Source organism: Carassius auratus, chromosome 17, assembly GCF_003368295.1.
Source record: "Carassius auratus strain Wakin chromosome 17, ASM336829v1, whole genome shotgun sequence".
In the NCBI taxonomy this organism is placed as follows: Eukaryota; Metazoa; Chordata; class Actinopteri; order Cypriniformes; family Cyprinidae; genus Carassius; species Carassius auratus.
The window spans coordinates 11,291,249-11,353,942 of record NC_039259.1 but is presented as its reverse complement, the minus strand read 5'-3'; the positions used below and the strand labels follow the sequence as shown (position 1 = coordinate 11,353,942).

At 37.0% G+C, this 62,694-nt stretch overlaps 6 protein-coding genes across 9 annotated transcripts; 2 read left to right on the top strand and 4 right to left on the bottom strand.

Moving 5' to 3' along the window:
* Positions 1-6,291: 6,291 nt before the first annotated feature.
* LOC113117262 (synaptosomal-associated protein 23-like) lies at positions 6,292-11,121 on the bottom strand. Its single transcript, XM_026285807.1, has 8 exons — positions 10,048-11,121; positions 9,650-9,728; positions 9,120-9,161; positions 8,592-8,640; positions 7,121-7,238; positions 6,768-6,899; positions 6,544-6,688; positions 6,292-6,388 (listed from the first exon to the last, which is right to left on the bottom strand). Exons 2-8 carry the CDS (start codon positions 9,704-9,706, stop codon positions 6,329-6,331), a joined length of 603 nt encoding a protein of 200 aa, XP_026141592.1. The 5' UTR covers positions 9,707-9,728; positions 10,048-11,121; the 3' UTR covers positions 6,292-6,328.
* Positions 11,122-16,211: 5,090 nt separating this feature from the next.
* snap23.1 (synaptosome associated protein 23.1) lies at positions 16,212-24,284 on the bottom strand. 2 transcript variants are annotated; one of them, XM_026285806.1, is made up of 8 exons: positions 24,126-24,284; positions 22,174-22,288; positions 18,558-18,599; positions 18,392-18,440; positions 18,152-18,269; positions 17,829-18,002; positions 17,072-17,216; positions 16,212-16,923 (listed from the first exon to the last, which is right to left on the bottom strand). In XM_026285806.1, exons 2-8 carry the CDS (start codon positions 22,228-22,230, stop codon positions 16,864-16,866), a joined length of 645 nt encoding a protein of 214 aa, XP_026141591.1. In that variant the 5' UTR covers positions 22,231-22,288; positions 24,126-24,284; the 3' UTR covers positions 16,212-16,863. The 2 variants fall into 2 exon arrangements, with proteins under 2 accessions (XP_026141591.1, XP_026141590.1); XM_026285805.1 differs by lacking the exon at positions 24,126-24,284 and adding an exon at positions 23,952-24,108.
* Positions 24,285-24,745: 461 nt separating this feature from the next.
* ccdc28a (coiled-coil domain containing 28A) lies at positions 24,746-27,925 on the top strand. The gene is made up of 6 exons (XM_026285804.1): positions 24,746-24,912; positions 25,558-25,726; positions 25,837-26,000; positions 26,079-26,233; positions 26,339-26,361; positions 27,255-27,925. Exons 2-6 carry the CDS (start codon positions 25,575-25,577, stop codon positions 27,307-27,309), a joined length of 549 nt encoding a protein of 182 aa, XP_026141589.1. The 5' UTR covers positions 24,746-24,912; positions 25,558-25,574; the 3' UTR covers positions 27,310-27,925.
* An 80-nt stretch (positions 27,926-28,005) lies between these two features.
* ect2l (epithelial cell transforming 2 like) lies at positions 28,006-36,720 on the top strand. 3 transcript variants are annotated; one of them, XM_026285802.1, is made up of 21 exons: positions 28,006-28,504; positions 28,763-28,875; positions 28,995-29,157; positions 29,320-29,572; positions 29,730-29,836; positions 30,110-30,225; positions 30,363-30,447; positions 30,551-30,719; positions 31,020-31,148; positions 31,240-31,332; positions 32,337-32,513; positions 32,626-32,729; positions 32,812-32,934; positions 33,019-33,224; positions 33,305-33,452; positions 34,267-34,340; positions 34,432-34,588; positions 34,684-34,749; positions 34,916-35,004; positions 36,103-36,275; positions 36,445-36,720. In XM_026285802.1, the coding sequence occupies exons 1-21, from the start codon at positions 28,319-28,321 to the stop codon at positions 36,573-36,575; spliced, it is 2,862 nt and encodes a 953-aa protein (XP_026141587.1). In that variant the 5' UTR covers positions 28,006-28,318; the 3' UTR covers positions 36,576-36,720. The 3 variants fall into 3 exon arrangements, 2 of the variants coding, with proteins under 2 accessions (XP_026141587.1, XP_026141588.1); XR_003294140.1 differs by lacking the exons at positions 34,916-35,004; positions 36,103-36,275; positions 36,445-36,720 and having other exon boundaries at positions 34,296-34,340; XM_026285803.1 differs by lacking the exons at positions 34,684-34,749; positions 34,916-35,004; positions 36,103-36,275; positions 36,445-36,720 and having other exon boundaries at positions 34,296-34,340; positions 34,432-34,591.
* Positions 36,721-36,897: 177 nt separating this feature from the next.
* On the bottom strand, positions 36,898-41,556 carry LOC113117258 (Golgi resident protein GCP60-like). Its single transcript, XM_026285801.1, has 8 exons — positions 41,123-41,556; positions 40,699-40,840; positions 40,212-40,352; positions 39,944-40,102; positions 39,455-39,617; positions 38,712-38,892; positions 38,003-38,260; positions 36,898-37,922 (listed from the first exon to the last, which is right to left on the bottom strand). Exons 1-8 carry the CDS (start codon positions 41,334-41,336, stop codon positions 37,708-37,710), a joined length of 1,473 nt encoding a protein of 490 aa, XP_026141586.1. The 5' UTR covers positions 41,337-41,556; the 3' UTR covers positions 36,898-37,707.
* Positions 41,557-42,492: 936 nt separating this feature from the next.
* Positions 42,493-62,491, bottom strand: xdh (xanthine dehydrogenase). The gene is made up of 36 exons (XM_026285800.1): positions 62,261-62,491; positions 62,109-62,166; positions 61,321-61,417; positions 61,053-61,161; positions 60,731-60,857; positions 60,563-60,624; positions 60,022-60,099; positions 59,617-59,712; positions 59,359-59,500; positions 55,152-55,244; positions 54,806-54,957; positions 54,471-54,564; positions 53,905-54,014; positions 52,944-53,128; positions 52,684-52,858; positions 52,382-52,471; positions 51,849-52,018; positions 51,493-51,619; positions 50,041-50,163; positions 49,231-49,327; positions 48,856-48,980; positions 48,475-48,608; positions 48,271-48,358; positions 48,048-48,134; positions 47,739-47,930; positions 47,516-47,661; positions 46,614-46,695; positions 46,442-46,537; positions 46,233-46,361; positions 45,566-45,640; positions 45,425-45,477; positions 45,201-45,315; positions 45,004-45,069; positions 44,730-44,918; positions 44,482-44,649; positions 42,493-43,798 (listed from the first exon to the last, which is right to left on the bottom strand). The coding sequence occupies exons 1-36, from the start codon at positions 62,339-62,341 to the stop codon at positions 43,748-43,750; spliced, it is 4,062 nt and encodes a 1,353-aa protein (XP_026141585.1). The 5' UTR covers positions 62,342-62,491; the 3' UTR covers positions 42,493-43,747.
* Between the last annotated feature and the right edge of the window lie 203 nt (positions 62,492-62,694).

The window sequence follows — 62,694 nt, the reverse complement described above, 5'->3', positions numbered from 1 at the left end:
TTTAAGGAGCGTGAAGAACGTGTGTGTTAATGCACCAAGACAATACTATAAAAATAATTTCAGACGTGTGCTATGAAAATACAAATATTTTTGTAGAAGTCTGATGTTGTGCATGACAAATCAATTTGTTTATGGGTCTAGGCTTGTTTGCAAGTACTTCTAGGGGACTGCAAACATGTGAGCTCGCCAGATGCAGATGCTTCCTGTCAGCGAGGTGTGACTTCCACAAGTGAGTGATCTCAAAGAAAAGCCACAATCATCGTCTTGACCCGAACGTCTCAAGTTTCAGGTTTTTAGAGGAGATTATCTTTATATCTCACCATAGTTATGCATTTTTATCTCACTGTGGTAACTGAGCGATTTTCACTTGATAACTGGGTAACAGGGTAGATGTGTTGCATTAAAACCCTTAATGAGTCGTACAAGCAAACAAAAAAATGGGTGGATTCTTCTGTTGGGAGGAAGTTGAAATGGCTGCACTGTTCTGGATTCAACTGAAGTGATGACTAAATGATGATGATGATGATCAAGTGATGGGGATTGGGGGGGGGGGTGTCTGACTCACTCCTCACATCCAGGAGACTCAGTCACTCTTTCCACTCGGCTCTTACAGCTGCTGCCAGTTCAGCAGAAACTTCCCAAATCGCTGTAGCTCTGCATTCAGACAGGAAGAACACAGCTGGAACTGGAACAACTTCTCATTATAGTATGAATGCTAACATGATAACATTAGAAATGTAGAATCATACCGTATGTATTATTTTATAAAACAGTTTGTTGGTTTACTTGAGTGGCATTCTGATATCAATCCAAAGGGTTTTTGTCTGTGCCTTTTAAGAAGACTGTTGGCCTATGCATTGATGGTGGAGATATATTTAGTGACTCTTTCTGTAAATTAGGGTAATATATGGCGAGAAGTTTTGATGAGTGAGTCATTGAATCATTTATGAAGTCGATTTGATCAAAAACGTTGACACATTTAGTTATAAGTAGAGACCAGAGATTTTTGTATCATCCCTGTACCAAAAGGTAAACTTGTGGTCTTTTGAACATTACTTTGACAAAGTCATGATAACATTACTCTTAATTGTAATGTTCAAACATGAATCTCCTGCAAAGCTGCTTGGAAATAATGTCTATTGTGAAAAGCGCTCTATAAATAAATGTGAACTGAATTGAAGCAACATAATGTCGTGAAAGTATGAACTCAGTGGAAGACCACAATTGCTATATTAGGAATGCGTCATGGTCAACTTGAATTTTAATACAAGTTAATACAAATGCTTGAACTCTTAAAAGCTTTAAAAAAATGAAAAGCATGTACAATATATTTAATAAGACGTTCTCAAACTTTTTTGACTTCAAGGCACCTACATTATTTAAGATGATATTCAAAGGCCTCCCAAGATAATTTTGGTAATACTGCTGCAATGACAAAGCAGCTCACACATTTTTATTTTATTATTATTATTTTTTAACTAGAAGTAATATATTGAAAATAAAATGCTAATATATATATATATATATATATATATATATATATATATATATATATATATATATATATATATATATATATATATTACACACACACACAGTTGTGCTCATAAGTGTACATATCCCTTGTAGAATAATGTTAATCATTTTAACAAAATAAGAGGCATCATGAAAATTGCATGTTATTAATTGCAGGGGTCATCAGATGCCCATTTTCCACAAGCTGATATAATTCTTTGCGGTCTTAATGAAAAGTCTGTGACATAGTTTGGTTAGAATTTCTCAACACAGTATTTTACCCTTTCAAAAAACAGCTCTGTCTATAGCACAGGGTTTTAATGCATTTGTGTTAAATGCTAATTAGTTGTGCTGACCCCGCCCTTCTCTTCCAGTGCTCTCTGAGAGATGGTAAACTTTAAAGGGGACATAACACATATCAGTCAATATCAAATCATTTCACTCAATCTCATGTCAATCTTGCTGTAGAGTACTGCATCTGTCATATCTCCAAAAAGTGTTTTATTTTGTCATTTTTTTTAAAGAAAGATACAGCTTTAAGATTCTCTCCAGAAAAAAAATAGTTCCCGGAGCCATGCCATGGGCAGAGCTAAAGAGTGACGAGCACTTGAGCACCGATTGCCAACAAAACACAGACATTTGATGCCGTTTCACTTACGTCTGCAGTTCTGAATCATGCCCGGGATCATTTATAGCTGGGACCGCTCCATTTTTCAGTATCAAACAATGTGCAATTCCAGCGTCGAACTGGGCCTTGTTTCTAAAACATTCATCAACAAACACACTTGTGAAACTCTGTTGCTACCCGGGCAAATCAAGCTACATGCACTGTTTTCATAACGCTGGGTTCTTTAGGAAGCTGAAATATTTATTTTTCTCTTACAACCGAAATCACACTTTTTCCAGAGCAAGTCCCATTCAGTCTTGCTCAGGTCGATGAGTTCGCGGGTGCGTTTTTCTGGGAGAAATGCCCATATAAGAAGTTCCAACCTCGTTTAAGTCATGAAGAGCCAGTATCTAAAAAAAACTCTATGAAACTTGTGCAAAACCCACGGACAGTATACCGTGCACACAGTTTCAATGGAGGGACTGAGAGCTCTCAGACTAAATCTAAAATAAATCAAAACTATGTTCCAAAGATGAACTGAGGTCTCACGGGTTTGAAACAACATAAGAGTGAATCATTAATGGCATGATTTAGATTTTTGGGGGACGTAACCCTTTAAGAGCTGGGGGGTATAAAGTTTTGGAATTGGATGATCAGGGTAGATTAGTTTTGTATTCAGGGAAACATTTAAGTATTTATGTAGCTTCTTAAGTGCAGTACCAAATGAAAGAATATAATCTTTAAAAAAATAAGAAAAATTTAAACATCATCATACTGTTCAAAAGTTTCCACCCCCCGGATCTTAATGCATGGTGTTGCCTTCTTGAGCATCAGTAAATGTTTCCACCCTTTGTAATATGAGCCCCACAGTAGTCCTCAGTGTGAAAATATGGATCTAAAAATCATAAAGTCACTTTTGGAAAGGAAGATGCTGGAAAACCAAAGAATGTGCAGGGGCTGGAGGATTTTTCTGAAGTAGCTCAGGTCCAACGAGTGACTCTTGAACAACTATCACAACACAGAAAGACAGTCATTGATCATCCAGGAACTGACACACAGTATTAAGATTCAAGTCAAGTCAAATCACCTTTATTTATATAGCGCTTTAAACAAAATACATTGTGTCAAAGCAACTGAACAACATTCATTAGCAAAACAGTGTCTCAATAATGCAAAATGATAGTTAAAGGCAGTTCATCATGGAATTCAGTGATGTCATCTCTGTTCAGTTTAAATAGTGTCTGAGCATTTATTTGCTATCAAGTCAACGATATCGCTGTAGATGAAGTGACCCCAACTAAGCAAGCCAAAAGGCGACAGCGGAAAGAAACCGAAACTCCATTGGTGACAGAATGGAGAAAAAAACCTTGGGAGAAACCAGGCTCAGTCGGGGGCCAGTTCTCCTCTGACCAGACGAAACAAGTAGTTCAATTCCAGGCTGCAGCAAAGTCAGATTGTGCAGAAGAATCATCTGTTTCCTGTGGTCTTGTCCTGGTGGTCCTCTGAGACAAGGTCTTTACAGGGGATCTGTATCTGGGGCTCTAGGTGTCCTGGTCTCTGCTGTCTTTCAGGGATGTAGAGGTCCTTTCTAGGTGCTGATCCACCATCTGGTCTGGATACGTACTGGATCCGGGTGACTGCAGTTACCCTTTGATCTGGATACAGACTGGATCTGGTGGCCACGGTGACCTCGGAACAAGAGAGAAACAGACTAATATTAGCGTAGATGCCATTCTTCTAATGATGTAGCAAGTACATCGGGTGTTATGGGAAGTGTTTCCGGTTCCGGTTTACCTAATTAATGCAGCCTAAAAATCATTTAACAGATTTGGATATTAAAAGCATATTAGTATGTTATGTGTAAGCCAGGTTAAAGAGATGGGTCTTTAATCTAGATTTAAACTGCAAGAGTGTGTCTGCCTCCCGAACAATGTTAGGTAGGTTATTCCAGAGTTTAGGCGCCAAATAGGAAAAGGATCTGCCGCCCGCAGTTGATTTTGATATTCTAGGTATTATCAAATTGCCTGAGTTTTGAGAACGTAGCGGACGTAGAGGATTATAATGTAAAAGGAGCTCATTCAAATACTGAGGTGCTAAACCATTCAAGGCTTTACAAGTAATAAGCAATATTTTAAAATCTATATGTTATATGTATATGTTTGATAGGGAGCCAGTGCAGTGTGGACAGGACCGGGCTAATATGGTCATACTTCCTGGTTCTAGTAAGAATTCTTGCTGCTGCATTTTGGACTAGCTGTAATTTGTTTACTAAGCGTGCAGAACAACCACCCAATAAAGCATTACAATAGTCTAACCTTGAAGTCATAAATGCATGGATTAACATTTCTGCATTTGACATTGAGTCAGTATGTAATATAAAGTATAAACATGCTGTCCATGTGGCTTTCTAAGGAAAGAGTCCGAACAAATAGCACAGGTTCCTAAGTGATGACGAAGAATTCAAGGGTATGTAAACTTTTGAATGGGGTTCATTTTCATTTAAACATCTATGTGAAATAGCATAGTCAGGATACTAAATAACAGAAAATAAATAACAGAGAGCATGAAATAAAACAGAGTGAGCTTATTTTTCTTTTTTTAATTAAATCTTGTTTTGAATTTTATTTTAAATCATTATTCATCTTGAGGCCCCCTTGAAAGTTTGCCAGGGGCCCTGGCCCTCTGGTTGGGAACTTTTAAAAAGAAAGAGACATAGACATTGCTTTGTACAATTTATAAAAAAATTGATCGCATTATAGACCTGACATCAATTGCTTTCTGAGTTTTACAACAGTCAATCACTGTTTGTGGTGGCCAAAAGAAAGAATGAATTTTTTTTTTTTTTTTTTTGTCTCTACAGGAGAGGCTCTGAAACTCACTACTTTACACTGCATGTTGGTCAGCCCTGTTTTGGCTTTATTTTAAGCAATATTGTGTTTAAGATGCCATTTCCTCAACATTAACATGATGTTCATTGGACTGTTCTGTTGTGTAAAATATCACAAGTTGTGATGTTGATCTGAATATCACTACATGTAATTATACAATCTAGAATTACTTCTGAAAGGTCTACCCGTCATGGGTCTCGGTCTAAAACAGAACTCAGACAGAAGCAAACTCTGCTGCTCTTAACCGCAGTAAAAAAATGTGGTAGGCCAAAGAAGACCGCTACAAAACCTAGCTAACTAGAAAAATCTCTCATGTGATGAGAAAACAAAGGCGATGAGAACAGCTGTTATAACTAGTGGGTGAGTCAGTATGTAATATAAAGTGTAAACTTAAGTGAAAATAGTATAGATGCTGTCCATGTTAGGGATACTGTTAAATAATACTAAACATTTACTATTACATAAATGAGAAGAAAGTACACAAACAAGAGAGCAAGCAAAGTTGTATTGTGAGTTTACACAACCCTCAGCAAGATTGTAAAAATGGGCTCTACTACTGTAAAAATGTAAATATTCATATAGTAAACATATCAGCATATCAAAATAAAAACAAAAAAAAAAGCATTTTTTACTGCAGTGTCTACCTTTGAGAACACAAAATGATGACAGGGATAGCTGGAAAAGCAAGGATAATTCATCATAAATGTTTTGTTCTGCTTTCATATTTTATGATCAGTTTAGAGAAAATTATCTTACATAAGCAGAGAATAAGCAGCATTCTTCTTCGGTCCTCCATCTTAGGAAACATTTTTTGTGGTTGGATTTCAGAACAGTCTAACAGCAGCCTCTGCTGGTCGTTTGAGAACAAAGGCCAGGGCCCATAAAATAAAAAATACAACATGAGGAAAGGATCATTTATTGACAGTTTGGTGCATTAAAATGAAACAGATTCATTCATTGAAATTTTTTGAAGCCTTAGCTTATGTATAATTTAAGTGCTGATCTGACCGGTCTTATGAACACTTCTCATTTCGTCCAGAGAATATTAGACATGCACTTCAATCAAAAGCTTTAGAAAAACTCAATCATTCTACAGCTTCGTTTAGCAGATTACTGGGCACAACTGTATCCTGCAATTTACAAACATCAAGATAATGATGACAACAATAAAAAGGCACTTATGGCAACAAAAAGTGTTAAAGTCACAATGAAATGTTAGTAGCAGATTATAGAAATGCAAAAAAAAAAAAAAAAAAAAAAACTAAAAAGAAAAAAAAATTGTAGTATGGGAAGGATGGTGGTCCTTTCTGTATTTCTCTTATCGGTGTTTCCTGGCTCGTTTTTCCGCCGCAGCAACCTCACTTGTAACTGTTGTAATCTGGCAAAAAAATTTAATAAAATATTGACATTTATATTTGTTGACTTAATAAACAGAAACTTACAAAATGCCAGTATGCAAAATAAAAGTTGCCACTAATGCGTGTACTGCTAGCTACTGAATATCTCTGTGAAGTAACTTGATAGTAACTGTACCTCATTATTGACACGATCAATTATTTGGATTTGATCTTCAATCTTGTTGTTCAAGCCCAGTGCCATGTTCTTTAATATTGCAACGTGGTCGACCACCTGACTTAGATTCTCTTCCATCTCATCTTCTCGATCATCATCTGTTATTCTTACAGAAACAAAACAAGCAGTCACATTGGATCACTGAATGTTTGATTCTGTCACTCTCAGTGCTGTTTTTCCTTCACCTCTTGATGTAGGGGCCGGAGGAGGCCTGCCCATTGCGAAGAGCAGTCGGTTGGTTTGATTCCACCTTCTGCTTGCTTTCCTTTGGTTCCCTGACCTGCTTTTTTCTCCAGCCACTCTCGGTGGACTTCAGTCTATAAACAATCCATTCAAATCCAAAGAAATCTGACATCAAATATAAACAATGAGGTGAAAACCTTAAACTTAATGTGCCAATTTAGTTTATTGTCCCTACTGAAAAATGTCAGATTAGACCAGCATGGCCAAGTTGGTTTATGCTGGTTAATGCTGTTTTAAGGGTGACTATAGGCAAATTATTTCAGATAATACAGAAGAGATCTAAGCTCTAGCTAACCTGTTACATGGGCACAAACACAGGCCGCAGCATTTGGACAGTTCATTCAGGTTTTTTCGAGCTTGTTTCATGTCCTGCTTAATCTGGTCCATTTCCCGTTCCACATTCATTAGTGTTTCTAAAAGAAAGAAAAAGGGAAGAAGAAGAAGAAGAAGAAAAAGTGAATTGCAGTCACATTAGCTGAATTTCACTGGCAAAAAAAAAAAAAAGGTGTACATTATAGTATATTCTCATTGTTGGGGAGTAATTACGTAATTTAAATACAAAGTAATTTCAATCAGTTAAAATTACAGATTTGTTAATGATTACAAAGGGGGTTAGATCTGAAAATTTGAACACACACACATACAGGTTTGAGTTATTTCCAAATTGCATTGACTGCAGTAAAAAATTAGACACCAGTGTTTCAGGTGTTTAGTACAGAGAACAGGACACACATGCTTATTCGATAACAGTTTTATTTCTTATATGGGTTTATGTATATGCTTTATTTTTTTACATTAAAGGGATACTCCAGCCCAAAATGAAAATTTTGTCATTAATTCCCTAATTCCATGTGGTTCCAAACCCATAAAAGCTTTGTTCGTCTTCGGAACAAAATGTAACATACTTTGGATGAAAACCGAGAGGCTTGTGGCTGTCCAACAGACCGCCATGTAAGTTAAACTGTCAAGGTCCAGAAAAGTATGGAAAGCATCATTACAATAGTCCATCTGCCATCAGTAGTTCAACCGTAATGTTATGAAGCGATGAGAATACTGTTGAATTTGAGTTGGACGCAGGCAGCATATGCTTTTCTGTGTCTGCCGCATCACAAAGATGCGTTTTCTTCATATATTTAAGCTTTTAAAACAGGGCATCCTTGTGGCGTGGTTGACACAGAAGAACATATGATGCCTGCTTCCAACTCATATTCTTCAAAATGGCAGTACATTGATGTGGACAGACTTGACAGTTTTCTGGACCTTGACAGTGTAACTTACTTGACAGTCTATGGGACAGTCACAAGCCTCCTGGTTTTCAGCCGTAATATATACAATTTTGTTCCCGAAGCTGAAGAAAGATTTTATGAATTAGGAATGACATGGGGGTAAGTGATTAATGACAAACTTTTCATTTTGGGGTATCCCTTTTACTGTTTTTTTTTTTTTTTTTCTCAAGGCATTGTTAGAGTCCAGTGTTTTCCAGAGTAAAAGAACTGTAAAATAAAACTATGTGTTAAATATTTCAGATGAATGAAGAGTAAATCCACACTGATACTTCTGATAAACTGGTTCCATACTTCTCACAAAACCATATTTGAAAATAAGTAGATGGGGGGGGGGGGGGGAGTATTTACAATTTACAGAAATTAAGAAATGAAACTTTCATAAGCTGGGAATTTTACAGGAACTTAAAAACAGCAACTCATAATAGAACAAGAAGGATCCATTGCATCATCTTCTTAGACATCAGGAGAATTGAGACTCACCTCCCTGCTTATCTAACATAGTCATTGTCTTGACCCCAGCGTTGATACTCTGCAAAAATACACAGGCTTCAAGTTCAAGTAATTGTAAATTAAATCAAAATTAAATCAAAGTAATTAATGCACTTTAATTGTGTGGAAGTCTTCCTGAAGTCCAACTAAAATATACTTGAGTGTATTTGATTGAAGTAGAATTATTGTTAGTATACTTCAGGTACACTTTAAATATATTACATTTAAAGTATTCTACAGAGATGATACAGTCCTTATTAATAGTGATATCAAAATATCTTTTAGGCAAAATATTAGGAAATGTTCATTGTGTAGTAAAAACAAAAATCCTCCACACAAAGCTTGATTATAATTTGATATCAGTAAGTCTTAAGTGATATGTCAAAAATATTTTGATTGATTTGAAGTATATTGTATGAAATAACTATATTAAATAAATAATGGCATAGGTTTTCTTCAGCGTGTTTTTAAGAAGTAGTCCTACTCTAGTGTTAAACTGGTTAAAATAAGATGTCTTACATCATTTGTCATTTGGACCATTCGTTTAGTGCTTTCAAGTGACTGAAAAACAAATAAAAGGACAGTTAGTCAAACCTTAACATCAAATATTTATGGAAACTTGTTTAAACCATGTGATAAAGGTAAGGTAACTGTGACTTTTTTTTAGTTCTGAGTTTATCTCTCCCAATTCTGTCATCAGAATTGTTGCAGTTCTAAAAGAAAAAAGTCTGATTGCTAGATGTTAACTAGTACTTGCTGAGAAATATGTGTGTTAAATATTCCAGATGAATGAAGAGCATATCCACACTGATACTTCTGATAAACTGTGGTTATACAAAACTATTTCCACACTTCTCACAAAACCATATTTGAAAATAACTAGATGGGGCAAAAGAAAAATCTTATTTTCAGTTTAGAGAAATTAAAGAACGTTGCTTTCACATGAGCTGGGAATTTTACAGGAACTTGAAATCAGCAACTAATAAAAGAACAAGAATCATCGATTTAATCATCTTATACATCCTTGTGGAAACAAATAACTAACTTGCCTCATTTGTTACACGGTTGGCTTTAGATGTCATCTCCTCAACTGACATGTCTGCCATTCTGCTGAACTGGGATCTTAAACTGTAAGTCAAATGTAAGATGATACATTTGCATTAAAATAAAAACTATTCTTAGCCTGCAATTCAGTAATTACAATAACAGTATTATTATGTAAGGCATATCATATGGTTTATTCAAAACAATCTTTTTCTCTAACTTAATGGTTCCTAGCACAGTAACAAACAATCAGTTCAACTTGATTCAAGTCTAAGCAATTATGCACAGCAGAATTTCAGCAAAAGAAAAAGTAAAAGAGGATTGTCTATAAATTCAAATATTTAACTACTTATAATATATAACTCTTTTAGCTGTGTCAGTGTATGTGTATCTGTGAACTTACTCTCAAGATACTTCAGAGTTTGAAGTGTTGTGATCATTCAGTTGTACATGTAAACGTTTCCTCTTTGCATCACAAAAATCCCTCAGAGAGAGTTGTGGGAGCACAAAAGGAGAAACAGCATATTTACATAACTTCTCAAAGTGACGTAGTCAGGAAGGGGCTGTTGAAGGTACTTGCCCACCCCTAAACAATATTCTACATCAAAATACACCTCTGATATTTACTCCAGACCAGAGATTTCAGATACTGAAGTTGTATGTTCTTTAAAATCATGTGTGTGAACTTGTATGTTGATGAACCAATGGTTTAAACCATAGAGTTGCATATTTTAAATTATTAGATGATGACAGGTATTGCACCTGCCTTTGCTACTTCTTGTGGCCAACCATTCTTAACTGGACGTGAGGTGGCACAAATAGGGGTGAGAAGAGACCATTTTTGACCTACATGGGAAAATACCCTGAGCTGTTTAACTGTTTTCTTTCAAATAAATATCAAATTTTTAGCATCAAATACCCTGGCTGTATTTCACTGAAAGAAAGCAAGCCTTTATACCAACAAAAAATATTGGTACATCAGACATGGTTTTAATTTTTGCAACTGATAAAAAAATCTCAAACCAAACCAAAGTTCAGTCAAACACAAAGGGGAATTAAAACAGGGAAATGAAGGGAATCCTCTGTCTCTTATCTGTAGCCTGCTCGCTGAAATTTTTCCGTGGCCACGAGAAAAACATGTAGTTCCCTTAACATAAGAAGTTGTGGCCACAAGAAATGGATGTCCTTAGATTTCGTTTTTATGTTACATCCTATATGTGGTATTAGATTTGTCAGACTTTGAGAGAACGAGGCTGGCTGATAACTTGAGGACAGTACCTCCAGGCTTCATGGCACACGTGGACCCTCCTCAGCAGTCCCCTAAACAGCGGACACAGAAAGTCTTGAAGAGAGTTGAAATAAAGGCACTGTTCTTCGATGCCTCAAACGATTCAAATAATTAGGCTACTATGCAATCCTCAGTCCCAAGAGTCAGTCCAAATAAAACTATCCATGAGAAAGATGAAAGCTGGAATTAACAGAAATCAGTCCTCAGACCAGTGATTCACCCCTAGGCCCATATGCAAAAAAAAAAAAAAAAAAAAAAACAGTATATATGTGAGATTTTATGGTAAAATATTTAAGACATTTCCTGATAAGTTAACACGTTTGGAAATATCTTGAATAAAAATAAAATCAAATAAAGCATAAGCTTGTATCATTTATACAGTGCTTTTGTGGCTACTGTGTCACATGAACTAAAAAAATATGAACAATTTTATAAAAAATAAAAATAAAATAAAATTATTTGTATTTTTTTATTTTGGACGTGCCTTTGGAAAGAAATGCATAATTACAGAGTTTTTTTTTAATTTATTTATTATAATTATTTCGTTTTAAAACAGTAAAAGCATTATATAGATATATTTGCAGTTCCGAATGATGTATACTATTACCTTTATGAGCAAAAATTACGGCGTGTTTTTAAGTTTCCACTGTTATTAAAAAATATTTTTTTTTAAATGCAAGTGATTACAATGACGCCTCCATGTCCTGCAAAGCGCTCACTCTCCGCACAAACGATAGGACATGCACCTAACATCCCTCATTTATCCAGGTTAAATGTTTAAATTAATACCGTGAAAAGCATTAAGTGTTTTACGTCTGTTTATGTTAGGCAATTTGTGTTGATTTGAGAAGGCTTAAAATATTCTAGCACCTGCATTACCCTGCATGCCCTGACGCTACGCCCCTGCTCAGCACTCAGCCATAGTAGGCTTAAGTAAGGTGGCAGCGCCCTCTACTGGTAATTCTAAATTACAAAAAAGGAAAGAGGCCAAGAAATTATTATATTGGCTTCATTAGAAGTAAAATAGATACATTGACATGTCCTGTTTCTATATAGCATGGTAAATTATGCTATTAAAAAGGGCGTTACCATACATTTGCATCCAAACACTGAACAGGACTAACTGTATTCACAAGGACCATTTATGTATTAAGATAATTCAATATGAGTATGATCAGTCACAGATACAGCTTAAAAGAAAAAAGTGACATAAAAATCAAATAATTATATAATCAGCCCAAACATACATCAACGGCTATAAGAGGAGCCATCAGAACAGTAAAAGTTCTGTCGTAAGTATTTAGCCCTTCATTCAGATTAGTGAAACATTTAGCTGTGTTGAGTGAAGAGCAGGGAGAGGGATGGACAAAACCCATCACCATCTCCTTTCTTTACAGACTGAGAGGGCAGCAGTGAGCAAACCACAGAAACAACTGCACTCGGCGTGTCCAGCATATTTGGCTCACATATTAAGGGTGAAGACATGATTGTACAGGAGGCACATATGGCACTAGAAGAACATAACTCGCTGCAATTCATTGCTGTAAAGCAGAAAGTGTGTGTGAGTGTGTGTGTGTGTGTGTGTGTGTGTGTGCGTGTGTGTGTGTGTGGGTGTGTGTGAGACAGAGAGAGAGAGAGAGAGAGAGAGAGAGAGAGAGAGAGAGAGACGATCAGGCTCCTGAGGGATGCTAGCAGTGTCCATTCTCTACAGAAGTTTGTTGGCTCGCTGGTTGGCTTCATCAATGCAAGGTTCATTCATACCAGCCTGAAATAGAATTCTACACAATTTTCAGGATTGTTACAATTAAAAAATTAAATAAAACGGAATTGCTGAATGTTAAGAATAAGAATAATAAGAATAAGAATAATTGTAAAATAAAAGTGACAATTACCTTTTTTCATTCTGTGACAGTATAAAGATTTAGAGAAAATTTATTATAAGTGCTGCTTACACACACATATGAAAAAAAAAAAAGTATATGTTAAATATTTCAGATGAATGAAGAGTGAATGCACTGATACTTCTGATAAACTATATTTCCACACTTCTCACAAAACCATATTTGACCTGCAAAATAACTAGATGGGGCAAAATAAGTATTTTTATTTCCAGTCATGAAAGATTGTTGCTTTTATATGGGCTGGTAATTTTAAAGGAACTTAAAAACAGCAACAAATAAAAGAACAAGAACAAAAAGGATTCATCTCATCTTCTTATATATCCTCAAACGTACCTCATTTGCTACATGGTTGGCCTTAATTTTCATCTCCTTCACCGACATGTCTGCCATTCTGCTGAACTGGGATTCTGCTCTGGGAAAATTGTTAGTCAAATTTGAGATGATACATTTGGATATAAACAAAGATTGCCAGAGAAATCCATGGAAATATCCCTACCCTAATATTAGACTTTAAATCCGGCGTTATAATTATACAAACCAATACGCATCAGGGTGTGGTTCAATCAAAATGTGATTCCTTTTTCCAAGTCACACTACTAAGCTATTGAAAATAGCAGAATTTCAGCAAAAAATAAAGAGAGGAGTGTCTACATATGATATTAGAATATTTAGCTACTTTTTTATATTTCATTCTTTTAGTTCCTGTAAGTTTGTTTACTTACTCTGAAGATGCTCCAGTTCTGAGTGTTGTGATCATTCGGTTGTACATGTTAAAGTTTCCTCTTCACATCACAAAAAACCCTGTGAGAGGTGTGGGAACTTTACTCTTCTTTGTACCTGCCTTTGCTACTTCTTGTGGGCAACCATTATAAAGAGGAAGTGAGGTGGCAAAGGTTGGTTGGAAAAGAGAGAGAGAGAGAGAGAGAGAGAGAGAGTGTGTGTCTTTTTGACCTACATGGGAAAACAATTGTCCTTTTAATTTTATGTTTTTTTTTCTTCTTCTTTCTTATATACAGTGGTGGCAAAAAATTATTATAACACTAGTATTTTTAGTATTATTACAGCTAAAATGGTTTTAAACTAAAATCAGCTAAACTGTATTAAGGACTGTATAAAGATGGACTTATGAAGCAGAGCAGGATTTACAATCTTGATTTGACCACTGATCTGAGTGTTTTTGAAGCTGCTGCCACTGATTTGGATGAACTCACAGAGACTGTAACATCTTATATAAGTTTCTGTGAGGATGTCTGTATTCCTAACTTACAACAATGACAAACCGTGGTTTACTGCAAAACTCAGTCAGCTCCATTAGACCAAAGAAGATGCTTACAGGAGGGGAGCAATGTCTTGTATAAACAGGCTTAATACACACTGGAAAAGGAGATCAAAGTGGCAAAGAGGAATTATTCTGGGAAAATAAGGACACAGTTAACTTCCAACGACTCACCATCAGTGTGGAAAAGTCTGAAAGAGATCACCAACTACAAGACACTACCCCCCAGCACTGTGGAGAATCAATGACTGGCAGACTTTCTGAACGGGTTTTACTGCAGGTTTGACTAAAAGAACACCCATAACCTGCCCTGAACGCCTCTCCACACAACCGTTAACACCATTCACAACTCTTGCAACCCGTCCTGAAGACCTCTCCTAACAATCGCTCTCACCATTCACACCTCCTGCAACCCCCCTATCCCCGACACCGGTAATACAGATAAGCGAGGATGCGGTAGGCCAGGTCTTCCAGAGGCAGAAAAGGAAAAAAGCACCAGGCCAAGATTGTGTTACACCAGCCTGTCTGAAATCCTGTGCTGATCAGCCGACCCCCATCTTCACACAGATCTTCAACAGATCACTGGAGCTGTGTGAAGTCCCTTCATGCTTCAAACATGAAACATGGCCTGTGGCTTTAACGTCTGTGGTCATGAAGTCATTTGATAAACTGGTGCTGGCCCACCTGAAGGACATCCCTGGACCCTTGCTGGATCCTCGTCAGTTTGCCTACAGAGCAAACAGGTCTGTGGATGATGCAGAAAACATTTGATTGCATTAGTTTCTGCAACACCTAGACAGACTGGGGACTTATGTGAGGATCCTGTTTGTTGACTTCAGCTCGGCCTTTAACACTGTCATTCCAAACCTTCTCTAGCCCAAACTAACTCAGCTCTCCATGCCCACCTCCGTCTGTCAGTGGATTAACAGCTTCCTGACAGACAGGCAGCAGCTTGTGAGGCTGGGAAAATACACATCCAGCACCCGTACAATAAGCACTGGTGCCCCCCAGGGCTTTGTTCTCTCTCCACTGCTCTTCTTCCTGTACACTTACGATTGCACGTCTAAGGATCCCTCTGTCAAGCTCCTGAAGTTTGCAGATGACACCACACTCATCGGCCTCATTCAGGACGGAGACGAGTCTGCTTACAGACAGGAGGTTTAAGAGCTGGCTGTCTGGTGCACTCTCAACAACCTGGAGCGTAACACGCTCAAAACTGTATAGATGATCATGGACTTACTTACTTATTTGCATTTTTTATTCTTTTATTATGTGTTTTTTTGTTCTGTCGCTGTCATTCTGTTGCACTGCGGAGATTCTGTAACGAAAACAAATTTCTTGTATGTGTAAACATACCTGGAAATAAAGCTCATTCTGATTCTGATTAAGTCAGTTATTTTCTTTTTGCTGTAATGTGCCAGTAGGAAATATCAGTTTACATTTCCAAACATTCATTTTGCCATTAACTGTAATAATCCAGTTAGATTGTCTGACAACAGCCATTGATCTGATCTCATCATCATGAAGAAACAGAACAAACTGAGACAGACTCAATCCAGAAGAACTGTAGCAATGTCTCTAATGGATACATTTCCATAAAACAATCCTAAGCAAGGTAGGCTATGGAAAGACCATACAGACATTAGAATTCTTTTAAAAGTGTTTTTATAAAAGCTAAAAATATATATATTTTTAAACAAACTTATCTTATGGGCTAGTTGTTGTACTTTCTACATAATGAGGAATAATATTTGCTATACAGGCAGCAGAGATATTAGCAGGTGTTGAAGCACAAATGATTGTTCCTTCTATTTTGTCATTCAAAACACTTTTTTACGATGGATCTTTTTTCATAACTGGTCATTAAAAAAAGAAATCCACGTAATCTGAGATCTCATAAGGTCAAAATATTTCTCCATGCAGATTTCGCGTCAGGATCAAGCCTTCCACAAAAATTTGTTGCATTGCTTAAAAAATATTCTGCTAGGTTAGACCTTAGACCAAAATGTATTTAATTTCACCATAAAATAACAAAGAAATGTGGCTGCACCTTCCACTGGTAAAGCTACTTCTACACACAAAAAAGGAAAGAGGCCAAGAAATGATTTTATTGGGTTTATTGGCAGTATAATAGATACATATTGACATGTCCTATTTCTATATAGCATGGTAAATTATGCTATTAAAAAGGACGTTACCATACATTTCCAGCTAAACATTGAACAGGACTTACTGTATTCACAAGGCCCATTAATGTATTAAGATAATTAAATATGAGAATGATCAGTCACAGATAAAGCTAAACAGAAAAAAAATTACATAAAAACCAAAAATGATATCATTAGCCCAAACGTACATCAACGGCTATAAGAGGAGCGAACCAGAACATTAAAAGTTCTGTCGTAAGTATTTAGCCCTTCATTCAGATTAGTGAAACATTTCAGCAGTGAGCAAAACACAGAAACAACTGCACTCAGTGCGTCCAGCATATCTGGCTCACATATTAAGGGTGAAGACATGATTGTACAGGAGGCTCTGGAATAGATCTGTGTGCATGTGTCCAACTATTTACAATAGTACAAACAGAACGGCAAAAAAAGGCACATATGGCACTGGAAGAACTTAACTCACTTGATGCAATTCATTGCTGTAAAGCAGAAAGTGTGTGTGTGAGAGAAAGAGAGAGAGAGAGAGAGAGAGAGAGAGAGGGAGGAAACAATCAGGCTCCTAAGGGATGCTAGCAGTGTCCATTCTCTACAGAAGTTTGTTGGCTCGCTGGTTGGCTTCATCAATACGAGCTTTATTCATATCAGCCTGGGAAAAATAATATATATTTATATAAAATATATCTTATATATCTTAATTAAATTGTTTAAAAACAATAATGTTAATATAAATAAATATCAATATTTTCACAGGTCCACTTAATTACATGTCTAGTTGTTTGACAGTGTAGATTTACCTTATCAGTGATGCGGTCAATGGTTTTGTTCTGTTTTTCAATCTCATTGCCCATATCCAAGGCCAAATTCTTGAGATTCCCGATGATGCCACCCACCTGGTCCAGATTCTCCTCCATCTCATCTTCTCGCGCATCATTTGTGACTCTTTTGTGAAAGCAGAAATATCAAAAAAAGCATACAGTACATACACAGAATATACCTCAAGACATACTGTAATATTGTTAAAAGCACTTTTTATTAATCTAAATTAATATTCAGAAGTATGAACCAGCTGTAAAGATCTTAAAATAAAATAAAAAAAATTCCACACACATTGAGTCAAATTTGAGATGATTCAGCCACCAAAAATATTTCATGTGGCAGGGCAAAGACAGTGTATCCTAATAATAGCTAAAAACTATCAAACCGAGAACAGGACTGTAGCTTATTCTAGCTCAAGAAATGCATGCACAGACAGGAACTCACTATCTGATTAAGCAAAATGACCAATGTTCGTGTTCAGTCTGATATTGACTCACTGGCATGCAACAAAGTGGAAGCTTCTTCAAATGATTTTGCAACAGTCTTGCTCCACAAATATTTGACAGTAAAACCACAGAAAAGAGAAGAAAGTGTGGCTTTAATGTCAGATTTTATAATCTATTTTAAGCTTAACATACCCTTTTCATTCACTTGCTTTTACAATTGATTCAAATCAAAAGATTTAAGTCTGACACTGGATGTAATCCTATTATTTAGTGCTATTTCCCCCCTCACCTCTTAATGTAGGGGCCAGATGCGCCCCCTGACCCACTCGAAACAGCCTGTCCATTGCGAACAGCAGTTGGTTGGCTGGATACAACTCCGCCCTCTTTTCCCTCCATGCCGGGGTTATCACTACCTGTGCCCCAAGTCTTCTTATATCTCCCATCATGCTCAATAGACGTCACTCTAAAAGAAAAGAGGTTTTCAATAATCTCATTCAATGAGATTCATTTAATTTCAATAAAGCAAAGAGAAGACCCCACAAAAATACTACTGAACTTGTTGTTGCATGAAACAACATAATGGAGATTATAAGTGGAGTTACAATAGCGAACCTGTCACATGGGCACACACACAAGCCACAGCATTTGGACAGATCAGTCAGGTTCTTCTCGGCCTGCCTCATGTCCTGATTGATCTGGTCCATTCCTTGATCGACTCGCCTCAGTTGCTCTAATCAAGACAGAATGAAGCAGATTTCAACAAATAAAATGAGCCAGCATCAACTAAACAACGTTTTTTTAAGAGTATATCAACGATATAAAGTAGGTTTCAGGAATGATGCAGTCACTTACCTCCCTGCTCATCCAGCATGGTCATTGTTTTGACACCCGTCTCCCGGCTCTGAAAATATACAAATCAAATGAGCAAATGAAGATAGCTCTAGGCATTCTGTATCTGTACATCAAAATAACAGTAGCATGTTTCTCAAGCCTCTGGGCTTCACTGGAAAAATCGTACCTCCTCTGCCAACTGTAGCATCCGCCGAGTGCTTTCAAGTGACTGAAAGAAACAAAACGCACATATTCAAAAGGTAGTCAAATCGCTACAGTAATGTGGCACAGCACCTATTCTGTGGAACATTAATTTGAGTTCTGCATGCCATCCATCCATCCATCCATCCATCATCTTCCGCTTATCCGGGGCCGGGTCGCGGGGGCAACAGTCTAAGCAGAGACGCCCAGACTTCCCTCTCCCTAGCCACTTCCTCCAGCTCCTCCGGGGGGACCCCGAGGCGTTCCCAGGCCAGCCGGGAGACATAGTCCCTCCAGCGTGTCCTAGGTCTTCCCCGGGGCCTCCTCCCGGTGAGACGTGCCTGGAACACCTCCCTGGGAAGGCGTCCAGGAGGCATCCGAAATAGATGCCCGAGCCACCTCAGCTGGCTCCTCTCGATGTGGAGGAGCAACGGCTCTACTCTGAGCTCCTCCCGAGTGACCGAGCTTCTCACCCTATCTCTAAGGGAGCGCCCAGCCACCCGACGGAGAAAGCTCATTTCGGCCGCCTGTATCCGGGATCTTGTCCTTTCGGTCATGACCCACAGCTCATGACCATAGGTGAGAGTAGGAACGTAGATTGACCGGTAAATCGAGAGCTTTGCCTTACAGCTCAGCTCCTTCTTCACCACGACAGACCGGTACAGCGACCGCATTACTGCAGAAGCTGCACCGATCCGTCTGTCAATCTCACGTTCCATCCTTCCCTCACTCGTGAACAAGACTCCAAGATACCTGAACTCCTCCACTTGAGGCAGGAACTCTCCACCAACCTGAAGTGGGCAATCCACCCTTTTCCGACTGAGAACCATGCCCTCGGACTTGGAGGTGCTGATTCTCATCCCAGCCGATTCACACTCGGCTGCAAACCGTCCCAATGCACACTGAAGGTCCTGGTCTGAGGATGCCAACACGACAACATCATCCGCAAAAAGCAGCGACGAAATCGTATGGTCCCCAAACCGGACACTCTCCGGCCCTTGGCTGCGCCTAGAAATTCTGTCCATAAAAATTATGAACAGAACCGGTGACAAAGGGCAGCCCTGCCGGAGTCCAACATGCACCGGGAACAGGTCTGACTTACTGCCGGCAATGCGAACCAAGCTCTTGCTCCGGTCGTACAGGGACCGAACAGCCCTAAGTAGGGAGCCGCCGACCCCATACTCCCGGAGCACCCTCCACAGGATGTCGCGAGGAACACGGTCGAATGCCTTCTCCAAGTCCACAAAACACATGTGGACTGGTTGGGCAAACTCCCATGAACCCTCCAGCACCCTGGAAAGGGTATAGAGCTGGTCCAGTGTTCCACGACCGGGACGAAAACCACACTGTTCCTCCTGGATCCGAGGTTCCACTATCGGCCGAATTCTCCTCTCCAGTACCCTGGCATAGACTTTTCCAGGGAGGCTGAGAAGTGTGATCCCCCTATAGTTGGAACACACTCTCCGGTCCCCCTTCTTGAAAAGAGGGACCACCACCCCGGTCTGCCAGTCCAGAGGTACTGTCCCCAACCGCCATGCGATGTTGCAGAGGCGTGCCAGCCAAGACAGCCCCACAACATCCAGAGACTTGAGGTACTCGGGGCGGATCTCGTCCACCCCCGGTGCCTTGCCACCGAGGAGCTTTTTAACTACCTCGATGACTTCAGCCCGGGTGATGGACGAGTGCCCCCCCGAGTCCCCAGCCACTGCTTCCTCAACGGAACACAAGTCGGTGGGATTGAGAAGATCCTCGAAGTATTCCTTCCACCGCCCGACGATATCCCCAGTTGAGGTCAACAGGTGCCCATCTCTACTGTAAACAGTGTTGGTAGGGCACTGCTTCCCCCTCCTGAGGCGTCGAACAGTTTGCCAGAATCTCTTCGAGGCCAACCGATAGTCCTTCTCCATGGCCTCACCGAACTCCTCCCAGGCCCGAGTTTTTGCCTCCACGACTACCCGGGCTGCAGTCCGCTTGGCCTGCCGGTACCTGTCAGCTGCCTCCGGAGTCCCACAAGCCATCCAGGCCCGATAGGACTCCTTCTTCAGCTTGACAGCATCCCTTACTTCCGGTGTCCACCACCGGGTTCGGGGATTGCCGCCTCGACAGGCACCGGAGACCTTACGGCCACAGCTCCGAGCAGCCGCAGCGACAATGGAGGTGGAGAACATGGTCCACTCGGACTCAATATCTCCAGACTCCCTCGGGATCCGGTCGAAGCTCTGCCGGAGGTGGGAGTTGAAGATCTCTCTGACAGGGGGCTCGGCCAAACGTTCCCAACAGACCCTCACAGTACGTTTGGGTCTGCCGAGTCTGTCCAGCTTCCTCCCCCGCCATCGGATCCAACTCACCACCAGGTGGTGATCAGTTGACAGCTCCGCCCCTCTCTTCACCCGAGTGTCCAAGACATATGGCCGAAGGTCTGATGACACGACCACAAAGTCGATCATCGACCTCCGGCCAAGGGTGTCCTGGTGCCACGTGCACTGGTGGACACCCTTATGCTTCTGCATGCAAACATCAAATAAAACAATGCACACTGAACAATTCAGTGTGTCTTTGGCTAATAAAGCCAGAAAGGGTAGATGAACACAGGTGAACACAGAAATGTTACCCTGGACCACAAAACGATCAATAAATAAGCTTTCTATTGAGTAGGGTTTGTTAGGACAGGACAATATTTGGGTGAGATACAACTATTTGAAAATCTGGTATCTGAGGGTGCAAAAAAATCTAAATATTGAGAAAATCGCCTTTAAATTGCTCCAAATCAAGTTCTCAGTGATGCATTTTACTAATCAAAAGAGTTTTATATATTTACAGTAGGACATTTACAATATATCTTTATGGAACATGATATTTACTTAATTTACTAATGATTTTTGACCCATAAAATGTATTTATGGCTATTGGTACAAATATACCCCAGCGACTTAATCTGCTCCAGGGTCACAGACTGTCCGAAATGTGAAAAGCCTTGATAATGCTATGAAACCATGCATGGAAGACATGATATACACAGATACAATGGTGAGGCATAGCTGTGAAAAAATGTGTGAAACTTTTCCAACTATGGCTATTAATCCACTTTTGACCAGGGAAATTCTATTCTAAGGGTGGTTAAACACTAGTGGTACAATCAAAGTAAAAAAATTGGGCGGGGGTTTATTGGATCTCTAGTTTACCCCCAGTCACCCATGCTGTGGTGCATGAGCACAGTGTCCCCTTCATGCTATTAGTCTTTATTACAGCACACAGGCTCATGTGAGTCCCTTCAGAGGCAGCAAGAAAGAGAAAGAGAGAAAGAAACAAAGTTATAAGTAAAGCAAGAAAGGATTATGTTATTATTATTATCTGACAACTTTTGTAGCACAGAAAATAGCTAAATCAACAAGAACACATGAAGAAAATCTTAAAACTGTTAGTGCAAGAAAAGTATTATAAGGTAAAAAAAAAAAAAAGAGCAATAAAATTGTGAGTAAAAGAGAAAAAAAGAATTTGCTGTCACAAACAAAGGCACACATACAGGAACTTGCAAAATCACATCTATTAAAAAAAAAAGAAAGACTTCGTTATATCACTATAGTAATAGATGACAAGCATACCTCATCTGTAACTTGGTTGGCTCTCATTGTGATGTCCTCCACTGTCATGTCTGCCATCTTGCTGGTGTCCAAGTTCGCCGCCCCTCCTGTGGCCTTAAGCTCAACGCTCTGGGGTCTGGAGGTCAGAGGTCAATCAAAGTTCAGAAGCCAGTCATACCCACAAAAACAAAAGGTGCCCACAGAGAAAACCTTCCCATGGAAATTCACAACCAAAGAAATATTATCATTCATCAATACTCAGCCTCATGTTGCTCAGATGATCTTCCTTAATGTGAAACTCCATTAAGGACTACAGAAGTGGTCCATACTACTCATTCACTCATTTTATTTTTATTTTTTTGAAAGTCTTACATACCAAAGTGTGAGTTTTAACTGCAACTTTTGTGATACAAGGCTGAGTACCTGACAAAATTGAGGGTGAAATGGGTTTTAAAATTAATGACAAATTCAATAAAAGTGTGTTACACCTAAGAGAACCCCAAGAGGTCATAAACAGCACAGACAACACCAATGATAATACGCCCTTAAACAAAAACTGAAAATACGTACATCTATGCTGTTTAAAACTCTGTTAACAAAGGTGTGAAAGAGATAAAAGAAGTGTGATGTTTCTATCAAGCTTTTGTCAATGACATGTTCAACATAACATACAAGCCATTTTGGCTTACATTGTAAAGAACCCTGAAGAGCAGAAATACTTATAAAACATTAATGAATAAACACATACTGAGGACACGACAAGTCAATTATCGACTAGCATATAACTGTAACACCTTACAGTATAAATCTCACATGCACTGTAGTAAGACTGCAGTAAAAAGACTAATAAAGTGCTTATGAGTGTGCAACAGGCCTGTCTGCACAGGAAACAGATCTCATATAGCTTTTCCTTCATTTTTGCAGCCTTTTCCCGTTCCAAATTCCAGTAAGGTAGATGCAAATCCACAGAAACAAACTAAGTAGAATATTTCATCTGAAATGTTTCACTTATGTCGTTTCAAACCCGTATGACTTAATTTCTTCTGTTGACCACAAAAAGACAAAAGATGCAATGTAAGATAATAATGACTAAGACGAACTCTGCCTTTGTGAGAGTCATTCAGGTTTGGTACAACATGAAGGTGAACAAATGACAGAATTGTAATTTTTTTTAGTAAACTATCTATTTAAATCCACTTCTTTTGGTGTTAACTTACTTATCCAGGCTTTTCAAGAGTGTTTTAAATGTTTTAACATGACCCTGAACAACACGTTACTGACTTCACTGAACGCATCATCCATGAGAACGCCTTTTTAAGAAATATGCACTTCCAGCTTGTCAACAAAAACCGGTTCCTCAAGGTAAAGTCATTACGTCATGTCTCTCACACTATTTTCACTGTATTCTGCATCAGACAGACTTTTAACTGCACTATCTGGACCTTTATTATGTTCATATGGGATTAAAACTATAGAATGCGGTAAAACTATAGAATGACTTCTCTAAATAAGATCTGACAAATCTTCCGAACCAATATTGAAGAAACCATACATTTTTTTGTGTCTTAAAAAAGACAATCTGATCTTATCAGAGAGTATAAACCCAAAGCAATGATGCTTAAAGCTGCTGATTTTAAGACCCAGCGCCAGAAGGTCAGAGAAGTTTTGCCAGGTAACATTAACTGAAGAAAGAATGTTAGTGACCTTACGTTACTTTGAAAGTGGGAAAGTCCTCGTGAATTCCCCCAAGTCTCCAAGATCCCAACACCATTACTTACGGACAGTTTTTTTTTACTTACTGTTTACTCATGATGTTTCACGGTGTTCTTTAACGCTACTGATAAAATGTATTTGATTAATTAATAGAGAAGTTTCAGTTCCGCTTTGGGGAAGTAGAAACGAATTAACATCCTCTTGTTTTGAAATACGTTACTGGACACCAGCTGGAGCACGACGGTTCGCTCGCTACTTACTGAAGTTGATTCCAGGACAAGAGACGGATAAGACTTGTATCGATCGGTTTAAGTCTTCAGAAAGCGTGTATTGTTCGCGCTGATCCAAACTCTTTCCGAAATTCCTTCAGACAGATTGTGACAGTGGCGCACACTGCGCATGTGCGGCTATGAGACAGGTTGACTTGGTGCGCATGCGTCAGAGACAAGCGAGTATAAATAGAAAAGATAATTTTCAACAACACCAGAAAAGATGTTGTATGGGGTGAAGTGTTTATGAGAGGTAGATAACAGTTAAATAGATCACCCAAAAATAGAAGAAGAAAAAACAGACAAACAAAAGGTCTGGCCTATGTAATTCCAGCATAAAAAATAAAACCGGAAGAGACGTGTCATTTTTGTAATCCATAAGTATATAAGTAATTTATTAGTATTGGTATTTTAATCAAATTAAATTGGTCCACTGTAGCGAGTGGCTTTTTTAGTGATTTTTTATCTTTAAGTCACTCTCTGTAACTGTTTTGTTATACAATATTTCAAAAGAACTAAGTAGTCATTTTCGTTGATAAAATATAAATATATATATATATATTTGTAGTTTTCGACGGTTTACTACAGTGCGTGATGATATTATCCCGATGACGTGTTAATCCCGGAAGTGCCTTTTGTAAACTTGGTGGTCAGCTGTATCTTTTACTGTCTATGGTATCAACCATGGTATCAACTTTAGAGCATTCTAATGCTATCGATAATGTCTTTCAGAGGGGATAATATTTCAGTCTAAACATTGGAGGCTTTCCTACATGCGGTAAAATTATACGTATGATACAGTGCATGTTACTAAATTGCTCTCATGATTACTAGTAGACGTTTTCTAACGACTCAGCGTCGCATCTCGACTCGTTCGTGTAACATTTACATGTTCCGTGTTACTGTAAAATTATTAATGACCGTGATAACACTGTTTAATACACCGTACAGTGTTTATTTGTATTTTGATTGACAGTGTGAATTATTTTGTCGCCTGCTCATCGTGAGTAAAACGCTTAACATTTTAGTGTAATCGCGGATTAGTGGCTCCAACCCGAGCCAGGGGCCCGCTAGGGGGCCTGAGAAACATCCGAGGAGGCTACAAAATCAAGTTAAAATGTACATTTATTTATATTTATATCATTTAATGGTTATTTAAATGTTACTTCATCACAATACTATATCCTGCTAAACAAAAAGGTTGACATGAAATGTCTAAAAAAGAACAGTTTTTATAGAGCAGAACAAACAGTACTTGAAACGTCTCGGGTCACACCACCTTTTGTTGTTCTTTATTGTAATATGTAACTACCCCAAGTTTCTAGTAATAAAACGTTTGGAAATATATTGGAAACAGTTTGGAAACCGTTGTTTATGTGACATTACCAATGGCTTCTCTGCTCATCACTATTTTATTCTGTAGATCATTTGGATGACACAATGGAAGCAAAAATGAAGAAACGTAAAATCCCCAAACCGTCTTCTAACCAGCCTCCTCCCCAAGTCACTGCACGAAAAACAACATCCAGCAGCAGATCATTCGGTGTTGGTGGTAAGGTCACGCACTCCAGTCAGAGGACAAAGTATCGCAGGTGAGCGTCATCTATCATCATATTAAATCTGTGTAAGTTATTAAAGTTACTGTTTCATATTTCAATCTTCATATTTTGGTTCCTTTATTCATTTTGTTTTGGGGTTTTAGGGGAGTGCGAGACAAACCGAGGCCTCAGAGTCAGTCGGGTAAGAGTAACCAGTCTGCCCACATCCAGCACTCGTTTCTCACAGACGTGTCTGATGTCCAGGAGATGGAGAAGGGGCTGCTCAGCCTTCTTAATGACTTCCACTCTGGAAAATTACAAGCCTTTGGTAAGCTCCTACAGTACAGTACAGCTACATTAAAGTGTGTTCACAGTTTTGATTAAAATAAAATCTTCTCTAAATCAGGCAATGAGTGCTCCATTGATCAGATGGAGCATGTGAGAGAAATGCAGGAAACACTGGCTTGTCTGCATTTTGACCTGTATGGAGAAGTTGATAAGCTGCCAGAAGACCAGATGAAGTCCGCTTATGACACTAACATGGATAAACTATTTTTAAATGTAAGCAAAGCAATATTAAATATTTAGTCACAAATCCACTAATCTATGTGTTAATTCATGTAATTATCCAGACAATCTAATGAAATTCACGTTTTTTTCCTTTAGCTGGAAGAGTTGAGCTCCTCAATGTATCCTTTCATGGTTTCACCAGTCATGCTGATGACTTTCAACTGGATGATGTTATAGGGGTATAGCAAAATAAATAATTCACCCAAAAATGATTATAAATAAATAAATAAATAAATAAATAAATAAATAAATGAACGTACTCCCCTTCAGGCCATCCAAGATGTACTCTGTTTCTTCATTGGAAAAGATTTGTAGAAATTTAGCATTACATCACTTGCTCCCCAATGGATTCTCTGCAGTGAATGGGTGCCGCTGCTTTTGACCAAAAGTCCATAATCCATAATAATATTTCCTCCAGTGAAAAAGTGAAAAGTAACCCACATGCCTCCAGTTCATCAGTTAACATGTTTTGAAGCTGAAAAAACTGTTTGTTTGTAAAAAAAAAAACAAACTCATCAAAGCATTTTAACTTTGCACTGTTGCTTCTGGCCAGTATGTTGCTTCAGTCCAAGATGATTTTTTTCACTGTTGAATGTGGTTTTATGGATAGTGGACTTGTATTTTAATCAGAAACAGCAGGTTGAACTTAAAAACCTCTTGATTCATTTATTTATTATAAACACTAATCTTTTTGATTCACAAGACGTTAACTGTTGTGATGAATTGTGAAGTTTTAGCTGTTTGAACTCTCTTTCTTACGGCACCCATTCATCGCAGAAGATCCATTAGTGAGCAAGCAATGTACAGTAATGCTAAATGTCACCAAATCTGTTCTAATAAAGAAATAAACTCATCTACATCTTGAATGGCCTGGGGGTTATGAGTCAATTTTTAGCATTTTTTTTTTACTTTTTTTTTAGTTACACATATAATTATTTTATACACATAAGTTGTCAAAAGCAAGTGATTTCTCATATGCTTTGAATGAGTATCCTTAACTATAATTCTTTAGACAAAAGCTCAACCTTGCTGACAGTCAAGATGTTCCCAGAACTTCCAGCATATGAACTGCAAAAGCCCTACGATGGAGAATACTGCGTGCATATTTAGCACAGAAAAGCTGTGTAGGAACACCAGTATTACAGTCATATCAGTGACACTCTGGATCTTAAACTTTAGAATTGGTCAGCTTGGCTTGTTTGCAATCTATTTTATAGATATGATATCAAAGAACAAATCCAAACAGTTGTGATGTAATGCTCACTTGTCCTTCTCATAGCATCATATGTCTCCACATGAAATATACGTCCATAAGGTAATGTTCGATAACATTGTGACTTCTAATCTTAAATGTTGCCTTGGAGTAGTTCAATAGCAGCACCTTTGCATTTTCACTAATTCACTTTAACAAGGAACTGATGGGCTCCGTTTGTATTTATTTCTGTCCTGTCTTAAGGGAATTAATAGAAAGAAAATGTCAGATATTTTCATCAAGATGTCAGTTTCCTGATACTGCAGAATGAAAATAGAATGACATTGTATATTCTTGGTTATAGTCATATTTATATATTTTATTTTGAATTGAAATGTTGGAACTGTAAAGTGTAACATAAGCTACTGGCTGATTGTTGATTAAATGTTTATTCATGCTTCTGTCAATAAAGTTCAAGTTGTATTACCCCACATCTGATCTCTCAATTATGTAGATTAGCTGAAGTATTGATGCAGTTTATTTATTTTAACATAAATGTAAAAACAATTGTCTCCGAGCAAAATCACAAGAGCTGCTGAAAGAAACACGAGTCGTGTGAAGGAATGTGCAGAGCTTCGTTTGTTATTTGGTCTCCAGGGAAACGAGTGCGTGTAGTATGTGCTTGTTCTCTTGGACGTTTACTAGACTAAACTAGAGGTTTGTTTAGAACTAAACTCCAGCCGATACCTAGCAGAACACATACATTCATATTCATTTAAAATATTCATTTGCAAATTAATCAAATGTCTCCGCTTGTTATTATATCTATAAAACGAGACAGGCAGTGCTAGTTTTGGACTGTTTAAACCACCTTAACTGTTATTATGACGTATGTGGAATTTAGAACCCATCAAAAGTCAAAACCCCGCGGAAATCCGGATATTATTAATCAATTGCAGATGAATCTTAGTGACTACAGACAGTCGCTGACGGACGCACCGCGCTTCGACGCCACAGAAACCAGATTCAGTGCATGGACGCCTGTAACAAATAAAGCATGCAACCAACAGGTCAGGAAAAAGTTTTAGTTTTTTTTTATTTTAGTTTTTTATAAATAAATAAATATATATATATATAATTTACGACTTACAGTGCATTCGGGCTAGAAAATTTTACCTAATATTTTAAATGTATGCATTTTGATTTATTAAGATTTTTATGTAATTTTTATTTTATTTTGTTTTATTTTATTTTTTACATATATTTCGTGTGTTTGTGCGCGCTATTTATTTTTTAGAACCACATAATCTCACTTAATACATTTGTAGCTTTTTCAGGAAAGAACAGCTCTCGTCCTCCATTGGTTTGACCTGTGGACGGACCGACAAAGAAAAGAATTTATTTCTCAGCTGCTGAAAAGATGCTCCAAAACCCAGCTCAAGTGAATTTTCAGTTCTGATCTTACATGATTTATATACATAAGAACTGCACTTTATCAGACAAATATATTTTTTAATTAATTAATTTATTTTTATTATTATTATTATTTTATCCTTTTAGGTTCACCAGGGATTGTTTAGCAGAATCAGTCCCCATCACTCGAATGGACTTCACAGCTGTGCTCCCTCGCTTTCTGTCTCTCTACATCATGTCCTTCCTCAGTCCTCGAGACATCTGCTCTGCAGCACAGGTGTGCTGGCATTGGAAGTTTCTGGCAGAGCAGGTAAGAATTTAATCAGTACAAAAGTGCCTTTACTTTATTAGATAATTGGCTTTTATCATATTTCTCTCTTCATTCAAAGAACAAAAGTGTTGGTAAATTACAATTTCAGAATGAATGCCAGAAATGTCAAAGACAATGTTTTGCAATGTTGTGATTCTCTAGGATTGTCTGTGGTCTCCGAAGTGTATCCGTCTGGGCTGGTTTCTTCCCTACAGCCCATCAGATCATGAGTATGGGGCATGGAAAAGACATTATGTGGCTTGTACTGCCAGTTTAGATATTCTAACTCCACGGGAAGCAGCAGGCGTCTATGGTACCTTGAATGAGAGTTTGACAGAACCAGAGGAGCAGCAAGATAGATGGAGAGAACACAACATAAGACAAACTATCAGACAGAAAGTAGCAGAGCATAAAAGTGAGTGCCAAGGTTCTAGCATTTCATGTACTCTGCATGTCCTGATGAAATGATCTGATTGAGGTTAAGGAGTTTTAATTCATATAAATTCTCTGAGGAGAATAATGTCAGTTGGCCAATGCTCTGGTCCTCATATTTCTGTCTGATTTTTCCACAGAAGCTGCTTTGAAGACCAGGAGGGCATGGTTAAACACCAGTAAATTGGGCACATCATTTACTGGACCTATTCATAAGCCACTTACTGCTGCTCTTGTTCAACTTGGGGTGAGACACTAACAATGAAAGTGTACAGCAAAAACCAATTGTCTATCAACATGACTCATCCAAATTTATTTCATTGCATTATTTATTTTAATTTAATTTAATTCAGTCTTTTATTTGAAGTATTTCAAATTAGAAATCAGCATTAAATCACTGACTATGGTGATCATGTGTTAGTTACTTATCGTCACGTTGAATGTAACACAGTCTTAGTCTTGTACTATATTCAAGGAAAATGTACACAAAAGTGTTATTTGTCATGGCTTTCTTATGTAGGACAAGTGCCGATTGGAAAATTCACTCTCTAGTGTGGATATACGAGACCCATGGCTTGATTTAAGCTTGAACACTCTTGGGAGCACAGGTGCCACCAATTTATTGAAAACTAGGAGGTCAGTATCACGGTAGCAACATTGGTGAATATCTTTCTGGATTTTTCTATCCGTCATGTTTTAGTAGCCTATACCTTTTATAATTTTTCTCACAACAATATTTAAAAAATAATCTTGAGCATGTTGATTTCTTTCAGTTCAGTGTTCACCCAGCCAGTTAAATCTTCCTGTAGTCCTCTTCCTCATTTCCTGCTTGTGTCATCCAGTGTTCCTGGATATGAAGTAAAATGTTATTTCTCAATTCATGTCTATCATTGAGCTATGTCTCTTGTTGAATGATAGACAGTTGTTTATGAACTTAAGGATTTTAACTTTATATTTCTAGCTGCTTCTGGCCGCGGTGCAAGTGTCTGTTGTGGTTTTACCCTATGACTCACAAGGAATGACCTTGAAGGCTCTGGTTTCTCTGGCGGAAAAGGTCATTCAAGGCAGGATGGTGCAAAGTCTTGGAATTTTGGTGACAGGAAGCACAGAAGAGATAACTCTCACAGATGGTAATTCAGAAGTAATTCAACGTTGGGTCCAATCTAACTGTATACAAAGAAAATTAATAACAGACAATTTTTTCCTGCTGGAATAGTTTTTCTCAGTGAGGGCAGATTTTATAACCATGTAAAACACACAGCTGCTGTCAAATTTATACCAAATATTTGAATCACTTTAATAAACTGCAATACAAAATAAGCTGTAAATTATGAACAAGTCAACAAAACACAACAAACATCATCTGTATCTGTATATATACATTTATAAATGCATGTATGTATACATTGACTACATTGTCTTTTATCCAGGAATGAGCATAACTGAGAAGACATTGCTAAAGCCAGGTGTGAGGGAGTTCTGGGAGAATCTGTGTGGTTGGGTAGTTCCTGCTTCAGAAGGAGGGAGTCTGAACATCTTTGCTCCCCTGGCAGCTTCAGGTAGAGTTTGTCTGTATTGTCCCAGTGGCATTTTGTCCTATGTCACATTTGCTGTAAGTAGCTTTCACTCAGGAACTGTTTTATGGCTCAGTTGCAGGGATGGATCTGATGAGGAAGTTGTCCGTTTTGACTGGTCTGAATGTCAGAGCTCCCACAGGGATCTGTACGGGCTCCTACCAGCACAGTGAGTTACAGAAAAATCTATTTAGAGTGGGTTATTACTTTCAGTCGAAAGTACCATATAACACATATAAATATCACATATGGAAGTAAAATTATGAAGTGACCTACACTGTAAAAAAAAAAAAAAAAAAAAAATTATCTGTTAAATACACGGTAAAAAACCGCCAGCTGTGGTTGCCAGAATTATACCGTAAAAAATATGGTAACACCATTTTAGGTTTAACGGTTTTAGCTTAAATTTACAATTTATTACCGTAATTTAACTGATATAATGTTAATATACCAACTTATTGAAGTACTGAAATCTGTTTTGTACCTTTGTAATACACCGGTAACCGGTGGTGGTGATGAGAAAGTCACGTGATGAATCAAAGCCTTTCACAAGCAGCTTTTAAATAATAAGATACATGGAATGTGCACAGTGTCATTCACACAAGCCCTTAACACCATCATGATAAACAATAAACATAACAGATAAGAAATAAATAAGAGGAAGCATAATTATTTAAAAGAAAAAACATCAAATTCAAACAAAATTTGAAATGCAATGAAGAGACTTCTGGGAATTACAAATGTTTTTCATCCAGTCAGTTACAGGAAATTACAGTTAATATGTTTTATATATATATATATATATATATATATATATAGTCATTTATCAGACACTTTTATCCAAAGCGATTTACAAATGAGGACAACAAAAGCAATCAATTATAGCATTAAATAAATAAAAAACGATCCAAAACTAAGCTAAAACTTTATAAATACTATCTATAAACATTTAAAAAATAAATAAATTAGATAAAAAAGACAAATGCATACAGCAAAATGTTAAAACTTAAAATTAAAATTTAAAACTAAATTAAAAGCTTTAAAACAATATTGTTTAAAAGAACATTAATTTGAATATTGATAAAAAAAACATTTCTTGTTTGTTCATTTATTCATTCGTTTAGATTATTAATATATTACATCATGTATCACTTGTTTCTGTGTTTTTGCTAGTTCTCAGTGAGTGGTCTGGGTCTGGTGAGTTTCCTCCATTGGTGTACCTCCATGAGACCTTTCTTCTTAGCTGGTGCAGACAGGCCGAATGGGTAGAGGAAGCCTGTAAGCATCTGCGGAAACAGCTGGGGCCACAGCTGCACTTCATGTGTCAAGAGATCAGAGGCCGCATCCTGGGCAAGTCAGAAATGAAAACATAGTCTTGTGCAGTTACGTCAATTACATACCTTATATTTACCCTCCTGTCTATGTATTCAAACCATTGTCCTTGTTTGTGTGGCCTTTCCAGGTCTGTTCCTCTGGGATCACATTAAGATGCCTGTCATTTCCCTTAAATCAGAGGTCATACAGTGTTTGGTTCATGGGCTCGTGGCCCTGATGAATGAGACTCCGGTAAGCAAGAAACATTTTGTTCCAGTAAATCTCAGATTATCTTGCTGCATTATACTGAAGCTGATTCACTGTCATGCTGTAGGATGATCCCTTAGACTTCTTGGGTCACTTTCTACTGAAAGTTTCAGTCAACAATGGTTTGAAGAACATGGAGTTTCTTACAGAAAGTGTTTCCTTTAATGGCCTCAATCCAGAATCTCCAAAGGTTACTGTTAATGTTTCTGTTTTAGATCATTCATTTGGTTTACCCAGTGCCTTGAGTGCTTAAAAAATGTGTCCTTTTTATTAGGGCTTGCAAAGTGATGCAGACAGACGCAGTGCTGTGTGCAAAGAGCTTTTAAATAGTGAGAAAACATACGTGAGACACCTTCAAGCCGTGGCCACAGTGTACTACACCCCTCTCCGAGCGGCACTGGACTCCAACCGAGCCATCATCAGCTCGGTCAGTCTCATCACCATCTTCTGCCCTCTGCTGGATATATTGGAGACAAACAGGTCAAAGATTTCCATGTTTCCACATATGCATTTCTGTTTCTGTATCTCTCTGTTATTGTCTAAGACTCTGCTCTTCACAGTGTTTTTCTGAAGGAGCTGACTGAGAGGTGGGAGGAGTGGGGTCCGCTGCAGTGTGTGGGGGATGTTTGTGTCAAGTTTTGCACCAAGTTACGGGTCTACACTAATTTTTTCAACAACTATCCTGCCATTCTCAGAACTATAGACAAGGTATGTTAAAAACAAAACATAAGTGGATATCTTGGTATAATATTTTATTGTCATCATAATCAAAGCAGTGAAGCAGTTTTGACTAAATCTAAAGATTTGAAACACCTAACTTTCAAACCAAAATCATGTGGTATAAGCATTGTGCAGAGGCATGCAGAAAAAAAAAAAAAACAGGAAACAGGATAACGCTGGAAATGCTAACATAGAGACCCCTGCAGACTCTCATGAATTTGCCAATGTCAGCACGTCTTTTGAAATATCAGATGATTTGACCTACGTATGACAAGGAAAGGTTAGTTCAGGTACAACCACATAAAAACTAATAATGTTTATGAATTAATAATTCCTGATATTTATGATATATAATAATTTATAAAAGTGACAAAATACATTGTTCCAAAAAAAAAAAAAATCAAACAAATTGATGTTTTTTTTATTTTCTGTTCATGAAATAATTAATTAAAAAGTATTATGCTTTCCACAAAAATATTAAGCAGCACAATTTTTTTTTTCACTGATAATAGTAAGAAGAAAGGCTCCTTGCCCCAAATATTAGAATGATTTCTAAAGCATCACTGGAGTTATGAATGCAAAAATGTGGCTTTGGCACCACAAGAATAAATTAAATTAAAAAAAAATTATTATACAATTACACTTATTTTAATAATTACCATTTCCTTGACTATTACTGATTTTATAGAATTTTTGATCAAGTAGCTTAAAACATTTTTTAATCCTTCTGGTGTATAAAACTCATGAACATTATCTTATATACTGAGTCATTATCTGTTACATAATTTTGCATGTTTTGTAGTGCCGTGAGATGCTTCCTGTATTCCGCAGCTTTCTGAAGAGACACGACCGGACTGTTGCTTCCAGAATGCTAAGGTACTGTAAAAATTACAGCTCTGCCGCTTTTCAGACAATTGAGAAAAGTTGTACAAGAGTGGCCCTAGCAACTCTCCAAACGTATATCCAGTCTCCAGGAGCTGTTTCTCACACCATCCGCACGAGTGGAGGTGTATGTGACTTTGCTTCAGGCATTAACGCTACACACACCATCTGAGCATCCGGACTACACAAAGTTATCGTCTGCTCTCAACTCACTGCGGACTTACAGAGGCTTCATCCACAAGGTGTGATTAAAAACAAAGTGCTCTGCTCAGTGAATTAATATAAACATGGATGAGTTTACCGTCATTTAAGACAATGCTTTGCTATTCATTCCCAGCTGAAAAAGAGTCTTGATCGAGACTCGAGGATCATGGAGGCACAGAGCACAATCCAAAGCTGCCCAGTAAGTTGAATAGTCATCACAGCAGCCATTCATTTACAGAGATCAGGTTCTCTAAGGCTGTTCTGTACTTAAAAGAAAAGGAAAAGTCTGGGATGGACAGCCATGTGTATGTTCAGACGTCAGTGTTCATACACAGTATAACAGAGTGTTTTTGTACTTTATTCAGAATTTGTTGGAGGAAAGCAGATACTTGGTCACCACACAGGATGTGGCATTACTGAGCTGCCTTAATGGAGACATTGCTGCCTCTCTCAGGTGCCGTCACTGACCTGAGATCAAATGACAGAGAAACAGGAGTCTCTCTGTATACATGAAGCCAGTCATATTCTGTTTGTAGATAACTAACAACAGCATAACTTGATATGTTTGAATTAATAAGAAGCAAATATTTTTTATTAAAGATCTCATGACCAATTCGTACGTATTTTACGAGGTGGCTTATTCGTACGAATTTGTACGACCTCACTAATACGATTTTATACGACCCCAGTGACGGTTAGGTTGTAAGGGTGGGGTTAGGTGTAGGTCATTCGTACAAATTCATACGAATTGTGCAACTCGTAAAATACGTACGATTTGGCAACAATCGTATTAATTTGCCACCTTGTGAAAATTGTACGAATTGCCGTGAGATCGGGTTGGTTCACCCCAAAATGTACAATTCTTACCTTCTGGCCAGGTGAGAAATCTGAAATCTATCATCAATTAAATCAGTAAATAAGAAATTTAGCATTACATCACTTGATCAGCAATTGAATGCAGTTAATGGGTGCCGTCAGAATGAGAGTCCAAACAGCTGAAAAAAACAACATCACAATAATTCAGAAGTAATCCACGACTCGTCACTGTTTGTTTGTAAGAAACAATCCATAATTTAAGGCCTTTTAATTTTAAACAGTAGCTTCTGGCCAAAATATGAGTCCATAATTCCTTATAACGCTTACTTTGTGCTCACATATTATGGATGATCTATTTTAGCTGGAAACATCGGTTTGAAGTAGTATACTTGCCTTAATGATGAATTTGTTTCTTACAAAGCAGCTTTGTTTCAAAAGACATTAATTGATGGACTGGAGTCGTGTGGATTATTGTGATGTTTTCATCAGCTGTTTGAACTCATTCTGATGGCACCCATTCACTGCAGAGGATCTATTGGTGAGCAAGTAAAATAATGCTACATTTCTCCAAATCTGTTCAAGTGAAGAAACAAACTCATCTACATCTTAGGTGACCTGGTTGAGTCTGCTAAGCAAATTGTAATTTTTTGGGTGAACTATTCATTTATGGAAACAGATTTACTCAAGCAAGCCTGCTGATCTGTGATGAGTTTATTCTCTCTCTTTTTCTTCTCAGGATGTATGAGCATGTGAGTGACCTGGGGTTGTTTCTGTTCAATGATGCTCTATTGCTGACTGAGAGGAGCGTGTCAAACGTGCCATTTTGCCTGACAGTGAACACGACTCACACCTTTCTGGCCTCCGTGGCTCTTCACTGTCTAAATCTCACAGAAATCACAGACACGAAGTGTACGTCTCATTAGAACTTCATACTGCAATGCAATGTTCATCATGTTAGCAATACCACACTACTCTACCAGACAAAAAATAGAAATAATTATGTCTTATATGTCGTATTTATGAAAGTTATAAAGTATGAAATTATATATACATTTCAACCTATCCATAATCTTTTCAGATGTTCGAAACGCTTTTCAGCTGGAGAGCCCGAAGCGTCAGTGGATCTGTGCTACAGATAGAGAAGAAGACAAGATCAGGCTGATGTCTGCTTTACGCAGTGCTATAAATGCTGCTATAACACGTAACTAAAGATGAACTTAGGATTCACTACTACATACTATATTAAGAAACTATGGTACACACACTAGAGTCATTTTTTATTTTGTTTTACTACCAAATAAATTGAATATGTATGAATATACTGTTTGATTATGCATCAATAAAGTATGAACTATTGCAATAAAAAAGTCTGTATCATTATGCGTGCCGGCCGGATGAATTTAACCTTGTGATTTTAAAGTTTTGGATATATATGTTACTATATTGCTGAAAAAATGCAGAAAAATTAATTGGGCCTATACAATAAATTCCACGATAATTTAAATATACTTTATAAACATGCACACTTATGAAGGGTATAAAAGCATTTATTTCACATAAAATAAACCCTCCTCACACAATGTTAAATAAAAAATTTGATTGCACTGCGTCCCACAGGTCTACAGATATCAATGGGGCAATACAAAAAATACAAAGACAATTAAAAAGACAAAAATCCCTACCTTAGCTGCAAGATTAGCTGCCACTTATAATATATCAATATTGTATACCAAAATATATCAATAAGAACCTTTACCAGAAAGCCAACATTTTGGAGTACTAGTACTACTAGTTCTTGACTTGCTTGTATGCACAAATACGCTTTTTTTGTGCAACCATATAGAAAACCTCTCAAAAGGTTAACAAATCCTGGTTATAATTAACATATAAAATGGACCAATCATGTTTACAGTAAGATTAGGCCGTAATATAAAAATAAACAATTATTAAATAATCTTTTGTTTGATCTCTTCAACCACCCACACACACACAAAAAAAGTCCTATAAACCAAAGAAAAATATGGTGAAATATCACCTGTTTTAGGATCCAACTTAAACTTTAAAGTGCTGGAATCAATCACAATTAAATAAAATAATTAGTATACACCACTCCTTCATTGATTCAACATAATAAACATAAGATATTGGAAAAATGGTCTTCTTGTATGTAAAAATATATTAAAAAGCATAGGATGCCCAAGGATCATGACTCCAAAGCAGGATACATGTATCTTGAGAACACAATGCAAATTCCTTTGCATTCAAAAGCTTGAGCACTAGGCCTCTCTTAAAGAGCATGCTCAAAGGTGGACTGTGAATGCAGAACCTGCTCTGCTGATGTTTATCTGGTGTAATAAACTCTGTAATAGACAACTTTTGACCTCCAGAGGGAGTAGGAATTGTCAAATTTCAGAAGATGAACTCCTTGACCAGGATATTGGTGACTGCCTGCATAAACTTCCTCATGGCTGTCACGACGGGAAACAGGAACAATCTCATGTACCAGTGGACATCTGCCCTGTTCTGCCTGCTTCTCTCCTTCAACTTGTTCTGTGCCTTAAATCAGGAAATAGAATAAAACAAAAATAAATATTTGATTAAGTATTTCTCTCTGTCAAAGAGATCCATCCTCTTACCTTCTTTAGTTTCAGTAGTTTCAGTGCTTGCTGGCATGCTCATGTCCTTCCACTCAAAGTACAGCCCAAAACCGATATCGTAGTGATCGGTGGCGAATTCCCAAAACAGGTGTGAGCCGTCCTGATGAGTGGGCACCCGTAGTGTCAACACCTCCCCTCGGCCCACTGTGATCACGGAGTCCTGATCGTGCATCACCTTTTCCTTAAACTCCTTAATTTGAGGCCGTGTCCACATAGAGGAAGCAATGATAGGCACTTCTGCATTCAAGAAAGAAAAGAAAAAGGGCAAAGAAGTGTTTCATGTCTGTTATTTTCACTTGTATGCTAAAATAATATTTTTACAAATAACGTTTATTTTACAATTATATTTGTATATTTTTATTACTGTGGAATACAACCATAAATAGACACAAATACCTAAATCTTAAAATAAAAAATAACACGTACAGTAATGAGAATACTGTGAAATATTATTCAAAATGAAAAGAACTGTATATTTATAAACTGTATAACTATATACAATTGTTCCCTGTGATTGCAAATCTGTACGTTTCTTTAGTCATTATTCTATTTCTATTCTGTCTTCATATTTTTTTTATTAATAAATGAAATGGCAATGATAAACGCCTTCACTATCGTTAGAAAATAATGTGAAAGTCTTTACTATCACTTTGATCAATTTAAGAAAGAAGAGATAAGACAGACACACCTCCTGTTTTGTCTTCTACACACAAATGGAAGGCTTTTGAGTCTGTCTGTTGTTCCTGACTCTCGAATGAATTTGATTGGCTGTTGGGATTGCAGGTGGACAAAGCTTCATATGACAAAGGAGAAGGAAGAGCTTCTGACATTTGATTCACATTTGAGTCCGGCTGCTTCTGCAAGGCCATCTGAAGCCATACAGGAGAAATATAAAGGGTTTATGACATTTTATTTATTATTGTAACATGTTTCCTGGGGTTCAGTTAAAATGAAGTAAATAAAATATACATATTTTTTTTGTTCACAAAAACATATATTTGCAAAAATGATTATTTTCAAACCTCATTCCGACCTTCGATGCTTGTTAGTATAAACGCCAAATGTTACGATTGACTTATGTCTTTTCATAGTAATAAGTATCAACGCCCTCTCATGATTGCACGTGAATAAATGTTTTGAAAGCATTATCCACATAAAATCATTATTTACAAACAAAAATGTTTGAAATTTTTACTTTCATGTTTCTGTGTGAACTCTCCATTAAATCTGTATAGTCAGCGGCAGAGATAATAATATAAATATGCACACTAGTCATTTTTTGAGCTTTTTTTTTTTTCAACAAAATATAATGTTTTGCAGAATTTTTTTTAAAGGTACAAAGTACTCTTATTATGTCAAAATCTTGACAAGCCCTTTAAGAATCATGGTAAGAAGCTTACTTGAATCTAAAGTCTCTGGCTGTACTCATACCTGCTGTAAGCGGAGGGCCTGGTGCATGTACTGTTGGTAGTGCTGTTCCTGCAGCTGTCTGATGAGTAACTGCTGCTGGTCTGGATTGTCTGGATACTGCTCTTTGGCATACTGTTGAAACTGTACTGCCGTTTGTGCATTCAGAACAGCCATAATCTGTTCTCTGTACACATAGATATTAATACACATAGAGACAAACAATTTTTTAAAGCTGAATTCTACTGAAAGCTTAGTTCAAATGTATTTTGATATATTTATTTAATGTTTTGATTTGATATTATATATACTTTCTCTCTCTCTCTCTCTCTCTCTCTCTCTCTCTCTCTCTATATATATATATATATATATATATATATATACACAGGTAAATAATACTGATTTAATCTCATATAATTTACTATAAATGTCACGTTCAACTATATTTAGAGCAACATTATGCTCAGAAAAGTGAAACCATTCATTGGATATCAGCAAACCACTAGCACTTACTTTTGCCGATCTATCTGTAACCTCTCTGCCTCATCTTTTCTTCTCTGTTCCTCTTCTTTTATCCTCCTCTCTTCTTCCTCTCTACGCCGTGCTTCTTCTTCCAGTCGCTGTCGCTCTTGCTCTTCTCTCTCCAGCCTGAGACGTTCTTCCTCTTCTTTTCTAAACACACAAACCACACACAGGATTAAAAGGGCTTCCTACAAGACTTAACAGTTTAATAGACTACTTTATAAGAAACTTTAGGCACTGTAACTAATGCAGAACACACCGTCTCTTCTCTTGTTCCTCCTTCTCAATCTTATGTGATGTCACATATGGTGCAAACAGACTACAACAGGAGTTCAGAAGCTTCACAAAGTCCTCCATGGCATCTTCTTTAGCCATGCTGCCCAGCCGTATCCATTCTTTTCTGAGAGATGCAGTGAAACAAACTAAATGAAGCATCTATAGACATTTTAGGATTGTGCTATATGGCTTTAAAAGAATAAAGAAGAACAAAATCCACTTAGTACTGCACATACATAATATTATTTTGCACATCCTTATAAAACATGCTGTGGTGGTACCATGGAATATAATTTGGTAGTATGTGCATTAATATTTGGTAATATATTGTCTATTATATGTGCATTAATGTTTGGCAAGAGCATTAATATCAAGCTACAATATTACATGGAATTTATAATAATCTAATGGCCTTATCCAGTCATAATTTGCACAAAAATTAGCCTTTTATACACTTATTCCACCATTACCTTCTGTCGTTTCCCAGGACATCAAAGAATCCAATTTCTGGACATGTGTTTGGATCATAAGGACCAACTGTGATCTGCTTATGTAGTGCAACCAAACGGAGATTTTCTTCATATGCTGGGTTGAACGCCTTCCCATTCATCTCTATGAGACAATGACAACAATTACATTAATCCTCATGGACTCGTTGACAACATCTAAGAGAACCTGAATAATGATTAATATAAATGGCATTTCAGTTCCTGTACAGGACGAGTTATTACTGCTGTCGATCTAATGACTCACAGAAAAGGGACTTTAATTTTGCTTTAATAACCGCAGGTGTGACGGGACAAAATAAATAAAGTGATAAACATTTACTAGACGAACAGAAAAGGGAAAGTGAAAGTCCGGGTTACTTGGTAATCCGTGTTTAAGTTACCCTACCTTTAAAGAATTTCAGTGCAAGTTTGAAGAGCTCGTCTAAAGTAAACCCCCAGTTTCTCTCCAAACTCCATGATGATTTCTGAGGTCCTTCATGTTCTTCGCATGAATTACAGTCTTCCTCAGTGCCTGAGGAGTGAGTTTCGGTGTTAATGCCGTTCTCGCTGGTTTTCTCTATCGTCTCGTTGTCATGTTCTGCTCTGTCAAACTCCATCATGTCAGACTGTCAACACGAGCTGCTGCGACCGATGCTGCTGTCACAGGTGGCCACCATAGACTGTGACTGGCCACGTAGCGCTCAGAACACCTCTCTTCCGTATATTCCCACCGGAAATCCCGGATATTTGTGTTATTTTCAAATCATTTAAACAGCATTCGCTTTTTAGTTACGTCGGTTACTGCGCAGGTCAAACCCGATACGTTCTCTGACGAGTTTCGCATTTGGTTTAATGCTAAAATGTCACTTTGACACATTACCTCTGTGCAGAATGCCCAAGACGACCCTGAATAAACAAGTCGAATTGCAGCTAGTAAACTGAACCACGTTTCCCTTCATAGCAATTTTGAGATATAGGGAAAGAATTATCAGATACTTGAGGAACTGTTACGGTCTTCTGGTCACGCATTACTATTGCTGGGATTCCTCTTAACTTTTTTTCATATTTTCATATGAAATATGCGAAAATATAAAATTTTCGCGTTTTCACATTAAGTATAAGAACTCTCGTTTTTTAACCCTTTAATCTTTAATGTTAATGTTTAACTGATATTTTTACTGTGCTAATACAGTGCATTTTTACTCAACTTCAGATTAAAGTAAATCTCAGCTAATTACAACGACAATACTGATACAACCATTGTATGTTAAACAAGTCCAAGGAACCTCTTGAAAAACTGGAAAGCCCAGAATCTTGACAGAAACCAGGGCTTCCAGTCTGTCATGTTATTTAAGAGAAGACACAAGATGGATCTGTAAATTTTATGGCAGTTTCGAGCTTTTGTCCTGTGATTTTGATAACAGTCAAACTCTTTTGTGTAAATTCAGTATGTAGTCCTCTCCTTTGCATTTACAAATCAAAATAATTGAATTAGGCTTTTAAAGGCGCCCTCTTCTGCCATCAGAAACCTTTGCAGCTACAAGTGATTGGAATGAAATACAAAGAACGTCCAGAATCTCTCAGGATTCTATAGAACACACGGTTACTCTCAGTTAAGAGCTTTTCAGTGACAAACAGTAAAACCTTAATAAGGTATCAGTCTCATGTAAACGTTAGGACAGACTTTTATTTAATACATTGAGTTGTTCTGAAAAAAAAAAAAAATCATAGAGAAGTAATTAGAATTTGTAACACGATTCAACAAACTGTATGAATATGCACAGTAGTAATTTAATCATGAGACATTAATATGACAACCACTGTCTAACTTGATTCATAAATAATGCAATATTTAGATTTGAATAAACTATGATTTTATACAATTACCATAAGTAAAAGTCACATATATGATAGTAGTAAATAATACTATTTAAAGAGGCACTGTATATTTATAGTGACTTTTATATCATATTGAGTTCACATGACCTGAGAAATACTACTCACTTTATCTCAGTATTATTATCCCTATTATTAGACAACTTCAGTTACAAAATAAATTAATAATTTCTACAATGAGATACTAAAATTACTTTGTGCACAAATCATTTAGCTGTTATACGTGACCCTGGACCACAAAACCAGTCCACCACAATATATTTGAAGCGATAGCCAAAAATACATTGTATGGGAGAAAATTATTGATTTTATTTTTATGCCAAAATGATTAGGATATTAAGATCATGTTTCATGAATATATTTTGTAAATTTCCTACCATAAATATATGAAAACTTAATTTTTGATTAGTAACATGCATTGCTAATGACTTCATTTGGACAACTTTAAAGGCATTTTTTTCAATATTTAGATTTTTTGCACCTTCAGATTCCAGATTTTCAAATAGTTGTATCTCGGCCAAATATTGTCATAATCTAACAAACCATACATCAATGGAAAGCTTATTTATTCAGCCTTCGGAAGATGTATACATTTCAATGTAGAAAAATTACCCTTTGGACTGGTTTTGTGGTACTGGGTCACATATATAATGTAACTTTCACTAAGAGTACACAGAGGTCAAAAAAGCACAAGTGCTCTTGTTTTCACAGTATAATCTGTTCACAACAAAATTCTCAGAATTTCTTTTTCTTTGGTAATTAATGTTCTTCTCTTAGTGCCTTTGCTGTTGTGCATTTTAATCTCTGAGGACTTTTAAAGTCAATGTGAATTTTCATTTGCAACCCATTTTACTTTCATAAACGTATTTCAGATTGAAACAGAATGTAAAAAACAAATGTGGGGCAGGACTTGATTTTACCCATCAGGAATTAAGTAGCTTGTGAGTCAAATATGTCACTTTTTGGGGGCTTTTAGCTAACATTATCCAACAACCTGTGCTGACCAGCAGAATTTTGCTTAAAGATTACAACAACATAATTTTTTTTTCCTTTGGAATACATGCACAGATAAATCATACACGAGATGAAGAATGTGCGTTAAGAAAGTAAACAGTCCATTTTGATTTGCTGTGTCTTACACCTGGACTGCCCATGGAATAAAGGTGCCAGGATCCGCAGGAGGACACTAAAATAAATGCAAACATATAATGGTCAACAAACTTCAGTAGGCCCATGATATCAAACAATAAAATCACATCAAACAGCTCCATGAAAGCCATAATTGATTCTGGAGTTGTATGTATGCTACCGTTCAAAACATTGGTTTTTGACAGAAGTCTCATGCTCACCAAGGCTGCGTTTATTTGATCAGAAACTATAAAAACAGTAATCTTCTGAAATATTCTAACAACTTATTAAAATGACTATTTTCTATTTCAATATACCTTAAATGTAATTTATTCCAGTGATGGCAAAGCATCATTACTCCAGTCTTCAGTTTCACGTGATCTTCAGAAATCATTCTAATATGATAATGTACATTTTTTCTCATTATTAACAGTTGTGGTGCATAATATTTTTTTGGAAATATTTTTTCAGGATTCTTTGATGAACAGCAAGTTCAAAAGAATAGCATTTATTTGATTCATTCCTTTAAACCATTAGAAATATCTTTATTGTCACTTTCTGGTAAATATTATGCATCCTTGTCAAAAAATGAAAATAAAAATCGAGTCCAAACGTAAAAAAATGGCAACATCTGACTTGATTTAAATGTTTATATCTGCTCTTGAAATGACCATGGTTCAGATCTCATGCCAGTGTGTAATTACGCATTATATCAAGCCAACAGTCAAAGTTACTACATACCAGTTTAGTAAACTTGTCTTCACAGGCATTTCGTATCCGTTCAGGCGAGGCGGGGCTGTCCAGTCTGAAAGGTCCAGTCAGATTGGACTCAGCCCTGGCAGCTGTGATGGCGTCTTTAATTGCATAAAACACTGAGGCTGCCAGAAAGAGAGGAGGCTCACCCACAGCCTGAGTAAAAAACAGCCATAAGAGTTAACAGACTCAAACAATGATCTTACAGAGGAGTTAGTTGTTGTGGTTCATCTAACCTTTGAGGAGAAGATGGCCTTCTCATTAGGAGCATCTCTGAGCAGCGAGACCTTTAATTCAGTGGGAATATCCCCAAAAGCGGGAATCTTATACATCCCAGGTCCACGAGTATACAGGTAACCATCAGGAGAGTAGCGTAGTTCCTCCAGCGTGAACAGACCTAAACCTTGCATGAACCCACCCTCCACCTGCACACACAGCCACAAATCTGGTGAGATTTAAGATGAATTGACAATGGTGTAATCCATTTTATTACATTTTTGGAGGACATACCTGTCCAATGTCCAACGCTGGATTTAAACTCATGCCCACATCCATGACTATGGACGTATGAAGATTCTGACAGGAGAGATAGAGTTAACTTTGAAGTATGGATCTCAAATATATAATATATAATGCAGACGGGCTGTCCTGTTGTCAGTAAAACTGGTATTTGAATATAACAAACAGATGTTTCACACTGGCATTACCTTATGACTGCCAGTTAGACAGTCTATCTCCACCTCTGAGACGGCCACGCCATAACTGAAGTAGTTAAACGGCCTTCCCGAATTTGTTTCAAAATCATAGCCAAGATCTGGAGTCCTATAAAATATAATAAAATGAATAATAATTCCTAAAAAGGACATTTTTATTAAAAAGTGTTACAATTTGATTCAGTGTAGCTGAAGTAACCATTCTGAAATGAACATACTTGTAAAATCCATTGGCAGACAAATTAACTCTGTCGAAATATGCTGCTTTCACCTGCAAATGTGAATACCATGTAATATATAAAATACAGTAAACATATGAAACATCTGATGAATAATTTCATACAAAAACTAATGCTGACCCAATCCTCCCAGCAGCCTTCGGGGTTTCTGTCTTTGTAAGGTTGAAGTCTCTGTAGTAATGTCTGGCAAGCATTCTGTGGAATCAGGGTGTTATTGTGTGTTGTTGACAAATATTGATTTGAAATATTAAGGATTTGTTCAGTTGCTGACATAAAGTACTGTTTAGAACTTTGGGGTCGATAAAAGTGTTTTTGAAAGAAGTCTCTTTTGCTCTCCAAGGCTGCATTCATGTAGTCAAAAAGTACAGTAATAATATTAAATATTATTACTATTTCAAATAACTGATTTTCTATTTTAATATATTTTAAGATATTATTTATTCCTTTGAAGGCAAAGCTGAATTTTCAGCAGCTATAAGTCTTCAGTGCGACATGATTCTTCAGAAATCATTCGGATATGCCGATTTGTTGAAATTAAATAGTTATTAAATAATAATAGATGTTGACAACAGTTACTTTAATATTTTTGTGGAAAAGCATTTTTTTCAGGATTTTTTGATGACTACAAAGTTCAAAAGAACAGCATTAATTTAAAATATATTTTTTCTAGCATAGTAAAAGTCTTTACTGTCACTTTTGATCAATCACTATAAATGTTAAACTTCTTGACCCCAAACTTTTGAGCCGTAGTGTACATAAATATGAATATCTGTTGCATGAGGCTTACATAGATGGCCATGCCATTAAGATCGGAGGAGGCGGAGGCGGCTGTAGGGCTGGTGTTGGGAACTGTGTTAGTGCTGGTCTCTGTGATGTGAATCTTTGAGCAGGGGATTCCAAGAGTTTTACTGGCCACCTGCACAACACAAAAATTCATATGAACAGCTGTGACAAACCATTTAATATAGTATTTTTGTTGTGCCTTGTTTGCATTACCTGGACCATTTTAGTGTGCAGGCCTTGTCCCATCTCTGTTCCACCATGAGTTAGTAAAACCGAACCATCTGAGTACACAAGCACCAATGCTCCTGCCTGCATCAAAAATTTCCATCACACACATAATCTCTGTCTAATAATTATTTGGAGCCTGAGAGGGAAAGGGGCTGACCTGGTTGAGGAAGACTGCAGTGAAGCTGATTCCAAACTTGGTGGGAATGATGGATAATCCTCTTTTGGTCCAACGATGCTGCCTGGAATGAAAGTACAGCAATACAGCAATTCTTACCCAAGTACCTAAACTGAGAACATTTTTATAACAATATACAAACAAAATCTAACAATAAAGTGCTGGCTCTCTGGCTCTGACTTATAGAATTTATGCTGCCAAGTATTATTTTATATTATATATTTATATGTATACATTATATATTTATATGTATATTATTATAGTATATCTTAATATACTATTTTATTTTTAGATTAAGTTTTAGTAAGTTTCTTATGTGCTTTTGTAATTTATTTTATTTATTTTTTCTGTTTTTATTTCAGCTTTAGTTTAAGTCATTTTGATACTTTAACCTCAACTTATGTTTTTCAGTTAAATGCCAATGCAACATTATTATTTTGTTTTTTAAGACTTTTCTTTTTTATCATCCTTTTTTTATACATATTTGCTTTTTTCCAATAAAAAAAAAAGAATTTTTGATTCAGCTAGCAATAACAATACTGACGCTGCTCTTGTGACATTGAAAAGTGTACAGTGTATGGTATTAGTATTAAATATTACAATAAAACAGTACAATTAATTGAATTTGTTTATAAAAAAGAAACTGAATGAGAGAGATTTATGTTAGTGATTATTTATTATTATTTACTATTTATATACATTTTGTTATTATTTTTCTATCTTATTATGTCAGTAAAGGTTTTAAAAGTTAATATAATTTCCACTACATTTATATCAATAAACTTAAAATATCAAAGAAAACATGTTTTATTACTAAACGCCTCTTTAAACTGCAGAAGCTTTTGGTTGCGTTGATGAGCTCAGTATTTATGATTATTTCTAACCTGTTGTATTGTTCCACTGCATCCTTGCGCTTGTGGAAGTCTGAGAGCTGCATGCACTCCTCCCAACAGCGATCGATGGTGAAATGGTCCAGACGTTGACTGAAGGGTGTGAAATCCCCCTCCTTGTACATGTTCATCCTCCTCACCTGGATATAGTAGAGAGTGTTCTGTTACATGTGACATTAATGTTTGTGTACTATGGACAGTGAGAGCGAGTATGAACCTCTTCTGCAGGCAGACCACAGCTCAAAGCCACATCACTCATCCAGCTCTCTGTGACCATCATGCCCTGCGGCCCACCAAAGCCTCTGAACGCTGAGTTAGACGGCAAGTTGGTTTTACACACGTAGCCAGTGCCACGGATGTTAGGAATGTTGTAGGAGTTATCCATGTGGAACAGTGCCCTCTCCAGGATCTGTGCATTGATAGACAGGATACACATTTAGGCTTCAAATATAAGAAAAATATTGTAATGTGTCTTATTGACCACCAGGGAGCGACAGATTTTCAAAACTTTGAGACGCCTACTCACTGACAATGACAGGTCCAGTGAATTGCCTGCGTTGCTGTAGAGGGTCACTTCAACTGCCATCACTCTTCCATTGTTCATGAACCCAACCTAGACAGAGCAAGAGTGTATGAGAATAGTCTAGCAAGGACGGGGACAATAGTGTACAGACATTATACTTAATCGCCCAATCGTGGTGTGCAAGAACCTAAAGGACAAGATCTGGCTAATTTGCACAATTTTTCACCTTGTAATGTCCAAAGAATGGATGCCGTCCACCTGTGACCAGCATGTCCTCATCGCGATCTAGCATGCAGCGAACTGGCCGCTTGACCCTAAAAGAGAAAGGCCAAACTAAACGTTTACCCTTCACACTGCTACTTACAACATCAATTAATGTAAATAGCCACATCAGCACGGTTCCATTAGTTTGTGTTATAAATATTCATACGTATGTGCGGCAACAGCAACCACAGTGGACAGAATGGTGCTCCGACTCTCTTTCCCTCCAAATCCTCCTCCCATCCTCTTTACACGGCACACCACGCGGTTGGCAGGCACTCCCAGAGCTTTAGCCACTAGGGCCTGAGGTAAACACCGCACATGATTTGCATTAGGACAGTACAATCAACTACATATCACATCATTTTTTTACATTTCAGATACTGTTAACATTACAATTTTCTGATACAATTCAAATTTCTACATTTTGTCAAGCTACCATCACCATCACCATTCTCTTGTGCAGTCTCAACTCTGTTTTGATTGAGAATGTGGATATAAATCGAGATCTTTGACCAGTCCCCTACAGAGAGTGATCTCTTTTGTTTACTTGAGTCTTGGAGGCCGACTGTGTGGACACAAACAGCTCCATTTCTCCATCCTCTCCACGAGGGACAGCAAGTGTGCAGTTAGTCTCCAGATAAAACTGTTCCTGCCCTCCAATGTGCATCTCCCCTGCAGAATCACATATTTAGTGTCAGCTCGGGAAATGAAAGAGGAACAGGTCTGAGGAAGAATCGTTTGATATACTGTAAATGTAAATAGTGTGGAAGAAAACCGCAGATCTACCACAGAAGCACAGACTGTGTGTTTCACAAAAAACATGGTTTTAAATAATGTGAAGCTTTCTTAGATAATGTTCATTCTTCACAAAGAGGTTTAATGCAGTGTGTCATTATCATTTTAAATAAAAACAAGGTTGTACCGTGCAGGATGTGATCAGAGTCTTTGAAACCTCTAGCAACATCTCCTCTCTCTATACTTCTCACCGGCTGAAAGAAGGACTTGTTGGCAATAGCATCCTGTTTGAAAGAGTAAATTTGTTAGCGAACCAGTCAAGCTTATCTCTGTGTTGTGTATTTTAAAAGATGTTTCCCTGAAAACCTTGAAAAATCCTGTTATGTAAGGATGACAGCAGGAAAACCACTAAGCAGGGGTGAAAGATCAGAGCACAGCACCAAATGTTTTGCAATAATATTGTAGATCTGTGGTTTTGAAAGCAAAAATTAGTTGTAGGTCATATTTTCAGTCCTATGAGGATTACATTTCACGGTCTGATTTTTTTTAAAGCCTTTTGTGTATTATTTTCAATACACAAATTTATGTGAACTGTAAATTCCTTTGCTTTGATTTTGGTTTTGGTGTCTGGATCCTGACATCCAGGCACTTTCGTCTGTCTCCTGCCTTGTTTTCTGTTTTCTGAATGTGTGATTTGTGTTGGTGTTCATTTGCCATGTGCTCTTCTGTCATGTCATGTTTTTTTTTTTTCCGTGTGCCATGTGCCCTTCTGTTTCCTGTCTAGATCTTTTATTTTCCAGCTCTGTGGGCTAAAGTCTGGTCTGATGCACCCCTTTTTGTGTTGCTTTTCACATTTTTTGTAAATAAAGAACTTTTTGAGAACTTGCTGACTGTGTTACATTTGGGTTCTGTCCACCACACATTAACCTTTGTTGCATAGCTAGATGATTCTATTTGCTTTGGTGAGAGTACATGTGAATGTGGAGTAAATACAGACCTGAATGGTGACAATAACAGGCTGCAGCTCCTCATAGCTGATCTTCACAGCTTTGGCTGCTCTCTGAGCATGGGCCTGTGTGTCTGCCACAAAGGCCCCCACTATATGTCCAACACATGTGACCTAGCATGAAAGATCAGTGTGAGGACTCTACATGAGTATACAAAAGCGACACATTATATGCATGTGAGACACTTCACACATTCCAATCATAATGATAGCAATCAGAATTTTCTTTGAATGATTTTCCTCATCACAACTGCTTTAAATTAATAAAGTAAAAAAAAAAAAGAAGTAATATTGTGAAATATTATTGCAATTATAAATACCGCTAACTGTTTATATTTATATATATATATGTATATATATATATATATATATATATATATATATATATATATATATGAATAAAAAAAAAAAAATAATATATATATAATTTATTCCTGTCATGAAAAGCTAAATTGTATAACTCCTAAATCAGTGTCAAGTAACATTTACTACATTTACATACTATTAATATTAAAAACAGCTGTACTGCTTAATATATTTGTAGAGACTGAGAGATTTCATAATAAAAATAAGATAAAAAAGATAAAAAAAGAGTTTCAAATAATTTAATGTAACTAAAATAAGCATTTACTTTAAAATAGATTTTTTATTCAAAAATAAAGTCTGGACTTTCACTTTCGATTCATTTATCGATTTTAATTCATTTCTTAAAAAAAAAAAAAAAAAATCTTACTGATCCCAAACTTTTGAACAGCAGTTTATAACACTGTCAATGCCATATATGAAAGATTTAAAAACATTTAAACAGAAGTGATTTAAACTCATTTCCAACTCAGAAGAAAAAAAGGTAATTGTAAAATATATTCCAATTTACATGTATTTCTTCGTAACTGTGACCTAATTTCTCATAAATTACACTTAGTAGCTCACAATGATCATATTTGTAACAAAGTAACTTCATTTCTCTTACTTTCTTGCAAGATGGAAACAAGCTTTCATAAGAAACAGCAATAACGGGCTTTGCTGCAAATATGTAACATTTTATAACGTAGATTAAGATTATATTTTAACTGTACCATGTCCAAGACACTCAACCATGAAAGCGCATGACAAAGTGTAACTGCATCAATAAATGATTATGCCGTAGAAAAACGCCTTGTCATAGAATAGCCTACTCTGCAATCAAGTGAGATGCATGTGAGATACATTTAGCATGGGAATCCGTAAACTTCTGTCACAAATGCATGACGTCATATACTATGACTTCCAAATGATACTCTCTGTTTTGTGAAAGAAATGCAAAAGCCCTTGCGATATGGTTGCCTTATGCCTAATCCAATCTGCATCACAACTAACAATGGACTTCTATATAAAAGCCAAAACAGTTTAATAGCTGTGTGTGTAAAAAGGTCTCTCAATAGAAATACTGCACAGGAATTTCACCTTATCATCTGCAAAAACGGTCTCGTCATAAACAACAGGTCCTGTCATGTTACTTCCTGGTATGTCTTTAGCAGAGATAAATGCAACCACTCCAGGAACTGCCATTGCATCGGAGGTATCAATGGATCTACAAAGAGAAACATGTACATGCTTAGTTAAAACATAATCATGGGTATTTATTGTAATTATATAGCACTATAGTTCAGAACTGAACCTTTTTATGACATGTGAGTCATAAAAACAATGAACGTGGGTTCACTTTTAACAACATCAATGTGCACATGACAAGTCATATACTTGGCTTTAACTCAACACTAAATCATTCCAAAACATGACGTGCGTTATTTTCAACTAACTTTATGAGTGCATGAGCTTTAGTACTGGTGACCAAAGCCAAATGGAGCTCATTTTCATAACAGGGGATGTCGTCACAGTAGATCGCTTCTCCTGTGGCCTGCTTCAGCGCAGAGAGATGCATGATTGGTTGCCCCACCACATCATCACTATTATGACCAGGGGGAACTGCCTGCAAACAAAGAAATAAAGTTATTTTATGCACAATAAAAAAAAAAAAACCCTTTATATAGCATACATGAATCACCCTGTCGCAGATCTATACAGGTGGAGCTGGGGAAGGTGAAGGGTTTTCTGAAGCACTAGTGATGTCCAGTTCATGAGCTAATCGTTCTATTTAAACGGATCTTCTTAGTGAACCGCTCGAACCAGTACAAAAAAGGACCAATCAGCTGTGCCATGTTAAAGTGATGTCATTATGTCTGACTGAGTTACACCTATCGGACTGCGTCATGTAGAATTTCGTGACAGAACATGATTCATCAGCCAACACATAAAGCACAGATGAAGCTGTTAAATGCCGATACATTTGTACCTGGTAGAGCTGTACACTGGACGGTGAGTCCAACTGGAAGAGCTCAGTAGCAGTAGCATATTCGGGTCGGATGTCTTCCACAGTCACACCCTGTAGAGTTGACACATTTTTCAATTAACCCTTAAAATAGTCATGTGACCAAGAACATAAAGTAATAAGTAATAAAAAGTAGAATCAATGTCCAAAACTAACTTTTGAGCACATCTGCAAATTGCAAAAATAATAATTACCAGTACACATTGTTTGTAGCCAAGTAGAATTTTTCAAACTTTTGATTGTGTGCAAAACACTATATTGAATACCTCCTTCAGCAGGTCCAGAGACAGCTTGTGTTGGACACTGAGGAAGAACTTGTAGAAGAGGCTGATAGTCAGTGTGCGTCTGTATGTCACCATCCCACCAGGAGCTGAAGGAGACAGGCTCATCTCCTCAGCCAATGACGTGCAGGCTTCCTCTAGGAGCTCCTTATTCCATTGCCTTCAGTCAAATAAAGATTGAGTGAAACTGATGCTTTGATTCTTGGATGAGGCTGAATGTCAGAAAAGAATATCAGAAATTCTACCTGTTGAGTAACCTGTTGCATGTGTCCGTGGCCAGGACAGTTACATGGGCCATTCCTCCATAGCTTATCCGGATACTCTGCACAATATTGGAGTGCTCCTTGAAGAATACATTCATCCCACATGTGACAATGGCAATGTCATCCTCTTTGCGAGGAGACTGTTTGAAAGCTGAGAAGTACTGGCCCTAAAACACAAATGCACAAATTTGACTCCAAATTTAAACTATTTCATGTGAAATATGAATGATACATTACACCGTTAAAAAGTGATGTAAGTGAGATTTAAAAAAAAAAATAAAAAATACAGTATAAAGTAATATTGTGAAATAGTATTCCAATTAAAAATATCTGTTTTCTATTATAGATCTTTTTCTATTGTGATTCTATCACATGATGTCACATGATCCTTAAGAAATCATTTTAATATGCTGATTTCCTACTCAAGAAACATGTCTTCTTTTCTTTTTTTTTCAGGATTCTCTAGCTAAAAACTCTTCACTGTAACATTCGGTCAATTTAATGTATCTTTGATGAATAGAAGTAATTATTTTGTAAAAATCTTACTGACATAAAACTTTTAAACAATAGTGTAGTTCACCCAAAAAAGCTAATTCGGTCATCATTACTCTCCATCATGTTGTCCTAAACCCAGTTTAATTTGTAATGCATAAAGTTTAAACATGTAGAAGAAGATTTAAATAAAATTTAAATTCCATTTTTTCTTTGCACAAAGCCAGGTATTGTACTGGAATATAACATGCATGTCTTTTGGGCCACTTTTGTTTTGCTAATATATTACATTCTAAATGCTCTTTCCCTTTCATTATATGGCAAAGAGTAACCAGTAGATTCTACCACATCTCTTTTGTATTCGAAAGAGAGAAAGAAAGTCTAATGAATTGTTAAGTATGACAAAATTATCAAAATGTGATTTTAATCACAGAATGTTTTGAATGCAGACCTTTCTTGTGTATGGAATCTCAATGGACAACAGAATCTCTTCTGGCTTCAGAATGGTCTTTCTATAACCAGGGAAGAACTTGCCATCCATTTCAAGAACACGTTTCTCTCCTTTAAACATCAGACAGAGATTTTTTTATATAGTTCATAAAACATACATTGAACATTTAATTCATTTATCAACTGTTCTCTGCTGGTATAAAACAAAGAACATGGTCACAGTGTCAATAAAACATACCCAAGGTCAATACCCTACAGTATATGTTTCTAGACTGATACATTGTACTGTGAAAAGTTAGCATGAGTATCCTTAACCCCTGTACTATGTACCACAATCAGTTGTAAAACACTGGGAAACTATAAAACTATTTAAAAGTATCTCTAATTTAGACTTCTAGCTATTACATAATATTCAGACTCATTCAGCAGAACTATATGTAAAATGATTGCACATTAATGCAATAGGATATCATTGGAGATTGCATCTGTTTTTTCTACATTTCCTCTGCCTCTGTATCAGAAATGCTACAACCTTTGATCCTTGAACAGGACAAATAAATGTTGTACCTTTTGACATCACCGTTAGCTTGCAGCTGGCTGCCATAAACACAGGGTTGAGGTCTGAAATGGGACTCGCTGTCATAATATTGCCACCAACAGCCTGAAAACATAAATATGACAGTCACATAAAGGAACTGAAAATGTGACTTTTAATCATTCATAATCACTTCTATGTTATTTTTTTTTAAGTTATGCACTTCATTAAATCAAACATACATTAACTTTTTTCAAGCCCATTAACTTACATAAAACACGTTATATCTTATATCTTTTATATTTTATCTTATCTTATTATATAAAAGTGAATTATATCACTTTTTGTCTTCAGGGACATGACATACCGCAACATTACGGATCTGCTGTCCTGCAAACCAACGCAGCTGCTCAAGAACAGCCTTAAAGACCTCCGTCTGATGAGCAGGCAGCTTCTTCACCGCTGCGCGCAACACGTCCCCCAGCACAGTCAACGTCACTGATGCACCAACCTGAATCCCTGTGAACCAAAAAAAAACAAGCAAAGATTTACTGTCAACTATAACTTAACCGAAGTAGTGAAATGCCACTAATAGAGTAGATTGAGGACAAAATGAATGAACATACAGTTTTAACCATATATTGACAAGTAATATTTGCTTTAAACCATTAAACAACATACACTGACAGCATCCTTTTAGGTGACTCTCTTACCATCCCGTGTGTTTTGGATGATGTTCAGTTCTGGGATGAAAGCTGGGGCCAGAATCACAGGGTAAAGAAGGTTTTTGAACTTCATCTCAACACCTAGAGGAGAGATTCAAGGCAATTAAAATAAGCTGTGCATTCCGCATTATGGTCTTTGAGTACTGCACAAAGAAAAACTTTTTTTTTTCACTCATAATATGTAAACATACTTACATTTTAGACACAATGGCTGTGTTTCAGTTCATTTTTTAATGCCCTTCAGTCCTAACTTCCCTCCGTCTCATTTACTCAGATGTTGATTACGTTTCATGAGTGCCCACTACTGCCTGAACCCTTGCACTGGACTGAATCGGAACGTCCTAATCCCTTGATCAGTGTTAATTTTGACACGACATTTTAATTTAGTTTTAGTCTTAGTCTTTTGACTATAATTCTTTTTAGTTTTAGTCAAGTTTTAGTCATCTGATTTGTTTTAATTTTAGTCTTATTTTAGTCGACTAAAATTGCTTGGTATTTTAGTCGACTAAAATTGCTTGGTATTTTAGTCGACTAAAATTGCTTGGTATTTTAGTCGACTAAAATAAGACTAAAATCAATAACAGATTTACTAGACAATATTTTACAGCTGGTATAGGAAACAAACTTTACCAAAATATATAAAACACAAATTCAACTTTATTTCAACACAACTGTGTCTTTATTTCGATTGAAAAGCTTTTATGCAGCAACAAACACTGTCATGATAATGTAAACAATAACTAGCTGCCAATTGACCATCAATAAAAGAAAAATAAAGTTAGGTCCAGGACCTTAAAGTTTACAGCTGAGCTGAACAATAAGTGCATACATTTAAAGTAAATATTTAATAAGTTGGCAGCTAGGTGGATAAAAAAAGTAACAAGATTTTATAAGGTATTCATTTGTCTAGCAATATTGTATGTTTTAAATACTACAATATTGCTAGATTAGTATGTATAATGATAGGATGTGAACATTCATGTTTCACATGACTAATATAGAAATATTTGTGATATTGTCAACAAGTAGAACATTATAAAATATACTAAACATTAGTATTAATCAAATGTATTTATCATAATATTACGTATTAGTATTGTGCTCTCATCTAATTTGAAGAAGGGGCTATTTTACAGTACTTTCAGTTCGTAATATTTAATGCTACAACATCTACGCACTGCACTATTCAAATTTTGCTTAGCTCAATAAACAAAAGAACATCGTTGTGAAATTATATTTGAGAAAATGTCCGGGTGGCTCGTCTGTAAATGTCTTTTCAAATTGGTTGTGTTCTTGCCACGAATGAGCGCTCTGCGTGCTTTACACTTTGTTTTGTTTTGTTCGTCGTCAAACGTGAAGTGAGCTGTGGACATTTTGTCGCTCTTTTAGACAGTAGGGACTTTAAGCAACAGCTGCGAATGGAACGGCTACAGCGACCGGAAGTTTGCCGTCACACCGCTGTAGCCAAGAACGTAAAAGTCACTAAGCAACGGTAAAACAGAACAGCGCAACGGAGCATTAATTCATTTATTGAGATCCAAAAAAATATATAATTTAAAAAAGCAAGAGAAGGATTGCTTTGGGCGTTAAATGACAATCTTTTGTCAGATGAGGAGTTTTTAATATTGTATGATGTAAATAAGTCTAAAAACATAACATTTATTTACCTAACTTCTCACGTTGTAGCGACTCTGGCAAATCAGCTGTTCTCCCGTAGTAGACCGTTAAATTAGAACGTCACAAAGTAGCAGTTAAATTCGCGCAGGCGCAATACAACGCCAGAATGGCGTTGCCGTTCCTCCAGAGGCTGTTGCTTAAAGTCCCTATCACCTCTTCGAATGCCGACTTCCCGGGAGCTCATAAAAACTGAAAACCTTCGCTTCACGTCTCAATAAGTCAGGCTCTGATTGGTTCTCTTCTCTCATGCAGTCTGTTCTGTTTTGCCGGTTCTTTTGCTCATTCCTCGCATCTCTCCCGTCTGCTGATTTGATTTTCGTCACAGTCTATTTTCGTCTCGTCCTTTATTCGTTGACGATAATGTCAATCAATTTAGTCATAGTTTTAGTCTCCATCAGTGCCTTCTATTTTAGTTTTCGTTTCGTTTTCGTCAGCAAAAATATATTCGTGACGAAAATAATGACGAAAATATTTAGTCAACGAAATTAACACTGCCCTTGATCACTTAGAATTTGCTATGGAGTTTTTAATTGTTTACATTTTCCCCGCACAAATTAGTTTGATGCAGCATTCTATATGTAAAGTTGTATGCTTGGGCTGTTATAAATGTAAAAAAAAAAAAAGTGTTTATATTATAGATTGGTTTGGGGAGGGGAAAATCAAGGCTAAAATTGGGCAAAAAATCATGTAGTGTGAACCAGTGTTTAGGGAAGTTCGCAAATTTGTGTCTAAAAGTGGAGTGGAACACAGCCATGATTGCAAGTTACTTTGTCTATTTTTGCCTCATCAGCAAAACTGATTCTACTGTTTCATGTCACTGAGCAACACAGTTACTTTCTGATTGAATTAATGGTTGAGTGAATGATTCAATTACTTGTTTTTTTTTTTTTTCCTGAATGAATAAGCATTTTATGTCATACTTTTAATTGTATGAAAGAGACAGTGATGTAATACATCCAGAATCAGAATCTTTATTGTCATTATATAAAAATTACAATGACATTATGGGCCCTATCTTGCACCCAGCGCAATTGACTTTGTACACCGACGCATGTGTCATTCCTATTTTGCACCCGCGCAAAGCGCGCTTTTCCCTCCACAGAAGCACGTCGCTAAACTAGTGAATGAACTTGCGCTCCCTGGGCGGTTCAGCGCAAAAAAGGAGGCGTGTTCTGGCGCAAACGATCCCTGGTGCTATTTTGCTGTTCCATTAAACAATTGCGCCACTGACCAGAAAAAACCTAGTCTAAAGTCAGTGGCGCGTTGCGCGTTGTTCATTATGCTATTTTAAGGGCGCATGCTTGACCATAATGTATAGCGTGCACAACGCGCATACACTTTGCTCATGTAATCTACACAGATGCAACAGTTATTTTTGCAAATCATAAATTGTTACACAAAAAAAATATTAACACATGAGATGACGGAAATCATTGTGGTGTGCCACGAAGATGTGAAAAAATAGAAATAAATCTAAATTATTCAGGCTAACTGTAGTAATTAAGGATCAGACCTGTTGGCCAAATAGTGGCAAGACATATGTGTATATAATGACATCTGACAAATTGTGGCTATTTCCTCCCACGCCTGTTTAACCGACGCTATTTTGGGTGGGTTTCTCCCATCCCCATACAACACAACTTCTCTGTCTTTCACTGCTCTTACAAGAACATCAGTCTCCTCGGCTGTGAACCGCTCCTGGTGTGCGCCTGGTAAATACGCCATAATAATAGCAATCTATAATGGAACTTGCGCACCTGCTTTTAAAGGGAATGTTGGATGACGTTCTGATTGGTTTATTTCACGTAACGCCCAAACCACACCTATGAATAATGAAGCTACTTCAGACCAACCCATTTTAGATTTGCGCCGGGCGCAAGAGCCATTTATCCCGCCGGGAAAATAGCAACAGCGCCGAGACCCGCCCACAAAGTTACTTGCGCTTCGCGCTTTGACACTTGCGTTTCAGATCGTTAAAATAGGGCCCAATGTGTCATCCAGATTACAAAGATGCTATAGAGAACATACTTTTTAAAGGCAGGTGATTTCGTTCAAAATATTTTTTTTGTTATGCTGGTTGAAAGCCTCTTATAAGCCTCATCTGTTGAAGGTGTACGACCTTAAAGCGTTCACCCAATAGTATTCCTCAGTTTGAAGGCTAGGATAGGCTGTCAATGTATGTATTTAGACATTCAGACATGACATATCATCAGCACATTACGTTACTCTATTTGCAGACTAAGCGACAATGGTTAGCCTCTGGTCTGCCTGTGCATATTCATGTGCTTTGGAGGAGGTGTTGCTTTGGAGAGTGATTTGCAGGGAGGGTGGGATCTTATGCTTTCAAAGCAAGCTTGCTATAGCCTTTCCGAAATCGCCTACCCTACCTTTAATAGTTGCAAACTAGACAAATTAAGTACCTACTCTTACTACAGTATGCCATTTCAGATGCAGTCCTTGTCTAGACTGGCCAAAAACAAACTATCGGAGTGATTCTATTAATGTATGCAAGACTCACCAACTTCTGTGTTCCCAACCACTAGTTTAGCGTTTGGATAAGTCGCTTTCAGTTCCAAGAGTTCTTCAAGGGAGCAGGGTTGAATCCAAAGCACTCGTTCCCCAACAAACCTCAATTCTCTCTGGGGCTGTTTACTTAAACTCTGTAGAGCACAAATATAACTTAGAGGTCTTGATGCATCTATTTAATGCAGTAATCTCCTTTTTACTATCTTACTACGATGGTCAATCAATGCAGTTAAGACTATTTTGTTCGCACCATGAGCTCAGGCGGGAATATAATCTCTTGTGTCGGGTCCAGTGGCATAAAGTCTGATTGGTCATACAGTTTCTGAGCTGGAAGTGTTGAATTGTCCTAAACATAGAGAAAGAAATGTCGGAATTATTTGTAAAGTCCTTAGATAACATTCAGTACTGAGATTGTAAAACAGTGATTTTGAAGCATCTACTTTTTGTTTCATGGCTGTAGGTTTGATCTCACATGCTCATGAGTGCCAGTTCACACATGTGACCTGGTTTCCTATGAGACAGCAATGACTGCCATGTCATTGATTTCCAATCCAAGTATGCTACATGTTTATCATGAATGGCAAGGCTTTAGGACAAAAATGTGTTTGTACTCAGAGAAAATAGAGCATGGTGTCTGGATGTCTGTTCTACTCACATTGACATGCTCTTGTGTGTGTCCATTAGTCATGCAGCAGCCATTACTTTGTCCTTTTGCACCACAGCATCCCCCATCCTGAAATCAATAGACAAAAATATATTCCCTATGATAATTCTGTCTAATATTTTACATCAGTGTGTCGTTATGCCAGCTCAGACTACGTTGACAAATTCATCTTGTATTTGCTGTATTTGCTTGTATTGCTGGTTCCCTATGCTTGGCATCCAAACAGGTTCAGTGCCTGTGAGCTGAACGCAACCAGGTTAAGTATCAACATTCCTCAACTTGCCTTTCTTTGATTTCTGTGCCTTTCTTAGCTGATGTTGAACTGTTTCACACCTCCTCTATTTACTTGTGCCTGCTGTTTTGCCAAATTCGTACACTTTTCATTCTGCACCTATCTCTGAAAGATTGCACCAGTTACCTCTATCTTCGATCTTTTATATTAAACAGTTTATAGTTTTTTTTTATTATTATTATTCTTTTATATCATTAAATATATTTATTATTTATAATTATTACTCAGTTGTTATTTTACCTTTGTAAATGTTCTGTAGCCTTCTAGAATAGGTCTGTACCCAGTACAGCGACATAAATTACCTGTGTGCAAACAAATTAAAAACAAAAAGATTTATTCAGAAAATACATATATATTTCCTTAAGGTATCAAATTTAACAAGATGCAGAAACTATGCTCTTACTATACCTTGAAAAGCCTCCTGAATATCATGCATGCTGGGTTGAGGGTTGTTTCTCAAAAGAGCATACATAGACATCACAATTCCTGGAGTGCAGAACCCACACTGTGACCCATGAGCCTTTGCAATTCGCTCCTGGATTAAAAGATTATTGTTGTTAGAGCTACTGTACCACAATTGAACAGGAAACCAGCATATCAAGTGATATATCAGCTAATGTTAAAACTGTAATGGATTGAGGACAAAAGAGAGTATGCCTTTAATGTTATAGTGTGATATGCTTTTTTCATTATTATCTTTAATTCTGGAAGAATAAAATAAATCTGTGACCTGTACAGGATGGAGTTTGCTCGCCACGCTGCCGATGCCCTCCACGGTTGTTACTGCACAGTGATGCAAAGAGCATAGCGGAGCTAGACAGGCATTGACCGCATAGTGACTTAAAGCTTTGCATCAAGGAATAACTAAACAACTCTGGCGAATGATTCAGAACCCTTTACTAATGAGATATAAATTATTAACAGCTACCATGAACCTGTTACATGCTTTAAGGACAGCGATGCACTTTATTGCAAGATGTGAGTGCATAAAAAGATACATAATCCGGTTTTGATGTGGATGATATTTGGACACCATTACAGTGCAGGCTCCACAACCTCCTTCAGCACAGCCCAGTTTGGTTCCCGTCAGACCCACTGTAAGCAGTGACACTAAGGAAAACAGCTTGAAAGCAATCAAACTGAAAAAGTAAGTGTTCCCAAATCAGTGTAGAAAATAACAACAAACTACAAAATAATGGCAATGTATGATTTCATGGTCAATACCTAGCTGACATTCGCTGTAATCAAAAATGACATGCTTGGATCAGTAAATCTCACGTTTGACATCACATAGCAGTTGTGTAAATAATTAATGTCTTAAAACACTGAGGATAAAAACAAAGATTAACCAACTGTGAATTCATACTATAAGCGCACACTTTCTATTTCTATTTTATATTTATTTCTATCCAATATTTGTCCCAATCCCTTCAAAATGACCTCTTAAAATTTATATTTGTTGGTTCATGGTTCATTTAGTTTTTTTGTATAATAAGTCAAATGTTGGACTTATAAAACTAGTTACATGTACATGACTTTTTTTTTTTGTGTGTGGTTTACAGAAAGGCAAAAAAGCATGAAATACTGAATTTAATTATTAAAATAATTATATACAGTATACTACTAATATATAATATTAAGAAATTAACTGCCTGCTTGAGCAAACATCATGAATAGTAAGTGACCCAAACCCCAACAGACAGCAAACAATTCCTTTCAGAGGACAGGAATATCAGTGTCTTATAAATGTGGTTATGGTCTAATATTCCAAAGATCAAAAGGATACAGTTTCTCCTTAGATATGTCAAGAGTGTTTTCTCAGGCTCTGCATTTTTCTCAGTGATCTGCACGGAATTAATAATGGAAAACACATTATGACTAAACCGGCAACAGTAGTGAAACACACTAAACAATGTAATTATTCAATCATCCGATTACCTTTTTTCCATTAACGAAGAAGACAAGGTCATCCCCTGGAGACTGAAGTTTGTTTTTCATCTCTTCCATTGTGATTGACATTTTTTTTATTTTTTTATTTTTTATTCCTACTGTTCCTAAATCAAATTAGTGAGATGAGCGTTGCAGCGAGTGAGTTAGTGTGTTGGACCTCTGAGCTCAGCGTCAAGTGACCAGATTCTTATCAGCTCACGCTTGCTGCTGTTTGGAGAATAACTTGCAGGAGGGGACTGTTTTATAAGCATTGCGAAACTAAACATTAAATGTATGGCAAGCCGGGGTAACATTTAATCTATAAGCAGTACTAGTATCTTTTATTCATGTTACTAGTACTTATTTATTTGATACTAGTATCTTTTCCATTAAGTACTAGTACTTATTCATTAGGTACTAGTGCTTATTCTTTAGCTACCAGT

Bases quoted from the DNA above. Each gene is read 5' to 3' on its own strand.
- snap23.1 (XM_026285805.1), bottom strand. The intron at 18,441-18,557 runs GTACGATTTTTC...GTATATTTTCAG, and splicing joins TGCTACAGTTGGCAGAGGAG to AGCCGGGAGACGGGTGTCAA. The intron at 17,217-17,828 runs GTGAGGGGGGAA...CTTTCACAAAAG, and splicing joins TCTGGCCCCTACATTAAGAG to AGTCACAAATGATGCGCGAG.
- LOC113117258 (XM_026285801.1), bottom strand. From the start codon at position 41,336: ATGATGGAGTTTGACAGAGCAGAACATGACAACGAGACGATAGAGAAA. The intron at 38,893-39,454 runs GTATGAGTACAG...GTATGGCTTCAG, and splicing joins AGGCCCTCCGCTTACAGCAG to ATGGCCTTGCAGAAGCAGCC. The intron at 38,261-38,711 runs GTGTGTCTGTCT...TCTTGAATGCAG, and splicing joins TGTAGAAGACAAAACAGGAG to AAGTGCCTATCATTGCTTCC.
- xdh (XM_026285800.1), bottom strand. From the start codon at position 62,341: ATGTCAATCACAATGGAAGAGATGAAAAACAAACTTCAGTCTCCAGGG. The intron at 50,164-51,492 runs GTGAAATTCCTG...CTTTCATGCTAG, and splicing joins CCGTTTTTGCAGATGATAAG to GTCACATGTGTTGGACATAT. The intron at 48,981-49,230 runs GTACAACCTTGT...GTGATTCTGCAG, and splicing joins CTCTGATCACATCCTGCACG to GGGAGATGCACATTGGAGGG.
- ccdc28a (XM_026285804.1), top strand. From the start codon at position 25,575: ATGGAAGCAAAAATGAAGAAACGTAAAATCCCCAAACCGTCTTCTAAC. The intron at 26,234-26,338 runs GTAAGCAAAGCA...TTTTTCCTTTAG, and splicing joins TGGATAAACTATTTTTAAAT to CTGGAAGAGTTGAGCTCCTC. The intron at 26,362-27,254 runs GTATCCTTTCAT...ATAATTCTTTAG, and splicing joins GAAGAGTTGAGCTCCTCAAT to ACAAAAGCTCAACCTTGCTG.
- ect2l (XM_026285802.1), top strand. From the start codon at position 28,319: ATGACGTATGTGGAATTTAGAACCCATCAAAAGTCAAAACCCCGCGGA. The intron at 29,573-29,729 runs GTGAGTGCCAAG...ATTTTTCCACAG, and splicing joins GAAAGTAGCAGAGCATAAAA to AAGCTGCTTTGAAGACCAGG. The intron at 34,589-34,683 runs GTGTGATTAAAA...ATTCATTCCCAG, and splicing joins ACAGAGGCTTCATCCACAAG to CTGAAAAAGAGTCTTGATCG.
- LOC113117262 (XM_026285807.1), bottom strand. From the start codon at position 9,706: ATGGCAGACATGTCAGTTGAGGAGATGACATCTAAAGCCAACCGTGTA. The intron at 9,162-9,649 runs GCAAGTTAGTTA...TTTGTTTTTCAG, and splicing joins CCAACCGTGTAACAAATGAG to TCACTTGAAAGCACTAAACG. The intron at 6,689-6,767 runs GTGAAGGAAAAA...TGTTTCTGTAAG, and splicing joins TCCGGCCCCTACATCAAGAG to AATAACAGATGATGATCGAG.